Source organism: Melitaea cinxia, chromosome 1 (assembly GCF_905220565.1).
Source record: "Melitaea cinxia chromosome 1, ilMelCinx1.1, whole genome shotgun sequence".
Lineage (NCBI taxonomy): Eukaryota > Metazoa > Arthropoda > Insecta > Lepidoptera > Nymphalidae > Melitaea > Melitaea cinxia.
Genome location: NC_059394.1, coordinates 14604822 through 14674607, shown reverse-complemented (window position 1 = coordinate 14674607; position 69786 = coordinate 14604822). Strand labels below are relative to the sequence as shown.

General features: G+C 32.9%; 5 protein-coding genes and 1 long non-coding RNA gene across 7 annotated transcripts; 3 read left to right on the top strand and 3 right to left on the bottom strand.

Moving 5' to 3' along the window:
- Window positions 1–10547: 10547 nt before the first annotated feature.
- Window positions 10548–13778, bottom strand: LOC123670047 (proteasomal ATPase-associated factor 1). Its single transcript, XM_045603558.1, has 6 exons — window positions 13707–13778; window positions 13294–13610; window positions 12695–12911; window positions 12214–12346; window positions 11673–11837; window positions 10548–11317 (listed from the first exon to the last, which is right to left on the bottom strand). The coding sequence occupies exons 1-6, from the start codon at window positions 13760–13762 to the stop codon at window positions 11021–11023; spliced, it is 1185 nt and encodes a 394-aa protein (XP_045459514.1). The 5' UTR covers window positions 13763–13778; the 3' UTR covers window positions 10548–11020.
- A 4797-nt stretch (window positions 13779–18575) lies between these two features.
- LOC123670037 (sorting nexin-17) lies at window positions 18576–31172 on the top strand. The gene is made up of 8 exons (XM_045603535.1): window positions 18576–18635; window positions 18789–18978; window positions 19066–19420; window positions 20070–20232; window positions 27431–27652; window positions 29016–29168; window positions 29685–29831; window positions 31032–31172. Exons 1-8 carry the CDS (start codon window positions 18576–18578, stop codon window positions 31170–31172), a joined length of 1431 nt encoding a protein of 476 aa, XP_045459491.1.
- LOC123670040 lies at window positions 28946–29817 on the bottom strand. 2 transcript variants are annotated; one of them, XR_006745859.1, is made up of 2 exons: window positions 29790–29817; window positions 28946–29126 (listed from the first exon to the last, which is right to left on the bottom strand). It is a non-coding gene; the product is annotated as an uncharacterized LOC123670040 (long non-coding RNA). The 2 variants fall into 2 exon arrangements; XR_006745858.1 differs by lacking the exon at window positions 29790–29817 and adding an exon at window positions 29669–29716.
- A 1893-nt stretch (window positions 31173–33065) lies between the features above and the next one.
- LOC123657542 (cytochrome b-c1 complex subunit 7-like) lies at window positions 33066–34049 on the bottom strand. Its single transcript, XM_045593068.1, has 3 exons — window positions 33865–34049; window positions 33738–33785; window positions 33066–33511 (listed from the first exon to the last, which is right to left on the bottom strand). Exons 1-3 carry the CDS (start codon window positions 33893–33895, stop codon window positions 33264–33266), a joined length of 327 nt encoding a protein of 108 aa, XP_045449024.1. The 5' UTR covers window positions 33896–34049; the 3' UTR covers window positions 33066–33263.
- A 1365-nt stretch (window positions 34050–35414) lies between these two features.
- On the top strand, window positions 35415–35647 carry LOC123657533. Its single transcript, XM_045593060.1, has one exon. The coding sequence runs from the start codon at window positions 35479–35481 to the stop codon at window positions 35629–35631; it is 153 nt and encodes a 50-aa protein (XP_045449016.1). The 5' UTR covers window positions 35415–35478; the 3' UTR covers window positions 35632–35647.
- Window positions 35648–35659: 12 nt separating this feature from the next.
- On the top strand, window positions 35660–39052 carry LOC123657517 (lipoyltransferase 1, mitochondrial). The gene is made up of 4 exons (XM_045593055.1): window positions 35660–36336; window positions 36723–36830; window positions 37257–37470; window positions 37725–39052. Exons 1-4 carry the CDS (start codon window positions 35770–35772, stop codon window positions 38117–38119), a joined length of 1284 nt encoding a protein of 427 aa, XP_045449011.1. The 5' UTR covers window positions 35660–35769; the 3' UTR covers window positions 38120–39052.
- The last annotated feature ends 30734 nt before the right edge of the window (window positions 39053–69786 follow it).

Below are 69786 nucleotides of genomic sequence, written 5' to 3'. Positions count from 1 at the left end.
GATAATACAGTGCAACGGTATTACAGTACTCAGGGTTGGAACTTCATTACTGGACTGCTAGATGGCGTTGAAGTAGCTAGATTTTCGAGATTTTTTGATACACATTTTTTTTATTTTTCGCCAAAAAAATTTTTTTTCATTAAAAGTATCCTTTGTTACTTCTAATCCCCCCAAGAATATGTATACAAAGTTTCATGATGATCGGTTGAGTAGTTTTCGCGTGAAAGCGTAACAAACAAACTTACATTCACATTTATAATATTAAGATGGGATAGTATATATATATATATATATATATATATATATATATATATATATATATATATATATATATATATTACCCTCACATCATACACTTTTCGGATCGTGTTGGTAATTTTTAACCGACTTCAAAAAAGGAGGAGGTAACTCAATTCGACCGTATATGTATGTTCAAAGATGACTTCGTCGTTTATGAACCGATTTTGATAAAAAAAATTTTTGTTGGAAAGGAGATATCCCAAGTGTGTTACATAAAACCAGGATAAAGAAACTAGGATCTGATGGTGGAATCCCAGAGAACGACTAGTGCGTTTATTTATTTATTTTTTTGCGCTTTTCGTCGATGTAATTGAAGTGGTTTTTTTTGTTTGCGAGCAAACACAATTATAAATTATTATAATATTATCTAAGTATAAATTATTTTTATTTAAGAGGCTCCCCCTTCTCAATGACCTTGAGCATTTAGACTTTGCCACACCCCACCCACCCGCACTTCACCTGATCAGTATTACGTAAAGGTTATTAAACTCGGCCATCTACCGGCTCTAGCTTGTACTACTTAGGACATGCGATTGATCCGTTTCCTAGACCAAGAGCTTGCGTACAAGTTGTGATCATCCATAATTATTATTTAATTTTCTTCTTGTCGTGTCGATCATTTAGGCTATAAAATTATATTAATTACTAGTTGTTACTTGTTGTTCAGTTCGCAGTTATAAAATAAATAAATTTCTAAAATAAAAGTAGCTTAAGTTACTCCTTACTATATCAGCTATCTGCCAGTGAAAGTTCCGTCAGAATCGGTCTAGCCGTTTCAGAGATTAGGCGGAACAAACAGACATACAGACAGACAAAAATTGTCAAAATGCTATTTTTATGTATGTATCGTGTATACATCCATATGAATTTAGTAAAAAGCGGTTATTTTAATATTAAAAACAGCCGTTCCAATTTTATTTGTATAGATATACTAAATTTATATTTTATTCTATTATCGGCTCGGTGAAGATCGACTTTAGGTTCGGATCTTAGACCACAAACTAAGCAGCTTTACATTTACACAGCTCAAAATTAATAATTTAAATTATATTTTTATTTGAAGTAAAAACAATTGCAAAATTCAACAGTAAGTCTGTCTGTCTATTACATTTTCAGGTCTATCTTGGATTAAAAAAAGTAAATAGATTTGCGCGTAAGCAAGAGCAGTGTGCGATGGCGAGCGACACAAGTTCACCGTACAAAGGCCTGGCCGTCTGCCGCGAGCCGCCCGTCGCACGGCAAATAACCAGAAATTATATTTTTACGATTTTCTAATAAAATACAACATTTAATAAAAAACCTTTCTGTAGAATTATTAAGTACAGGATTCTTATTAATAAAAAAAAATATTTACTATTGTAAGTAGTAAAATTAGAAATCCTATACGATTTTTGTACGCGAAAGGAGGTCCAGGTAAACAATTATTTCTCTTTATTTAGAGAGTCTTATAAAATTATCTTACAGTCACATTATTAAACTGAATCCGAGTTACAACATATATTTATTTGATATTTTTAACGTAACTTTAACGTATACTTTATAGGCCCAGAGTGACGATACAGAATACCCATTAAAATCCAGCGCTGCCCTTATCTCTCTCATCGTCATAGCTGGACGCCACGGGATCACTTTCGCATGCTACCGCGACTCCCCGACGGTCGTCCTAACATCTGTGGGCCGCCTTCGTCCATAGAGTGCCCACGGGCACTGAAAGCGAATGGGAGGAATTATGCCTTTCTCCCACTCTATTGTGAAGGATGAATGAGCGCATAACGGCGTCCTCTTCCCCCTGGTCGCCTCCTGCGGAATAAGTTGGCGTGAGCGTCAGCCTCGCGTTGTCCCTCCGCAGCCTCCTTTAATCCCATGACCTTCTCGCAGAAGGAAGTTACGGCTGACCAGCACTTCTCGCTACCAACCATGCTGCGGGCGACGCTCGGCAACGACAGATCTTCACTTATTACGGCCACCAGGGCGCAGCGCTGTGACACAGTCCTCAAGAGTGGGACGCGCCGTATTTCTCGGCTCGCAATCTGATGAAGGTATTTACCAAAGCAACCGTGGTCGGTAAGTACCTGAGCGGTCTAAAGGATAGCACCCCGTGCCACCTATTGCCCCTCGACGAAAGTGAGGAGGTCTGGCGTCGCCAAACCCGCCACTGGAAATCTCTCAACCTTCATCCACCAATCGAGCAGGGCTCTCTGAGCCTGAGCCCTGATTCTACGTATTTGGTCCATACACGGAATTTGTCCTCGAGCTGGGAGGCACGAACGGTACCAGTACACTTCCGTGAGCACCTGCGCCTGGAGTTCCCAAGGTGAATCGCTCGCTAGAAGAGTTGCCGCCATCCATTACACCGTACGGTACCCACGTATGGCTCTTATCGCTAAGACAACGTCCTGTTACACCTAATTTTAACCGCTCTGGTGTAATAGATGCGAGATCTACAACACCAGAGCGGTTGCTGTAAATAAAAAAAACAACGTATTTTAGTAATTTCATTTCATAAAAATTCATATTTTTACACGTACCTACATAATTGATGAATAAGTTTAGTTTGTTTATAAAATAACATTATATCAATATTTTTACTGCATTCTGTACCTAGATAATGTTAATTATTACAATTAAATAAAGTTTATTCATTTTCTGAGTCATATAGATTTTTTCGCATTTTGGCATGGAAGTATCAAAAATTAAAAATATATCGTGATTATATGAATTTATGATTGCAAAATTTTCGTGCTTGTATAAATAGATACAATCAAACATTCTTATTCAATTTAAAATGGACAACTTCGATTGTTGGAGCAGTGTCAACAGAGAAATAATGAGGGGAATAAAATTACGAGAAGAAAAAATCAAATTCTGCCCCATACCAAAAGAGTACGACAAAGTAGATATTGATTTAAATGAACCATCATGCTCGAACTCAGCTCCTTGGCAAAACCTTTTATGGTATGTTTTTTATCGGAAAAAAGAAAAAGTTATTTCTGTTACATCAAGTTAAAAAATAAGCGCCTCACACTCAACGGTCACATTAGGATGTTTCCCTCTATCGGGGATCGGAAACACACACAATACACAAATAAAAACGCCCAGAATACCTTATAAATTATACTTATCAAATGCGAAAACTGATAATAAAATTAATTCAAATACTTACTTATAGAACTCTAATTTGGACTTAAATTTAATGAACACAATTTCTAGTGATCGTAGGAAGGATGAATTACAAAGATTTTCCAATAATTTTACAAATATTCGACGAAACACAAATATAGCGAAAAAAAGAAAAAATCTTCAGATAAATAAAACGTTTCGTCGCAACAAAAACAGATGTCCCTTGAGAGTAGCTGAATTGTCTGTGCCATCTAAACGACACTGCTTGGAAACTTGGAGAAACAATAAAGATATCCTTCCTTGTTTCATGGTACACCATAGATTACTTACATAAAAATTTTGTTTCTAATCATAAAAACTGTATATGTGTATTGAGGCCTTCGTTTCTTGTAGGTAGAAAGATTGCGACAAATAGTTATGGATGAAAAACCAATCGTAAATATACATTACGCAATTAAGTGTTTTAAAAGGGAAAAGAAATCAAACCCTCGGTAATATACATTTATTTGTGAATACCACATACCTACCTATTAGTATTAAAGAGAATAACAACAAAATATATACTTACTAATTTTTGACAATAATTTATAGGTCACCCTCAAAAAGAGAAAAAAACAAGCATCAGGACCGCATTAGATTATTTTGTGCTTTATTATCATATAAAATAATACAAAAGTTACAGCGACCGCTTAATTTAACATTAAATTCCGAGTAAGATCACTGCTAACTTTAACCACTACCCTACTACGAACGTCATTATAACTGTATCATTATAACTGTTGTTGAACTGTTTATAACTATTGTCATATAACAATTTTAGGTTGAAAACTTTATCTCGTGTAATCGACAATGAAATGACAAATATTTTGGACAACATTAATAAATCTAAACGAAATGTAAATAAAATACAAATAGAAATAGCTAATAAGGCAAGTGTTATAAGGGAGTGTTATCCACATAAGAACATATCTACATATCAAATAGTTCGGAGATGGATACAAAAAATATTGGTTGAATTTGTTTATTTTAAGCTCCACAAAAATAAATAATACTTACCTATGTATTCATGAGCTGCTAAATAAAGCACAACGACACATTCCTGTGTCTTTACCTAGATAGCCAACTATACATAAATATTATATTAATACTAGCTGTTCCCGCAACTTCGTCCACGTGGAATTTAACAAAAAAGTTATTGTTATGTTCACAGAGTTATAAAATAAATACATTTTTAAAATAAAAGTAGCCTTAGTTACTCCTTACTACATCAGCCAGTGTCAAAGTCCCGTTAAAATCGGTCAAGCCCTTGCAGAGATTAGCCGGAACAAACAGACAGACAGACAGACCGACAGACAAAAATTGTAAAAAAATGGTATTTTGATATACGTATAAAAGTGGTAATTTTTATATTACAAATATACACTCCAATTTTATTTATCTGTATAGATGTATAATATACGCTAATTCGCAATGGAGTTACGAAACTGATCGCGCTTTAATTCCTTGCACCTTAATATTTACTTATTAAAAATAGTAAACATTCTGATGCAATTAGAGCTGTTTGCAATTGTAACCAGTCATTGAAGTCTGAAAATTTATTTATTTGTATAATAAATTAATTATACATGTAGATAATATTTGATTATTTCTATTTTAAAGATTGCTGTGTGGATTGCTAATGTACTTGAAGAGTCTAGTTATAAATTGTTATTGGAAGAATTTGAAGGTATGGTTGTAACATCACTTACACACTTTAAGTATAGGTTAAGGACCTACATAGGTACAATATACCTTAAGTATACGTAGAGCGGTTAGATCAAATATAAACAAAATAAAATTTTTAGAACTCAAAGAAAAAGAGGGACCGGTATGGGATTTGATTGATGCATTAATAGATAATGTTGTGGTAAGTTTAAAGTAATTCTACCAATAAAAAGATATTTTTTAAAGTATATGTGTAATGTAATGCGACGCTAAAACCCATTTAAGGCAATCTGTAAACCGGAGAGCACTGTTACTTCCACTGCAACTGTATCAAACGTGTCATCTTTTTCAAAACCTATTGTTAATAAGGCTTCAAGCTTAACAGTAAAAGAAGAAACTATAGGCTTACTCGATTACAATAGTCCAAATGTATCAGATATTCAAAAAGTACATAAAAATGATTCGATAATATCACAAATATTAGATAAAATTTTTGGTAAGGAAGCTCTAGATTTTAATGAAAATATAATTAATGACAATGACAATACAAATAAAGATTCTGATAAAGAAAATGTTGATAACCGTAAAGCTATTGAAAATTCAGAAGGATCTACACTTAAATATAAAGATACAACAAACAAAAATGAAGATTCACAAACATTTTTAGCTGAAAATGATTTAATTAAAAACAATTTACAAATCTTTGATGGGATTAGTACTCACATAGTTTACAAGGATAGTGCAGAACATGTTAATACTACTCTAAACGTAATAGATGTCGAAGAAGATGCGTCAACGCTAATGGACACTAATATAGATATAAAAAATAATATTGACTCAAAAAGTGCAAACGAAGATACGGAAACTACTGAAAATCAAATAGAAGTTCAAAGTGAAGACACGCCGGACGATAGTATTAAAAAAGTAAAATTTTCTAATTTAAATATCGGTAATAACTTATAATAGTGGTATTTTGTCTTTAAATAAAATTGTTGTTAAAATATTTGTTAGAGTTAACCATACAGTATACTTTAGATATTTTATATAGCTCTCCGTGACAATATACTTAATTATTCTTTTAGGATTCAATGTAAGAAAAAAAAGCAGAAACAAAGAAAGGTAAATATGTATCCAATTACGCCTTGTTACTCTAAGAGTGAAAAGTAATAAGTACTAATATTTTTCAGTGACGTTCCTCATCGAGAACATTATGATAACATGCTAATCAAGTTATCTAAAGATGAAAGAATAACATCTGAACTACAAGTTGCTTCGCCAAATGAACATTTACTTAGTACGTGTACTTACCTACCTTTTAGTACCAATACTTATAAAAGTTGTGTTGTAGTATAACTAAAGCACAACGTAAGGAATAGTTTTTGTTTTATATCCACATTTATGAAAATAGGTGACGCCGACGAATCGTGGCCTGAAAATTTACATTTTCCTGTATTAAAGGCTACAGTGAGCGTTAGTAAATCGGTTTTATCGCTAGGAAAAATTTTTGAAAATGACGAAAGACAATTTGAATCTACTGAAAAAGATATTTATGCTAATGATCATACAAATACACTTACTACAACATTATTTCCTGATTGTATCATCAATGACACAGAAAAACATAAAAATATAGAATTACGTGGTACTGAAAATATTTCATCTAAAACCAATGAATGTCATCATAAGAACGACGCTAATAATACTTTTACTGAAATTAAACAACAAGAAAAATTATCAAAAACGAAAACAACTCAAATGTCTAATCTCGCTTTGAATATGATTCTTGAACATATGCCAGTAATAGAAATAAAACCAAACGAACAATTTAATACTATAAAAATTACTTATGAAAAATCAGTTCAAACGGAAGATGATTGGAAAAAGCATCGTAAGTAATACATATAATTAATTCTAACGTGGAAAATTAATTGACATGTGAATTTACTACCTTTTAAATTATTATAATAAAAAAGTTAAATGCACTTTCGCATGCACTTAAAAATCAGATCCCTGAAAGCTGTCTCTGATTGGGGTGACGCAAACCTGGTCAAGTTTAACGCCTCTATGACCCAGGCGTGTCTATTTTCGGCAAAGCGGAGTCTTTTCCATCTGACTACCTCCTTCCGAGGTGTTCCCGTGCCCATAACCGGCCACCTGGAGCTTCTTGGCGTTACTTTGTTATCCACCTTCAATTTTGGCTCATACATAGAGGCAAAGGCTCAAACAGCTGCCAAAAAACTTGGCCTCCTCTCGAAGGTGAGACAGTACTTCACTCTGGAACAGCTTCTAAATTTATATAAAGCGCAAGTTCGATCATGCATGGAGTACCTACTGCTCTCATTTTTGGAATGGCTCAGCCAAGAACCAGCTGGAGCTTCTTGATTCAATTGAGAGACGAGCCAGGAGGCTCATCGGTGATGATGCACTGGTCACCGCAAAGCTGCAAAACTTGCATCATCGGATTAGGGTAGCCGGCCTGTCGGTTTTTTATCGGATATACTTCGGAAAGCGTGCGCAGGAACTCCATGACCTGATTCCCCCCTTCCCCTTCCATCATCGTACAACCAGACGCTCTGCGTTACGCCACCCTTATATGGTTGACATTCCCCCTATACGCACCAAGCATTTCGCTAGTACATTCTTGATCCGTACGGCCAAAGAATGGAACTCTCTACCAGCGTCTGTGTTTCCGGAAAACTATAACCTGGGGATCTTTAAGTCGCGAGTGAATAGGTTACTTCTCGGAAAGCGTGCTCCATTTAAGACCGGATTTTCACTAATCATCAGGTAAAATAGTGGTCAAACGTAAGCCTATCATTGTATAAAAAATAAAAAGTCACAGAACACAATACAATTTTCGAGGGTTTCCCTCGATTTCTCTGGGATTCCACCATCAAATCCTGGTTTCTTTATTCTGGTTTTATGTAACACACTTGGGATATTTCCTTTCCAACAAATTTTTTTATCAAAATCGTTTCATAAACGACGACGTCATCTTTGAACATACATATACATATACGGTCGAATTGAGTTACCTCCTCCTTTTTTGAAGTCGGTTAAAAATTACCAAAACGATCCAAAAAGTGTATGATGTGAGGGTAAAACGTTATTATACATGGGACTTTGGCTATTGATACATAAAATATTTGAAAAGCAGCGGCTATGAAACCACCATATTTATTATATTACTACGAATTTTTGAATTATTTTTAATTTTAGTAAATATCATATATATAATTTAAATATCTCGTGTTTTCAGAAATGATTTTATCTGAAGAAGTTTTCACAAACTTAAAACATTACAAAGAATCAAAAAATTCGTCTCAATTATTATGCAGGTGTACCGATTTCATAGCAGGTTCGTTCATCAAGTTGTATTGAAAGTTTTAATTCGATTTTAAATGCGTCGGTGTTGCCTTCAAACTTTAACCGTAGATTCAAATACGAAATTTTATTTCATCAAAAAGCGCTATGTAAATAACACAAATAGTTTAGTATTTATGTTATGTACCTATTGCGCGACATTTAAAACATCTAACGTGTAACTGACACAATAAGTAAACTCCAATTAGCAATCTTTTAAAGTCAATCCAAAACAAAAACTAATATGTAAGATATTGAGGAGTTAAGAGTAAAATTAATTTTCCTTTTTTTAACCCCCGACGCAAAAAGAGGGGTGTTATAAGTTTAACGTGTCTGTATATCTGTCTGTGGTATCGTAGCTTCCAAACGGATGAACCGATTTTCGTTTAGTTTTTTTTTTTTTTTGTGTAATAGATAAGTTTACCCCGAGTGTTCTTAGCCATATCTCATGAAAATCTGTTCAGCCGTTTGAAGATAATCGGCTCTTTTCTAGTTGATTAGGAGATCTGACTAGCTTTCTTATGTACTATCGATTCGAAATTTGGTACCGTGCTAGTTCAATGATATTGAAAGTATATGGTAAGATAATAATGACCTGATCAGCCGTTTCAAGATCCTCAGCTTTTTAATAGTTGATGAGGGGATCGACTACCTTCCATACGTCCTATAGATTCGAAATTCGTTAAAAATTAAAACTAATATGATATCTACCTAGTACCTAAGTAACTTATTAACTCAACTAACTTATCACTATAAACCTTCAAAATATTTATACCTACTTTAAAAAGGACAAAATAAAAGTAAAATTATAAAATGTTAAAAACCCCCGACACAAAAAATTAATCCTAAAACTAACAAATAATATAGTGGGGGTTTTTAAAATTTTTAATTTTATTTAACCATTCCTACGGAAAAAAAATCTCATAAAACCTTATAAAACATGAATAAATGCAGATCAAATTCTCATAGATTTGATAACTCGGGATTATAAGAATTTGGTCTGCATTTGTCCATGTTTTATAAGATTTTTGCATAGGGTTGTTTATATTGTTATATTATATAGGATATAATACGAAAAGCATTGAAGTTCAGAAATGGTGCAGAGGCTTAGAAAACGTAATGCATAATTTGGAATTGTGGACGGATTGGTTGGAAAAGACGTGTAGTTATATCATTTTCTTAAAGAAAAAAGGTATGCTGAAAAAGTGAAAAAGGTCGTGTTTTGATTAGGTCCTAATGCATTCTATAGAAGAGATATATTTCTATAGAGAATGATATATCATTCTCTCCTATACATTTATCGTGACGCATTTTTCGGTTTACCCAGTTTCAAATCACAACGACAGAAGTTTTACTTCAAAAAAAAAACTGTTACTTTTTTATTCGAAAAAGGTTTGCGGTTATTGTAATCTATGGATCAGGGCCGGATCTACCATAGCAGCCCCAGGGCTCCGTGGATTCAAGATAAGTCAAGTCAAAGTAAAAAACAGGCGATAATGCGAAAGGATCCATAATTTTATAAAATTAAACAGATCGTATGGATTACAGCTATGCAAATCCAACAATTAATCAAACCCATCTAATTCATTTAATCCAAGTCTATGTTTAGGTGTTAGCACATACTTCGAACCGACAGTTTAAATGTTCGGCTGCCATTACACATTCATCTCAATCGGGGTCAAATTAGGTGAGCCCCTAAGTAGTAATAGCCCAGGGTGCCCTAAACTCACGGTCCGGTCCTGCTACGGATGCCTGAACACCAGGAGTATTATATGCGTGTCGCCGAGCCCACCTCACTGTCACACAGCGAAACTGTTACCTTACCGACATAGAGAACCACAATACTTGGAAGCTGTATCACAGGTTTTGAGCAAGATGTTTGCTAGTTACTGCACTAAATACTGTGCAAAACTAATGTAGGTACTAGTTTTGATGGTCAGGTAAGATAATAGGAAAATGAAATAGGAATCAAGGAATAAATTCCTAAAATTGTAATAGTCACTACAGATCAGCATTTGGGCCATAGGATGATTATAGGAAAAAGTTGAATGAAGAACAAATTAAAATCGTCAATTTAATTAAAACGACGCGTTAAAATTTTAACAAAATTTTTTTTAATACAGACATCAAGAGACAATTTGACAAACAAGACAGTATTTATATATGGATGAAATTAAAATATTATGTTGATTCTGATTCCATCATTTGGCAAAAAGTAACCAAAAAACTTACAAGTGGAGTTAGTAGATATAGGACTTATTATGTAAAACCCAAGGTAAGCTTGATTTATTAACTGTTTTTAAAAAAAATATTTCTAGCCTCTAGCTTAGTGTTTACTTTAAAAACACACGTCACTAATAATTAAGAAATACGTAAGTTATGATTTTATCGTGACATAAATTTATGCTGCTTTTACATATATGATTTATTTTCACTTTTTTATGATCCATATTTACAACTAAAGTTCCCAATCATCTAAAAGGTTTACATTTACATATCACATACTTTAATCCTAACTTTTTATTACTTTATGTCATTTGAAATGGACATTAATTTGATTGAAATCATATTTCCTAATGTATGAATCTCGACAAGCAGTAAAAATCCATTTTTCATTAAAAGCTATGTCCCTTATGCCGTCATAGTCTGGACCTGTAAGTTGAACTCTGGTAGAATACCAAGCTTCTTGTAAAGAGAGAACGGCGCAATTGCCATCTTGTCTTCCAACAATAAACAGCTGATTAGGTAACGCTGCAATACTGAGGATTGAACTCTCTGACTCATAAATTTCTCTTGTTACAGATCCATCTTTCAAGTTGAGTAGAGTTATCTGAAATCATTTTTGCGAATTTAAAATTTCTGTATAAATATAATTATATATGTTTATGTCTTATATTACAATAGACCACCACAACAATGTTGTGATTACAAAGTTCCATTCATGTCGACAGTCGTGATTTCAATTACCAATCCCAACAAGTAATCTAATGTGTAAAAATATTGGTTGTGTTTTGTAATTCTCAAGGTGTACCTTCGGTGACTCGAAAACGACATAAAGACATTGTTAAAAACCTCTTACTTTTGGATGATAATTTAATAAATATCTCATTGCTTTTTTACATTATTACGAAATTTCATATAGGTATTTTAATTAGTTAAACAGAGAAATAAATATTTTACATTACCTTCCCATCACTGCCCCCTACAATAATAGTTTGATCTATGATGACACATGCGTTGCAGGCAGAACTAAGTTGCTTTCTAAATACTTCTGCCCTTTTTGCAACATGAGCACATATTACGAGGCCATTTTCACAACCAACTACTAGAAGTTTATTACCAGTAGCTACCTGTAAAAAATAAACAAAAGTTTATTTTTCACTAAAAGTTATAAATAATAAAAATCCTTCTCAATAAAACATTTTACATTAGTATATTTTTATTGAATATAATGAAAATATTATTTAAAAAAAAAGTGTTTGAGACAAATATTCCTCCGATTGAAATCTCTCAGAAAATATGATAATGATAAACAAAATTATACCAAGCCAGTGCTTGTCATTTTAATTTGATCGAGATCTGACTAGTAATTTTTGAGTTATCCCTAATAATGAGTATTTAATTGAATTACTGCCTACCTACACTTTATAAATGGTCAATGTAATTCTGCAATGGTTTCTTGAAAAACTTATGAATTAAAAAAAGGGAATGGAAAGCATCAGTTACCTCTCTTTCATTTTCAACTGTAATTTCGTCGCTAGTTTCAGCTAGAGCACAACAATTAATCGGTCCCTGTGCTTGAAGAACATTGCCTAGACACTTGGATTCACCGACATCCCACAACTTTGCTGAACCATCTCTGCAAATTAACATTTTTAATGAAATGAAATGTTACTACACTCTCGAATGCAGTCAATACTAAAATTATAGTTAGTTTTACTATATAACAATAGTTAACTCTTCTTAATCACCAACACAACTACTATTTTTACTACACTCTTAAAAAAAGAAAAGTTCATCACCAGCACAAAATTAATTAATAATCTTTTTATTTATATATCTATCAGAATGTTTTACAAATTTCACATATTTCTAATATTTTTATAAATTAGAGTAAAATGTAAAGGTACCTACAATTAGGGTAGGTAAATACTAAATATATGAAAATTAACAATTACAATGTAGGGTAAAAAATGCTAATTCTTACTTGCTAACCGATATGACATTCCTCCCTCTATCAACAATGCATGTATCTGCTACAGACATTGTATGTCCTTTAAGTGTGACTGGGTTTATTCCAGATTTTGCACAAAAGATTTTGCAGGATCCGTCAGATCCCGCAGATAATACAACTATACCAGAGGGGAAGAACCTGCATTTGTATATGGGGCCTCCGTGACCTCTCAGATCTAAAAGCTGCTCATCTAGAAATATGTTTATTTTTATTATTATCCTAATAGACTTTTTGTGAAGGAAGGGATAACACAGTTCCACTACCACCTTGGAACTTAAAAAGCCAACTGATGGCGGGATAACCATTCAACTGCTAGCTTTGAAATACTCAGACCGAAGATGGGCAGCAACGCCTTAGGTGCAACAAAGCCAGCTCTGCGATCACCAACCGCCAGTCCTGCGTCTGTCCAGCGTGGTGGCTATGGGCAAAACAGACGAGTTCAGACCAATTTTGGCGCGAACTCGTGGAGGCCTATGTCCAGTAGTGGACTGCGATAGGCTGAAGTGGAGTGGGAGACTTTTTAGTTAATTTAAATAGTTTTTTAAAACCAGATTATTAATTTAAAATCTTACTTGTTCTGCTGTCCCAAACAAATAATTTATGTGCCTCACAAGAAGACACCACTAATGCACTTTTAGCTGCAGCAACAGATAGCACTGCTCTATTGTGAACTTTATGTGCCTTTGTTTCAGGAACAAAAGCTACTATTAGACCAGAGGCATTATGTTTGAGTACTAAACCTAATCCGCTCAAAGAAATCATTTGATAAGTAGGGGATATAGAGATTTGTAAAGTCCTTTCGTTTTTATTTACTGATGTTTTTATCATCTCATGGATACCTCTTTGATTTAAATATTTTGCACATATCCAGACTTCTTGATGTGGAAACCTGCGTATACATTTTATTTAATAAAAACATTTAAAAAAATAATTAACACAACATACCTATATTCTCAAGAAATACAAAAAAATACAATATACTTACAGTAAAACTTTATTCCAATTACTTTGTATATGTATAACTGGTTTTTGAGCAGACATTATTTATTGCTTTTTACAAGTTATAAAATTATTTCAAAAAATATATTACTAATAATTTAAGTTTTTTTCAAACTACCTATCAAATTTACCTTAAATATTTAAGTTTGCAGTCAGTAAATTATGATCTATAACATTTTAATTTAACAATTAATTATAGTATTTAAATAATCTACTTCGATATCACTTGAAAATCGAAAAATATCGCTTAGGACCACTTAGGACTTTTGAATTCAATGATTATCTATGTTCAATGAATTCAATGATTTATCTTAATTATGATGACACAGGGATACCTGTTTCTAAAATATATTTTTTCCCCAAAATTTATTCCGATAAGAAAAAATATACATTAAGTTTTTTTAAATAACGATTTGTCGTTGGATTTTTTAATTCATTAGCGAACCCAATTTTTTTAACCTTTCTTCAACTTCATTTTATTTAATCATTCTGTTAGTTAACATCAGTAGGGAATCATCTCTTTTTAAATATATGTTTAATTGTAATTTAAATTAATAAAGTATTATAAGTCAATTGCTTTTTTTTGGCATCTGCGGCTGCAACAATCGTAACTACATTAAAAATATTTTCGGGTAAGTAATTTTATCAACACGCGCACAGTTTTATGAAGTATTCTTGGATATATACAGGGTGTGGCGTAAATAGTGGTCCACCGTTAAGGATTCGATAAACCAGATAATTTACTATAACATATTACAATTTTATCCATTTTTACCCAAAGGTTCCAGAAATATTTTTATTTTTTATTTTTTTACGATATTTGTACCCCTTGTTACAAATTTGGTTGTAGTTTTAATAAATACCATTATTTTTTCATTTTGATTACTGGTAATTACTGCTGAATACTAGAGCTAACGTTAAATAACATGTTTTTAATGTAAATTTAAAGCTTTTGAAGAAAAAAATTGGTTTTACTCTACTTTTAACCCAAATTGTTAACATATCATGCTAATTCAAGAGCGATTTTTGTAAAAAAAATGTACTAAGCTGTCAGTGCCCATTCATTTAAAAATATGCCTACCAAATACCAATTTCAAAATGGTATCACAATAGCAGATCCTTTTGTTTAACAGAAAGATATCCAATTTTAATTGAAGAAAAGAAGATTTTCATTAAAATACATTTTAAAATTTAGTTGCGTTAATACTTATGATTTTTGTAAAAAAAGTAACTAAACTGTCAGTGCCTATTCATTTTAAAATATTCCTACTAAACACAGATTTTAAAACGATTTGCCACCCCATTAATAAAAAAAAATTATTGCAATTTTAATTGAAAAAGACTTAAAATAAAAAATAAATTACTACTGTTAGAGAGTGATCTTGGCCTAACTTGTAAATTAGAACAAGGCATTAAAAAAAAACAAGTCATACTGTCATCGTTTATTATTATTCTTTGACATGATTACAAACACTGTAAAAATTACACCAAATGCTCGAAATGGCCACCATTCGCAGCTATACATGCTCTGCAACGTCGAACAAACGACCGTCTAAGTCGTCGAGCAAACTCGCTCTCGCTCTTTAAAAAAAAAAAAAACAAGTCATACTGTAATCGTTTATTATTATTCTTTGACATGATTACAAACACTGTAAAAATTACACCAAATGCTCGAAATTCCCCTCACTCGCAGCTATACATGCTCTGCAACGTCGAATAAACGACCGTTTAAGTCGTCGAGCAAACTCGCTCTCGCTCTTTTTTTTAATGCCTCGTTCTAATTTACAAGTTAGGCCAAGATCACTCTCTAACAGTAGTAATTTTTTTTTTATTTTAAGTCTTTTTCAATTAAAATTGCAATAATTTTTTTTATTAATGGGGTGGCAAATCGTTTTAAAATCTGTGTTTAGTAGGAATATTTTAAAATGAATAGGCACTGACAGTTTAGTTACTTTTTTTACAAAAATCATAAGTATTAACGCAACTAAATTTTAAAATGTATTTTAATGAAAATCTTCTTTTCTTCAATTAAAATTGGATATCTTTCTGTTAAACAAAAGGATCTGCTATTGTGATACCATTTTGAAATTGGTATTTGGTAGGCATATTTTTAAATGAATGGGCACTGACAGCTTAGTACATTTTTTTTACAAAAATCGCTCTTGAATTAGCATGATATGTTAACAATTTGGGTTAAAAGTAGAGTAAAACCAATTTTTTTCTTCAAAAGCTTTAAATTTACATTAAAAACATGTTATTTAACGTTAGCTCTAGTATTCAGCAGTAATTACCAGTAATCAAAATGAAAAAATAATGGTATTTATTAAAACTACAACCAAATTTGTAACAAGGGGTACAAATATCGTAAAAAAATAAAAAATAAAAATATTTCTGGAACCTTTGGGTAAAAATGGATAAAATTGTAATATGTTATAGTAAATTATCTGGTTTATCGAATCCTTAACGGTGGACCACTATTTACGCCACACCCTATATACTATTAACCTCTGTTAGACCGGACCCCACCGAGCGCGAGCTCAGGTAGTCTCCCGCGGGTTTGAATTCAACCCTAGCACTCAGCTCCCTCTCTTCCCGTGGGTGTCGTATGAGGTGACTAAAGGATAACATAGTTCCACTACGACCTTAGAACTTAAAATGCCGACCGATGGTGGGATAACCATCCAACTGCTGGCTCTGAAATACACAGGCCGAAGACGGGTAGCAGCGTCTTCGGTGTGACAAAGCCAGCCCTGCGGTCACTAACTTACCTGCCCAGCGTGGTGACTATGGGCAGCACACATGAGTTCACGCCATTTTTGGGCGCGAACTTGTGGAGGTCTATGTGCAACAGTGGACTGCTATAGACTGAAATGAAGTGAAGTGAGTGACTCAGTCTACCGCAACGCGCGCACGGCACTGACACGGCATCTTCCGCGTAACATATTACGCAGGAGATGCCGTGTCAGTGCCCTTATCAATAAGCAATGTAATAAGCGCGCGTTACCTAAGACGTAGTTTTTTGCTCATAACTCATTAGTTTTTACACTTAGAACAAAAACGCTTATATTATTTTGAAGGGTATGAACTAAGCTTTAATTTACAAACATAAATGCGTAACATTTGATAGAAAAAAAGAAAGAATGCTCTAAGCGATCGTCATGCCACTCATGCCTCTGGCGGTTTTAACCATTAAGCCAACGTACCCCCACCATTGCAGTTTCCCGACCTGTGCAATTAGACCATGATTATTATACAGCTGTAAACTATTTTAAGCTCTATTGTTTTGTCCCTGTTATTGTTGTCATTATTAGTTTTACTGATTTTTATTATATTTTCTTTTGGAGAGACCTTGACTTATTATTAATTAACTACTATTCAACAAAAAGATTTGAAATCAGACATTAGAAAATAAGTACAAAAGAGATATGAGCCATCACATAACGGCTGGCAGCTGATGTGAAGCATTTAACAAAACGTTTTTTTTTTTTTATATACAAAAAATTTTAATTCAAAAATCTATGTATTCTATCTCTTTAAATATCTATACGTGAAGCAAAAACTATGAAAAAGGGGTACCTTTATATGGAAATTGCGATTGAGAAGTATGAAATTTCGCACACTTATTGTTTATATAGAGTTAATTGTGTTTGCAGGCAAACGAAGAAAAACCGCCTTCAATTATATTGACAAGTAATACAACGTAGGTAGACAAAAAATTGTCGAGTAAATACGCATTATCAAAGATTACTCCAAAAGTTGTAATCAGATCTCGATGAAATTAAAATGTGACCACATAATAAACATCGGCTTTCGAATTAAAAATCATCAAAATCGGTACACCCAGTAAAAAGTTAAACGGCTTTTCGAGAGCTTCTCTCAATCCCATCCTATCATCCCATCATCAGATCCTGGTTTCCTTATCATGGTACCAAACTTCCTTATTTCCTTTCTAACGAAAAAAAATCATCAAAATCGGTTCATAAACGACGGAGTTATCCCCGAACATACATAATATATATATATATATATATATATATATATATATATATATATATATATATATATATATATATACACGGTCGAATTCAGTAACCTCCTCCTTTTTTTGAAGTCGGTTAAAAAAGTACAGAATGCTTATTTTTTTTTTGATTATGCATAAATATATATTAAATCGATAAAAAAACAACACACTACCATGTATTTGACACACACGCATAGTTTTTGAAAAATTAAAAAAAATAGATTTTTATTTTCATTATTTTTTGGTTTTTTTCTTAAAATTTTTAATTATGGTCGAATTTCGACCACTAGTTTCTTTAAAATCGTGACAACTTAATTTTCGTATAGTAGTACTGTAACATATATTCCATTATATAGCGTGGCAATGCCACCACGGCCTATATCGCCATGCCAACAATCAGGTTTACAGATTACAGGTAAAACTTGTTTAGCTCCTACAGTAAGATAGCGTTTACTAACTCATACTTCCCTCTCAACCTCCGTTCGCCTTATCCAATCATACTTTTCGTAACTGCCCAAGTCAAGCGTGCCTAAAGAAGTTTTACTTCAAAAAAATACCCATAAGTCCATAACCCAAGTCCTAAAAATATGAACCTCTAAAAATACACAGAATCAGCCTTTAAATTATAACTTTATATCTATATTCTTTATTGTCTGTTTTAACTTTGACACACTCTTGACTTTGACGTTTGATGATGTCTAATTAGTGACAGACTAAAGTGGGCGAATTTCTGTTTTGCTTTTGTCTACAAGGTCTTGATAATTAAGAGTAAATTAAAACAAATAATTTCTGTTTTAAGAGTTATGATAGTTTATAATTCATTATACAACGAAAATGCATTTTTCTATTCCTGATTTGCAACAATTTCGCGACGATAATGGGATTGCTTATACGGTTAGTTTTATATTTTACAAAATATTTAAATGTTGTGTATATCATAAAAATTAAACGTATAGTTATTACTAAATAATTATAGTAATTTTAACTTAAAAGCAGTATATTTTGCGCAAATCATTTATATATTAATTATGTTTTTTGTTGTTTAAGGGCTTTAACATCTATATTGATGGGTTTTTTCATTGTACCGCGCGGTATAAACAATTGCTCAGCCTTCACGAGCAATTGCAGGCTCAGTACCCGCATTCTAAGCTTCCAGCATTCCCGTCAAAGAAATTATTCTTAACTAGCTCTCAGTTGGAGGAGAGGCGTATCTTATTAGAAAAATATATACAATTGGGTAATCTATAATAAATATCCATTTTCAAATTATTCTTATCAACTTTTTTGAATTATTTTCAATAAAAATTGCCATTTTTTTTTTTAGTTGGACAAAATCCTGTGTTTGCAAATTCGGGCATTTTAATCACATTCCTTTTTTCGGCTCAACAAGAAACTCACTCTGTTCGAGTTCATGTAGTAGATATAGAAATTTCACTAATGAATGGCTATAGAATACCACTATCAGTGTCATCTGTGGATTCTTCTAGTACTGTTTTAGATATTGCTTGTAATTATGTGAATTTATCAAAAGACTTAACAAAATATTTCTCTTTATACCTGTTTAACTGGAGCTGTGCTAAAGATGGCCAACCTTGTTTGAAAAAACTAGAAGATTATGAATCTCCATACATATCACAGAAGTATGTAAGGCCAGATGATAAAATTGTTTTGAGGAAAAGGTTAGTGATAATTTATATGTGCTCTGCATATTCTCCATGTTTATCTATGTATTATAGGAAATAACTAGCTAACAAACTTTGTATGGCAATTTTTTCGTGAATTTATAATTACATATATTGAAATAAAATATAGCCAATATTTTAAGTTGGACAAAGTTACATATCTTGGCAAAATTTTACATATATATAGATTAATGTCAATAGGATTTTTTTATATATTAAATAAATTTGCCAAACACTCACAAATGACACTTGTAAACAAATATCTTAAACTTAAACTTACATAAACTTAAATATATTTACTTAGACTTAAATATATATTTTTTTTTTTCTAAATGCAACAGAAATTAAAAATTGTTCTAAGTGTGAGTGATTGAATTCTTGTTTTTTTTTTGTATTGATTAAAATACCTACTTAAATTGCTGACATTGGTGCTTTACCTTAACTGAACAAAACTATACATATTAGAAAAAAAAGAAAGAAGAAGAGAAAAATACATAATTATGTAGAATAAATCTTACATGAAATGAAACTGTTGTTGGGACATTCTTTTAAGTAAGTGATTTACCTGTGGACTTGTGGACAGGATGTCACATTACTTTTTTTTTTTTACTAATGATATATTCTTAATTCAACTTGTCATTTACAGCTACTGGGATCCATGTTATGATATGGACTTAATGATAGATAGGGTCTCTTTAGACCTTCTTTATTTACAATTAATTGAGGAGTTAGATTTGGGTTGGATAATAGCTGATCAGCAAACTAAAGAGATACTCTCATCGTTTGAAGCTCAAAAGCAAAAAAGAGAGGTAAGATATTCAATCCAATATTTAATTATTTTTTTTTATATTATAATGTTGTGTTCCAAATGTTGCCTGGAAGAGATTGCTTTTAGTGATAGGGGTACCTATGTTACCTTATTTACTGTTGTGACTTTTTTTTTTTTGTATTGCTGTGCAAGAATTTGAATAAATAAGTATGTTACTTTTAGGCCACTTTTAAACTCACTTAATTATATATGTGATATAGACGGAACATTTATGTGTATGAGAATGTACCTATCAAAATGAATTTTTATTTTAAAATTTTATAAAATGTAGTACAGATTTATTCCATTCTATTAAAATGATAAAACAAAGAAAACTTAAGCTAATAATGTCCAAGTGACAGATAAAAAAAATTAATTTTGTAAAATGGGTCTTTCTAATAATTTCAATATTCTGTATATTGTCTTCAGCTAAGAATTCTAAAGCTTGAATGATTCTGCATGTTTGAGATTAAATCTCGTCATAACCTCCAAATGAGTCTGAATGTAATTTAGCACATAAATGGCTTATAATCAATATATCCAACACTGTTATTTTTATCCTGAAAAAATTGACTATTCCTGTGGAATAGTTTCCACATAAACTATGTCGAGAGTACCAGTTACTGTAGTATAAATAGGAATAATGGTAACATTATATCTATTAGATGTTTCAGTTCTGTGACCAGCTAATCAGTTTATTAGTTTGTTATCGTATTTATTGCATTCATTATCAATGCTATTTAATGTGAGATGAGTCAACTACGAGTTCATACATTTTGTTTTGTTGGGTATACCTTTTAAAGTTTTTTTGTAATAATGACCCTGCTGTAATATCAATATATCAAATAGTCAAGATTGTTTTTAACTCGTTTTAAAATTTTAAAAGGAATCACCAAATCGATAAACCGAGTATAAAGTAATGAGATAACAAACATAAAAAGCACAGTCAAATTGAGAACTTCGTCCTTTTTTTGAAAGTGGCTAAAAACTACCCTCTATTATGGCGGCATCGACACCATTACAGACTGAAACCGTCTGGATGGTTCGGGAGCCAGCGACAGAGTTTCATGACCAATTTCCTCCAAATCGAAAATTCGTAAAAGGCATTAGGGATTTATATTATGATGGGAGGGTGGGGCAGGCAGTGGCAGCCTCCCACGCATGAAGGAATGTTTTTTTAGCCATTTCCTCTCACTTTAAAATTTATCGGATTATAGTTTACCTAATATCTTGAAGTAAAAATAAAGTCAGCGGACCATAAATAACATGGTAGATAATCCGTCAGCTGGCTGTTTGAACATGAAAAAAAAACATTTTCAAAGATTTCCTATCAACTAAAAATTTACCTGGTGATAGTTTATAAGCTACTATGAATGGAAATTAATGTCAGCTAGCTGTATCTCCGTGGAAAGTTCGTTAGCTGGTACATTTAACAACTATTTGTTACATATTTCAAAGTATACGAAACAATTACTTTAGTTTAAAACACTTTTATTATTAACTTTAATGTTACACTCGATAACAATATTTTAATGTACACAAATTGTTCCTAACATTCATTCTGATATCGTGTTATTTCTCTTAATTTTAAACTTTAATAGATAGCCAGCCAGGCGTGGAATAATTTAATTAAAGAGTTGGTCAGTCAGTTCAGCATATTGTAGTCTACTGCTGGAAAACGGCCTCCCCAAGTTCGCGCCAGACATCCCGGTTTTCCGCAATCCTCATCCAGCCTACACCGGCAATCTTACGTAGATCGTCGGTCCAGCGGGCCGAAGGACGTCCCACTCTGCGTTTGCCAAGACGCGATCTCCACTCAGGGACACGTCTGCTCCAATGGCTATCGGTCCTGCGACACAGATGACCAGCGCACAGCAACTCGAACTTGCTAATTGTATGGGCTATGTCGGTTACTTTTGTTCTCTCGCGGATAGTCTCATTTCTAATCCTATCTTTGAGAGAAACCCCAAGCATAGCCCGTTCTATTGCACGTTGAGCGATTTTAAACTTGTGGACCAGTCCCTTCGCCAGTGTCCACGTCGCGGCTCCGTATGTTGACACAGGCAGGACGCATTGCTCGAAAACTTTTGTTTTCAAGCATTGTAGAATTTTCGAAGTGAAGACTCGACGAAGCCTGCCAAACGCCGCCCAGCCCAACCAAATCCTTTTATCGACTTCCTTCTCGAAGTTGTTGCGGCCTAGTTGGATGGTATGGCCAAGGGTACCATCGACCGATACTGATCTCTGTATAACTTGGCTGTTAAACATGACTTTCGTTTTGTCCAAGTTCATACCAAGACCGACTCATCGGGAAGAATCTCTTAGGCCGGCCAGCATTTAGCCTAGCTCATCCAACATCTCCCCGCAAAGATGACGATATCGTCGGCGAAACGAAGGTGAGTGATGTATTCGCCGTTATCGTTGATGCCTCGTTCCCCCCAATCTAAGGTCTTAAAGGACACCAAACAAACGAGACAGAAAGATATTACATCTCCCTGTCTTACCCCACGGCGGAGAAAAATGGATCTTAGATATGAACAGTCATCGTCGCCGCGTCGTACATACATCTCAGTACCTCGATATATCGCCAGTCGACATGACATCTCTGAAGCGAGTCCAGTGCAGCCCAGTTCTCGACAGAGTCGAAGGCTTTCTCGTAGTCCACAAATGCATACACAACGGCTGATTATATTCTTGTCTTTTGAATAATCTGCCGAACAGTATGGATGTGATCTACGCTGCTGTGGCCATTTCGAAACCCAGCCTGCTCCGGTGGTTTAAATTCGTCGAGTCTTCTGGCGAGTCGATTCGTAACAACCCTCGAAAAGAGCTTATAGACGTGGCTCAGAAATGAGATCGGTCTGTAATCCTTTCACTCACTATGCTGTGCTGTGTGGTTACGGCATTAAGAATATAGCCACCCCCTCTCTTCCCGTGGGTGTCGTAAGAGACGACTAAGGGATAACACAGTTCCACTACCACCCTGGAACTTAAAAAGCCAACTGATGGCGGGATAATCATTAAACTGCTGGCTTTGAAATACACAGGCCGAAGACGGGCAGCATCGTCTTCGGACCAACAAAGTTAGCCCAGCGGTCACCAACCCGCCTGCCCAGCGTGGTAACTGGGTAAGACACATTAGTTCAATTTTTAGCGCGCACTTGTGAAGGCCTACGTCCGGCAGTGGACTGTATTAGGCTGAAGTGATTACACCGCTGTAATTTTTACTTAAAAAGTAAAAAAAAAAAACAAATATTATATGCGAGTAAGGTTGTTACGGATATTCGCATTCGCGACAACACTACCTACTCGCAAATTACATTTGCAAAAGTTAATACCGTTTTCATGGGATGGATTTTTTTTAATTAAACGAGGTATTAACATAAATACAAACAGTGTAGGTACAATAACGTGTCGCTAAAAACTACATTCGGCTCATCATTTAACTGATGATTCAGTTGACATCATAAAACTGCCATATTATGATTAATGTAACACTATTGGAAAAAACATGATAAATTAGTCACGTAATCATGAAATATTTTGTCGAGTAATTTCAATACACAATTTGTGGAAAATTAGACTTTTTAACCGACTTCAGAAATGGAGGAGGTTTATTGAATCGACCGTACATATACCTATATATATGTGGGTGTGTTCGCGCATAACTTCGTCGTTTATGAGCCGATTTTGATGATTCTTTTTTCTTGGAAAGATATCCCAAGGATGGTACCATGATAAGATAACCAGGATCTGATGATGGTATCCCACAGAAATCGTGGGGAATCTTCGAAAATTGTAGTGGCGACTAGTGCATTTGTTAATTTTTTTCGTCTACTTACGTTGTATTTCTTGTCGATTTAATTGAAGTCGGGTTTTTTTCGTTTGCTAGCAAACAATTATTGTCGTTATTTTTACATAAGTAACTCTGTTCGAAAACATGGGAAATCATTGCAAGTCAAAATCATTAAATTCGAGATAGGGGAACACCGGGCAAGATGGGGTAGTTAAGATTTAAAGCTCCAGAAATCGTAGGGGTTCATGGTTTCATAACCATATTTATTCTTAATCAGGCTTGTAGTTATCAATCTTACATATTAAATTTAAATCAGGAACACAGCACCATAGAGTTGTTAATAATATAACAAAATGTAAAATATGACATATCACCCCATCATGCCCGATAGGTCGGGTAAGATGGGGTGGGCCTAATGGGCAAGATGGGGTATAACCATTCTCTCGACTATTCAGGAGTGCAGAACTCGCAAATGAATGTTGCTTCGGCATCATTATCATCCACTCCTGCGCAGCCATAATGTAACCATTTACCACAAGAAGAATAAGCAATCCAACCTTTCTTGGAGTCGAAATATAACCCTGTAGAATGTAGGCATGGAGTTTTCGGTTTCAACATCACTCTTTTCAGAAAACGACTGTCTAATACGTTTCTTTGGATTATATTTCTTTGTGGCTTTAGTCTTGAAATAGGGTTTGTTTCTTTTCCTTTTTCTGTTTTCGCTCCTCTTTTCTCTGTCTGATTTCCTTGTTTTGCTTTTTTAACTTTTCTGTCACATTTTTTTTAAATAAATTCTTCTAACTTAACTCTTAACAACTTCTGTTTATAGGGTGAAGAGGTTATGATAGTAGTTTTACCGCGTTTTTTCGTCACTTTTAATGTCTTCTTGGTCACTTGAAGAGACAATAGTTGCTTTGGGCTGGCTAATGCACTAAATTAGGCCAATAAAAAAATCTAGGGGAAGGACTCAAATTTAAATATGTGTTAATTTCAGTTGCACTAGTTGTCACAATTGTTGAAGTAGCAGGATCTGTAACAACAACTGCAGTGCTCGTTGATGTTGTTGTAAGAGGTGCTGCCACAGTATCTACAGTTAAAAAAAAAACGATCTCTATGTCTAGTAAATAATCCATCAAGCTCATCCTCTTCTTCTTTTTGCGAAAATACTGGTACCCAAAGGTACCTTTACATTCTTTTTTAGCCTTTTTTACCTTTCATTCCAATGTAGTTTGTGGGACTAAGAAAAATTTTGCAGCCAACATATATCCCATTTCTCGCTTTAAAACAACTTCTATCGCCTTATTCAGTGCTTCCCTTGATAGTTTTCCTCTTCCTGAGTTTCTTTTTTAAACATATATGACTTTTTTTTAAATATAAACCATCCTAAAACAATATAAATATGGGGTATCAGATACCCCATCTTGCCCGTTGATTCGTTTCAAAATTAATATTCAAACAAAAAAAAATTGAATAATGTTTCATAACAAGTTATTACCCGTTACTGCAATGTACTGTAGATAGGATTAACCGAGGTGCCGCTTAAAATTCACCAAATACAAGTTTCATGCCCTACGAAACGTACATATAAGAAATTTTAAAACGAACAAACGAAATCTACTTTTCGACGATAACTAAAACAAATGAATAGCCGCTGTGTTAGTGTGACTCGTGTCGTGTCACCGCACACGTCGTCACTCGTGTGACTAAGAGCTGTCGTGGCGGCCAGTAGCGAGATGGCAGAGCAAATGAGATTGATCAATTTAAATCACCTGAAAAGCCTGATGCCCCGTCTTGCCCACCACCCCGTCTTGCCCGGTGTTCCCCTACCTATTGGATAACTCAACACACGTAGTCATGTCTTGCAAACTCATAAACGTGTGCAGTTTAAACAACAGTAGATATCTTTAAAAAAATGCCTGAATAGGTCCAGCTGTTCTTGTGTTTTGCGCTTAGTAACACATTTAGCGATCCATTTTTATTTATATACTAGCTGTTTCCGCGACTTTGTCCGCGTGGAATTTAACAAAAAGGTTATTATTCAGTTAACAGAGTTATAAAATAAATAAATTTGTAAAATAAAAGTAGCCTAAGCTACTCCTTACTATATCAGCTATCTGCTAGTGAAAGTTCCGGCAAATTTGGTGCAACCGTTTCAGAGGTTAGCCGGATCAAATAGACAGAGAGACGCAGATACAGACAAAAATTATAAAAATAATGTTAATTTGGTATATGTACCGTGTATACATCCATATGCATTTAATAATAAGCGGTTATTTTAATATAAAAAACAGACACCAATTTTATTTATTTGTAATTAAATTGAATATTAGAATTAGAATTGTATAAATGTCGATTAAATAATAGTATGTTTTTTGTAACCTTTAAGAACGTCAGAACGACAGATAACAAGATTAAAATATAAAATTAGGAGTTGAACAAAGTCTTGTTGAAGTTTGTTTATTTTCTTTAAAGTTTATCGCTTCATGAACCAACCTTATAAACTCTCTATTATATAAAATTATTTACAATAAAAAAAATTATTAAAATATCAATAGTACCTATTGCGGAATGTGAAAGCGGCAATGTGTACTGTGTACTTAAAAGCGTACGTGTTTCCCCGATCCGAAATAATATTATTCTACTATACTTATATTCTAAGAAACAGGCGTGGCTCCAGCCTATATAGCCTCGGTGCCATTATTAGCGCCCTGTTGAAGAAGACAAATAAAAGAGGTGCGTTTTAAATTTGTGGGTCGAAAATTATTATAAAACGCCACTCGGAAATAAATGGCGATTATCGATGCGTTTTAAATTGCAAATATCAACGATATTTATCGATTGATTCTAGTTTTCAACATTTATAATATTAATACTTTGTGCCCGGCAAGCTTGCAAGGCTTGACCTAGCGCCCGGGAGCACCGCCTATGCAATAGTTAAAGCCGCTTACCTAAGAAAAGATATATTTGAATAGCGGAAGTTCCTTTCTCTGCCAATATCAGTTCATCCTATCAAATAGTTTGGGATGCAATTAGTCTTGTGATCTCTCTTTGCAAATAGAATAAATAATATATTTATAGTGTCCATTTTTTATGGGCAATACATCCAATTAGCAGTTCGGTAGCCGTCTCTTTCCAAATAGTATAATTATATATTTATAGTGTATTTGTAGTTATAATATATTTATAGTGTGTCCATTTTTTATGGACAATACATCCAATTAGCAGTTCGGTAGCTGGAAATAAGACAAATTAAATAAAAAAATTTGAAACTATTTTTAATATCATATCAAAATGTATGTAATGTGTGGGTAATACAAAAATAAATCGTACGAAATGAAATAAAATTTACCAATTGTAATTATATATGTTTGTATTTAAATTTCCGATTTTTTCTCTGTTTTAGTATATAGAGCTAGCTCGTACCTTGAGGCACTACAGTAGCATTCCAGCGGGGGAAGCGTTAACGGATGCTGTTAACATCGGAGAGGCAGTAACCTCTGTGATCCGTGTGCGCGTCTCGTTAGCGTCCAAGGAGCTCACGTTGACGAGCGTCGCTCACCCCAACAACGAGCAGAAGTACAAGGTCACGAGGATGAGGTGCTGGCGTATCACCACTTTACATAATGTACGTATAAAAGAGTAACTGCAAAGTTTCTTGCAGATTCTTCTCTGCAGATTACATTCCGGATCAGTGGTAGCTGCGCATTTACTAAACCTAATTTAACAAACACGAATATAATTTTAATGACATCCCTCTGGTGAAGTGGTGCGTGCATAGTATGTGCGATCACACACCGGCGATTGCTGATTCGTTTTGCGCTCGGGGTGGACATTTGTATTTGTACAGATATTTCTTTCTGGTCTGGTTGTCTGTCCTTGTGGGTCTCCCCACCGTGCCTCGGAGAGCTCGTTAAGCTCTCGGTCCCGGTTGTTATCATAGACACCTGATAGCGACCATTACTCATAGTAGGGAATATATCCGCCAACCCGTAGAGCAACGTGTTAGATTAAGCTTCAGCCCTTTTACATGGATGGAGACCTATGCCCAGCGATGGGATGATACAGGCTGAATCAAATCGAATCGATAATTTGAATTTGTAAAAAGACGATTCGAAAGTGATTTTGATGTCTATGAGATATGGCAGTTGCTGCTTGATGATTTAGAAGTGGTTAGTACAACTGATTAATTTGTTAAAGTTCATGAGAAAAGTATTTGTTTTGAATTTTTGTGTAAATCTTAGTTTGTTCAGAGCGCTGAAAAACATGACACACGGCCGTAAATTTTTAAGGAAAACCTACTAAATTTTGGTATTGAACAGTAGTAACTTCGGCACCAATACATGTTTACGATGATGTCACATCTTTATACTTATAAATACATTGAGGATTAAAATAAAACATTATCTTCTAATAGTATGTTATTTAACTTTAGAAACAGAGCTTAAAATTGCAATTCAATCAAGAAAGAAAATGTAATTTTATTTTGTGATTGAATAAATAAATAACATGTAATAATTTGCTGTTGCTTGTGACCGCTCGCATTGAAATTTGTGACACGAATCAAAATATTTTACTCTTATATATGACTAATAAATATTTATATGTTAAATATCAATTTAAAGATCTTTGGTAAATATTAAACAAAATCGAGGTTAGAAGGTTTGCGTGACCGGATTTTGCAAATCTTATCGATATATTTCAAAATATAGAATTAGGTAATCTGATATTCGACACGTAAAGCTGAAATTAACAGAATGATGTTATTTAAATAACATTCATGTTACATTAATGTGCTTATAAAATATCATTCATAAAATATTTGATAGATTTTAAAAACTCTTTCTCCAGAAGGATACTACGTTATTACTGAGTGATAAAGTCTCTATCTTAATGAAAGAATACGAAATAGTCAAACCAGTAATTTCAAAAATGTATATTTTATAGAAATGAATTACGACCTTGAACATTGTTGTATATTTGTATTACAGGTAGATCGGTCACAGACGAACGGCGATGATTCCTTACTCGATGCGCCGAGCAAAAACTTTGAGCTGTCCTTTGAATATCTCATTAGCAAAGATACCTTGGTGTGGGTGACTCTGCGGACGGAACATGCAATATTTATTAGTGTCTGCCTGCAGGTATGATTCATTGTGTCAATGTACATGACAATGTACATAATTATTGACTTGGATTATAATTGAAGTTGGTTAATTATATTAAAATTATTTTAAAATTCACTTATTTGTTTTAAATTAAATATTGTGTTTGTTATCGATAAACTGTTTAACTTCTGAACTGATTACTATATATTTTTATGTAGTTACATACTATACAAGTATATTAAACATTGACAAAAGTTCCTTGGTTTAAGAAGGGTTTGTGAAAAATTAATAAGTCTAAAGGAGGGTTTTTAAGTGTGATTATAAAAGAAAATATAGAGGTTTACATATGGTGCAAGGTCTAGTAAATATGTTAGCTTATAGGTATATTTATTTATGAATCAGTATAAATAACTGGTGGTGGATAATCTTATAAATTAATAATAAGATGCTCTAAATATTCTTAATCTTGTTAGAACATTGGCACTGCATACCTAGGTAGGTTAATTAAAAATTAACATATCTAAATACTTATGAACATTATAAACCTTGCAGTCGATAGTAGACGAGCTGATGCGTCAAAAGAACGGCGAAGGCCCGACATCGCCGCGCTGCAAACGCGCCAGCCTCGCCTACCTGCGGCGCGACGGCTCCACGCACCTCATCACGCCCTCCTCCTCTAGCGACACGCTCAGCTCCGCGGTGAGTACGACACGCCCCTCGTGTCATGGAGGGCCCACGTCGCCGCACTGCAAGCGCCAGCCTCGCCTACCTGCGGCGCGACGGCTCCACGCACCTCATCACGCCCTCCTCCTCTAGCGACACGCTCAGCTCCGCGGTGAGTACGACACGCCCCTCGTGTCACGGAGGGCCCACGTAACCGCACTGCAAGCGCGCCAGGCTCGCCTACCTGCGGCGCGACGGCTCCACGCACCTCATCACGCCCTCCTCCTCTAGCGACACGCACAGCTCCGCGGTGAGTACGACACGCCCCTCGTGTCACGGAGGGCCCACGTCGCCGCACTGCAAACGCGCCAGCCTCGCCTACCTGCGGCGCGACGGCTCCACGCACCTCATCACGCCCTCCTCCTCTAGCGACACGCTCAGCTCCGCGGTGAGTACGACACGCCCCTCGTGTCACGGAGGGCCCACGTCGCTTCACTGCAAGCGCGCCAGGCTCGCCTACTTGCGGCGCGACGGCTCCACGCACCTCATCACGCCCTCCTCCTCTAGCGACACGCTCAGCTCCGCGGTGAGTACGACACGCCCCTCGTGTCACGGAGGGCCCACGTCGCTTCACTGCAAGCGCGCCAGGCTCGCCTACCTGCGGCGCGACGGCTCAACGCACCTCATCACGCCCTCCTTCTCTAGCGACACGCTCAGCTCCGCGGTGAGTACGACACGCCCCTCGTGTCACGGAGGGCCCACGTCGCCACACTGCAAGCGCGCCAGGCTCGCCTACCTGCGGCGCGACGGCTCCACGCACCTCATCACGCCCTCCTCCTCTAGCGACACGCTCAGCTCCGCGGTGAGTACGACACGCCCCTCGTGTCACGGAGGGCCCACGTCGCCGCACTCCAAGCGCGCCAGCCTCGCCTACCTGCGGCACGACGGCTCCACGCACATCCCTCAGTATACGCCCTCCCCCTTTAGGCGACACACTGAGCTCCGCGGTAAGTACTACACATCTCATTTGGTCATGACACGCATAATTGATCGCGACGTCGTCGATCTAGATATAAAAACTTATCGGGGACAACATTGTCATTTGCTCTGTCTTGCAAACTCGTAAAAAACTGTTACTCGTCAGTTTTAAAGTAAGTTCATACCATTTCTTTGTTGATTATAAATCACGATGAAAAAACAAAATTAATACAGAAAATTTTATCCTTTTTTATCTAGAATGGCGATTCATCAGGCAGTTCAAGAGAAATATTTTCGGTTCAAAGACTAACTGAAAAGTTTGCATCAGTCGCTTTCAAGACCGGCAAAGATTGTGTCGAAAACAATGCCTTTGAAGCGATAGGAGACGAAGAACTGTGAATTAATATCCAAAGACGAAATTTCTTTAGGCTCCGTTGCCAATATTGTATAGAATTTATGGATGTCCCATTTTACTCGAATTTGTACAGATATTTGTAAAGATTTTCTACTTAAAAATAAGAAATTACATATAAGTTATGGCTATGATATTATTTACATTAGCAATTATTTTATTCTTACACAATCAGTCCATATACTTGCCATATTATGTCCATTATATATGATGGTAATTATTTCATTTATTTAAGTTTGAATAAAATATAAGTGCAGTAGGTATTTAAGTTCTAATAAAAAATATTGGAAATATTTCTATTTTGATATATGTACATAATTATGTGCTTATAATATTGTTTTATATCATTAATTTAAATCAATTTTAATTGTCATTATTTAAAATACAGGATAAATAGTATTTAAGAATTTTAAACAATTTTTAATATCATATCAAAAATCGACCATTTCAGCGGGGATCGAACCTGCATCTCCGACTTACCGTGTCGGTGCTTTAACCAATTAAGCTATGGAATGATGTAACCGCTAGATCGAAATTTTTGATATGATGATTTTATATTCGGTCTAAGCGACGATTGTTTAGAATTTCCTAATGTGTGGGTAACACAAAAATAAATTATACGAATTTAAGAATTTTTATTTGATAATTACCATTATTTTTAAAGAAGCTCAAGTAAAAATGATTTTGTTAGTGTGTAAAATATATTAAATTAATTTTGCTAAGTGTAAACTGCAATAGGTATCAGTAGTAAAATAACCTTTTATTTTTTAGATAACATTTCACTTCGATAAATATTTATGATAGATGTAAATCAAGCTAATTGTCAGTTTATAATATAAATAACCTATCATACTATTGTAAATGACTAAAAGTACTATTAAAAGTTTTGGTACATTCATAAAATAGTGAGGTACATTACCGCTTATCAAGTACTATCGATAAGTGTAACTATTACTACGCTATTTCCTATTAATATATTTATGTGCAGATTTCGGCATCTTTTGATACCTGTGAAACTTAAATGATTCTCATATTTATCAAGACTAAAAGCAGAAATTAAAGTGGCATTTCTACACATTTATAGTTATATGTATATTTTGTTACCATTATTTAAACAAGTAGAAAGACAGCTTAATGATTTTAACCTTCTTATTTGGGTATAAAGGTTCAAAAATTATTTCCATAGAATTTTTCTTCATTAGTTTAAACTTGAGTCAGGTAACTACAATATTCATATAAACAAACATTGACATAATTTAATGTTTGATCTCTATTGTCAATGTAAAACCTTTTGTTTGCTAGCTAATTTTTTAGACATGATTTTAAAATTAAAAAATTGATAAATTTTAAAATTGTTTGAAAAAAAAAAGAAAATCATACATAATACAATTTTGTATTCATAACATCGTTTTAAAAATAGACACTAGTTAAGACATCTGTCTATGTCTGCCTATAAAAAAAGAATTGTAAAAACTCCAGAAACAATTATTATGCTTTGTTTGAATTGTTTTAATATTTATAAATATTTTAGTTTTATAAAATTGTGACTAAACAATTTGCTTTGCTATTTAAATACTAAGTCCACAATATAAAACCAAATCTAAAGACAACTATTTTGTTTTCTTACACTTAAAATTTTTATTATGATGTATTGATTTATTTGAACTTATTTCATTCTATTTTTTAAATTGATTAATAAAATTATTATAATAATTTTTTTTACTATGTAATGTGTGATTAGAAACAAAACATTATGTAAAATAAAATTGTTGGAGAGTGCATGAATAATTTAGCATGTATTATGATAATTATGCAAATTTCTGCATACTGTTATGAGTAAAAATGTTATTATTTTATTGGGACCATTATTAAAACAAATGTTTGTATTGATTACTATGTTTATAACATTAATTATTTGCCTATAAGGTTATAAATTACCGTATATGCCATATTTTATTAGTTATATTAATTTTTTTTTCAATAAAATATTTTTTCAAATTAATGGTCTTTTGTTTAAATAAAACAGTATTGTAATATTGCTAAATTTAATTAAATTATTATATTACAAGTGGAACCATTTAATATTCTTTTTCCCACTCTTCACGTTCCTTCCTTTCTTTCTTGACCTGTTCGACAATAGGAGTAAGGTAGAGTTTGTCTTCTTCATATTTAGTCCATTCCTCTTTGGGTAGGATAGTTTTCGTCATAGAAAGCTGAATTGCACGAATCATGCGAAAATTACGTTCGTCAACTACATGTTGAGGGAGACGGCGCAGTGCTTCTTGTACATCTTCATTTTCATACAAACAATCATCACGATGAAGACCTTGAATACAATAGGCCACATAAAAATATTAACCTATCTTTGTCTTGTTATTAGTAATATTTTTTTGTCTGAATTTTAACTACATACCAATTATACTATAATAACACTTATGATATGCATGCACACAAATCATTGTAGTTATTTGTACACCAAATATATTTTACAAGAAATTTTTGTGACGAGGTAAAATTATACACTAAAAATATTACATTATAAATATACATACCATATTTATTGAATCCTGATAAGTTGTAAGCCCATTTTTTAAGGCTACCTGAAAATCATTACACAGTATTATATAACAGAAAATTTAGCAAAAGAACGAGAGGGATTATAAGAAAACAAAAACTTACTGCCAAGAACTGCAGTAGTTCTCAAAGCCATTTTAATTTATTATAATTCTAACGACTTGTGCTTTCACAAGTATTTCTCTAAAAAGAATTATTTTGCAAGTGCTAAGCGAGCTTAAATTTTTGAGTTCTGACAGAGTGACAGATAACCACAGAGTATAGTAATACTTATAGAAACAGATAACTCATGACAATGCTCCTTAATAATACGATGACAGCTGTCAACAACAGTAGAAAATGGCAGAAAAATTAATTTTGTATTTTGGTAATAGATAAGATATACGTGATATTTTTATACTAGCCGTGCCCGCGACTTCGTCCACGTGAAATTTAACAAAAAAGCTATTGTAGCAGTTTGCAGAGCTATAAAATATATAAATTTCTAAAATAAAAGTAGTCTAAGTTACTCCCTACATCAGCTATCTGCCAGTGAAATTCGAGTCAAAATCGGTCCAACCGTTTCAGAGATTAGCCAGAACAAACAGACAGACAGACAAAAATTGTAAAAAATGTTATTTTGGTATATATAGATTCTTTCCAATAGTTCGAGTTTTTTAAGCCTATAAAATTACGATGTCTAATATATTGAAAAATATGCCGTTTAATAGTGGAGTAGAGTTATAGTAGTATAGTTATTTATTCCTTTCCAAATTTATTATGATCTATATGTATAATGTATATTATATACTATACTTTCATATTCGTAATAAATAGAGTAGAAGTAGGGGTAAGAGGTTGCTCTATTCTCCATATTTTGTATACAAAGATCACCTCCTTAGTGGTATTATCCTGTTATAGGATTTACACAATACGCAGTTACACATTTTGCAAAACATATTCATATATAATATGTATACAAGCATAGAGGTGAGAAATATTATATCATTGTATACAAGTTATACAAAACAGCACAGAACACACACATTCATTTTATTCTAATTCAATACCAGAGAGTCCAGAGAGTATATTGAATATAAGGGTATTCAATACTACGTAATTGCGGTAATCTGTGCACGTATCTATATCTCTATCTATTCTGACATCTTAAAAAATTAAAAATAAATAGACCAATATCAATTACCAATTTATACATTACTGTAATAAATTATTTATAAGAGACTCGTCGAAAAGAAAAATGTTGTTATATAATTTTTGGACTCTGTAAGACACTTGTGACAACAAATATTTATACATCCTTATCAGGACACATCATTTTATTTTTCATTTTATATTGTCCGTAAAATGTACAAGTTCGCTCTAATCACGATGCGATGTTACAGATAAACATAACGACAACGAATGATAAAACACTGCTGCTCGTGCCCGATCCGTGTCTCTTATCAATATATTTGTTTGCTAGACTTGCAACTGAACTTCGAATGCCCTCGCTCGACCTCCTAGTTCCTTGGCCCGCTTATCACTATCAGCGTGAATAAAATGAGACGACGGAAGGTAATGAAATCACACTTTGTTACGCGTTCGCGCACGTTTGTTCGTTCCGAAAGTTTCATTTTATTTGTAGTTAATAGTTAATACAAATTGTATATTTTATTTTACAACGCCTTTTATTAATTTGTGTGGTGATTTTTTTTGTTCATCCTGCATCCAAGAGAAGGAATGCCAAGTGACTGTCGAGACTGTTTGGGAATTCGTTTTCGAATTAATACCCTACACCAGACCTGGAAGTGGCTGCATCAGACCATCGCTCTACACGAGTATCTGATCTCCCTCTCATCAGCTGATACAGACGCTTGTTGCTCTATGCATTAAAGTGTTGGACTCTTTTATTTAGTGTTTTATGAAGTTAATAAAAACTTTTAATTTAAGAAATTAAGATTTAAGTAACTGCCTGTCACAGGTTCATAGAAAAAAGTATCCGTTTATCATAAAATTATTATTAAAGTCAAGATGGCGCAGTCAATGATGCGTAAAATTGCTATGGGTAACATGTTTGTTATGGTGGGATTGACAAGAAGAGCTAGCTCACGAAGCATAGCTACAGGTAAAAGTTTGATGGACAAGAAGTTCAAAAATGATTTGCCACCTGAGAGGGAGGTCACAAAATCGGTATTTATGTCTCAATCAACAGACATATATACGAACTTGGCTCTTGAAGATTGGATGTATCGAAATATGGACTTCAGTAAACATCATGTTATGATGGTTTGGCGCAATGAACCGTGTGTAGTTATCGGAAGACACCAGAATCCTTGGCTTGAAGCCAATGTGCCTTTCTTATCTGAGAAGGAAATAGCTCTGGCCCGTCGCAACAGCGGAGGTGGCACTGTTTATCACGACCGTGGCAATCTCAACATTACTTTCTTTTCACCCAGAGAAAGATATGACAGAAAGTACAACTTGGAACTAATCAAGAGGGCATTATTCAGAGGCTTTGGAATTAAGTCAGTTATCAACGATCGTCATGATATCATTGTGAGAGATAAATACAAAGTATCCTTTTTTAAATATACTGAAGTAGGTATAGTGTAATATGATCCTACATGGGGAAAGAGGCCTATGCCCAGTAGTGGGATATTACAGGCTGAAGCGTATAGTATATATTCTATTCAAAATTTCAAATATTGAACAAAATAAATTATGTTAAATCACTGCATGTCATGTTATATAGTTTTTTTTTTTTTAATCAAAACCTTACGGGTACAAACTTTACATTAATTTATATCATTAAAAAACTTTTAGCTAATAAATATACCTATTATTTCTTGATCAAATTGTATGCTAATGGCCAACGCAGCTAAATACTGTATTACTTTTACTTTAAAGTGAGCAAGATAATTTAAAAACAATTATTTTTATATTTGTTATCAATATCTTGTAATATTTCCTTAATATATTATAAGATTTCTGGAACGGCTGCTAAATTAGGACGTTTGACAGCGTATCATCATTGCACACTTCTAGTCAATGCCAATAAGGCAGATCTCAGCAAAGCACTAGCCAAACGAGAGGTAAGTTGACTTATAAAATTAATTGTATTTAATTTAATAAATTTTAGGAATATTTCCTCTTACTATAATCTTTTGAAATAATGAGTATTTTGTAGTTTGATGACAATAACAACTTATAACATCTACATGAACACAAGTATATGTATACATTTATTTACATTTTCAATAAGTTATTAATGTCATATGTCGCATTTCTTGTGCGTGACTCATTTGATTGTCTTCATTGATAGATTTTTCAAGCTATTAATAGTGTTTCTTTGTTTAATGTATTTATAGATATATAAATTGTATTTATGTACATATTGTGCTCCTTTTTATTAATAAAAGCATTTTATTTTCCATTTAATTAACACTATCTGTGCTACTAACATTAACCTGACCTTTTCCTTCCATGTACACATGTTAAGAACAGTTAATTCTATTTAGCATGGCATACAGACGAACGCGACTCCGTCTACTCCATCTCCTGTGGTGAACTTATCGGACCTAGACAAACGGGTCACTGTGGAAGGTCTTCAGACTGCAGTGGGCTACGAGTACCTCAGGACTCCTGCTCTGCACTTAGAAGATGGTGGGGACAAACAAATATCAAGACAGAGAGGATTCCAGTTCATAAATCCTACTGAGGAGTGGTTCCCAGGTAAAAATTAAAATTAAAAAAAAAAAAAGAATTTGAATGTATGTATTAGTTTTTATACTATGTGTATTAAATTATGTTTATGAAAATTAAAGTTATTCGGAAAAATAAAATTTTAATTATAGACCAGACCAAATAGATAAAATCTTTGTTATTTACATTTATGTACATTCTGTTTACATTTAAATTGAGACATGCATACTATTTTATATTTTTTGTTACAAGTTAAATATTCATAGATAAAACATTTGTGTCAGGCTTAGCAGAGTTGAAGAATGAACTGCAAACATGGGATTGGTCATTTGGTCGCACACCAGTGTTCACTGTAAGCCGTTCATTTCCGGTTCCACCGGAGCTGCTATCACCATCGAAGGTCTACTCTGCTACTCAGGAGTTGATCATCAGCATGACTGTGGATAAGGGTCTCATAAATGACGTCACTCTGAACATTCCCCCTGGCCTGGTCGAATCTGGATTCTATGGGGAAGCATCAGTTATAACTCATCTCAAGGGCAAGAGATTCACGTCAGAAGCCCTGACTGCTCTCCAGGATGCCATGCTTACGCGTCACACAAGTGGTGATGTGAAAAAACTGGATGATAAGGAACAATTTGTCGCAAAATGTTTCGACCAAGTTGTTAATACCGTTTAATGTATATTAACATTTTAATCCAGTTGGTGCTCTTTCTCTAGTGTAGTATTATCGTGGCGTTGTTTTTTTACATGTTATCGTCGCTTGTTCACTGGTTGCAAATTTTATCTATGTTATATAAATACTAAGATATATGGTTCAAAGGTTAAATCGTAAATTGTATATTGGTACTTCTGATTTTTATTTTTTTTTTTTAATAGTGTTAATTTCTTTGAATATTTTTTTCATGCTTACCGATATTGCATTCAAATAATCGTTTATTTAACCGTTTAATAACACCGAATTTGCTTTGTTGTTGTGTGTTTTAGTTTAGTGTTTTATGTAATAATATTTAGAGACACGTAATGGGGGTTCTTTTATGTCTTGTATTTGACTTACAGTATGTTACATACTGAACTGGTATAGCATGTCAAGTTCTCACAGCCGAAAAAATACCTCTTTTCCCTAAAGCAGAGGAGAGGCATACAACATACAAGAGTCCAACATTTCGTTACGCGTCTCTAATAATCCTGCGAGTCGCACGTTTGTGTCGAACGCTACAAGAATGCATCATATCATTTGTTTTAATTAAATTTTAATTTCGTTACCAAGTTAATGTACCCATGTAATTTTTACTTATAATACATATTGCGTAGCACGTATTTTGTAACGTTTTATGTCTAGATTTCTATTTAACCTAAACCATTTCATCATTCACCTGCATTATTTCATAACATCTACCCGAAACGGGTACTTTTTTATATGAAGTGGACATAAGGCACATTTTAGTAAATGTAGGCTTTTGTGTTAGAATAAGTTATCTTAGGCAATGTAGAGTTTGCTATTATGCAATATTATTTTTGATACTAGACGACATTTAAGAATAAACGACAAATTTTTATCTCATTGTATATTATACTGATGTATTGAAATAAATATAATGGTATTATTGTACATATTTTATTTTTATTTTTTACCTAAATATTACAATTTTTCGTCAACATAATATGTTAAGGTATAATGCATGTTACTATAAATTTTAATATTATATATGTAAGTGTATAAGCAAACTAATCATTTTTATGTAATGCGCTACTTGACATCTCAAGGGGAAGGCCGCTCATCTGCACACATACAATACACGTTGATTAAAAAGGCTCACCCAATAAGTATTAGCTTTATGATATTCGGTAACTAAGCTGTAATAATAACGTGCGATGCGCACAAGTACAGTATTATAAAAATATGCGCATTTGTCCTCGCACAATAAAAACTTGCTTGAGACTTGCTCTTCCTCTCGCTTTCTGAAGAGCCGGGTGGTGGTCGTTGGTCGGCGCACGCGCAGGCAGTCTACGTTCGTTCTCAGTGTGCGCGCAGCGTGCGCCATATTGCCTTATCGTTCGTTGTCATGACGACCGCGTATGTAAAGCAATAACAACCGCGCGACATTTAAATTATTTTGTGTAGTGACAGTTGAATGTATTAAAGCTTGTTGATCAAAGTAAGTATGATGAGAGGTTAATTTATCATTAAATAAGTTAAATAAACCAACGAGATACATTTTTGTCATTTTGAAACGACATCTAGGTATATTAGCAATTTTTATAACAATTAAAAAAATTAAAAAGGATCGTAGGCTCAAAAATGTCATTTTTAATTTAAATCGAATATTAGTCAACAGTAGAGTTTTAAATAGAGATAAAGCTCCTTAAACTATGAGCCATAGCTTATTTTCTAGCGCGTTAAAAATTATAAAAGTTTTTAACATTTTTAAGTTGCAAAAAGAGGAAACTATTTACATTTAAGGAATTTTAAAAAAGCTCTTTAAAGAGGATGAAATTTCCAGTCAAAAAGTCCGATTCCCGGAGTTCTATATCTATAATTTATAATTTTAATTTAAGTGAATACGTCCCACAAAATAAGAATTTCTAGACGGCATTCTACAATTACTAGGTATATACTATTAAAACCAAAGATTAACAAGAACCTTCGTTATTAAATAAAAAATCAGAAGTTATTAGGCATTACCTATATTTTTAAATGTTGATGAAGAGATCAGATCAGAGAATTTGTGTATGAGTTTGTCTGTTCTAAATTATCTCGAAAAAATATGTGTATTAGTAAATAGAAAGATTATTTATTATGAGCAAGAACAAAAGTAAGAATGATCTTTCTTTCAATATCTATCAGAAACAATTGGAATGTTGCCATTTACTTAAAAACACCAATACATACGAGTTCATCAATAGGTACAGTTCCATTGTAGTTTACGAAATATATTTGGCTATGTTACATACATTTTGTAAGATACTTTGTAAACAGCTCGATGCCGATTTAATTTGTTTATTTATTGTTAGTCTTCGTTTGTATTTTAGTGGAATAAGAAGTATATGATAAAATCAAATGTGTTACGTAAAATTATTCTATACAACCAAAACCTGTTTCTCAATGTTAGAAGTTTTACATTTTAGTAGAAATTACAAGGTAAAATAAATATGTTCGTAACTATAGTCATATTATCTTGCTAGCGTTCTAAGCAAAGCTGTAATCGTTTAGTTCATCACTGTAGAGCGACCGGTTTTATTTTCTTCCTGTTTCAGTTGGACAAAGAAAATTGTCTTGATATAATCAATTATTAATTAGATGTGTGCTGCAATTTAAATGAACACAGATAAAATAAATATCTCGTGACTAGCTTTCGCTGTCTGTATGTAATTAGACTGTGTTCTGGAACTCGTATGCCTTGAATAAATTTCAATTTAATGAAAACACTAAACATCGATACATTGCAACATATATTTGGCATTTAAACTTTGTAACCGCTTGGCCTCAGAATTAACTGTTTCGGAAATGAAGACATTTCATGTATAATAACAAACTGTGGCAGAACTGCTTCCTCAGTACTCCGTACGAAACGACTCGACCGATTTTTATGAATTATTTTGTGTGTATTTGGTAGGAATGAGAATAGATCGGAAAGCATATTTCATACCACTAGGCGATTAAAGTGTCCATAACCAGAATTTTTTCTATTCAATCTTGGAATTACTATCGAAATATAAATGTTTCCTCACTAAGTTTTTCTTCAAAGGCGAGCAGCCACAGTAATATTAAAGATTAAGTTAGAACACACCAGCTCAGCGGTGTCATACCGAATTTGAATCTCTGTACGCAATAATTTGGTACCTATGTGTTCCATCCACTGAAACATTTCGATTACTTTAACCGACGTCAAAAAAAAGGAGCAGCTTCTCAATTCGTTTGTATTTTTTATTTTTTTATGTGTGTTACTACAAAATTTAGATTGGATGGACCGATTTCGACGATTCTTTTTTCGATTCAAAGGTGGTGCTTGTCATATGGTCCCATTCAAATTCAATCGAGATTTGACAAGTACATTTTAAGTTATCTCTAATAGTACATGTTTGACTATTTATTCCCCTACCTACGTTGTATTACCGGTGTACGATGTAATTGAAGCCAGTTTTTTTCTTTTCCAAGCAAGCACAATTATTTAACAGGTTGAATGCCGGAATCCCCGCGCGGAGTTGGCGGAAAATCCCTTACAGTGCAACGACTCCGCGCGGGGATGTCTAGCCGTTACGTTTCTAAGCCTCAGTGGAAAAATGTTTGCACTCTGCCGACGACTCCGCGTGGGTTCTTGTATATAATATATAACTTATATGTATACTATATGCATTGTAACATTGTTTTTACTTTTTTTATTTATATAGGTGCACATTAAAAAAAAAAAACAGTCACTGGCATCGCGGATATTTTTTTTTTGTATGAAGCTAAATTACAGCAATGAACCTGTTAAAAGCTATTATTTAACTTGTATTGTATGTATAGCTACAGCATATGTTGATAGTAAAAGTTTAAAGGAAAAGTTTATATAATATTTTAACGCATTTAAAATGAAAGGCTGTTTTTTTTAAATTATTTCACTTTCAATTTGTATTGTTTTGGGTCATTTCGTGTGGGGGGGGGGGGGGCGTCGTTTTATTTTTGATAATAAAAGTATTTTTTGTTACTTCAGACTAATGTAGCTTCTAATGAAAAAATACTGTTATCGTCCCATTTCGTCTACCGACACCTACCTACCTATACCTACATAGGTCCGCCCTGTTGAAACGTACGAAAACGGACGTAAGAAACAAATATACAAACAAAATATTTTTCCTTGTGTTGATGGCGTATAAGAGCACAGATACAGAATAATATATAGATAAGTTCGCTAAAGCAAAAAAGCTTTATAATAAAAATAAACAAATAAATGACTTTGGCTAAAAACGAAAGTCAAAACAGCCTTACAAGCAAACCTTACAAACAAACAATTATTTTTTAATTTTGATAACAAAAGTTTCCGTTTATTTGGGGTTTCTTGTCGTGTACAATAAAATGAAATAATTAACGTGATGCGGCGGGTTCTACCAGCCATGCTCAGATGCAAGAATTTTTGTTACTTCGTAACATATTTTCCATGAAAATTGACATACTACTAGATTTTTTAAATGTACGTAAAAGTAAAAAGGAGTAATAGATTAATGAGGCAAAAAAGAAAATTAAACTCGCTTAATGGCTTTCATTTCCAAAATATTTAAAGGCCTTTCATTAAGGAGAATGTACTTAATCTACTGGTCATATTATGTACTGGTCATATTATGTAGCGCAGCCTCTTGACCGAAGTGATAGAAGGCTTCAAGGAATCACAAATGAAAGTACATAATATGTTTGTTCTCATATACATATCTTATTTTAGATATCTTTATTCGGTAAATAATTTATAATGGCTTCTCAACTCATTGCTTTCTACAAAAAACTGTTTTATTGGTTAAAAATTTAGGTAACGTTTAATACTTACCTATATTATAAATATGCACTATGTTTGAACTGTGCATTTATGCAATACTTATATTTCATAAATTGCTTTAGGTGATAGTAAATAATGAGTTCTATAAGGCTTTTCGAGGAAAACAACAATGCTAAAAAATTTATGTCACAATATTATTTTTTCTAATTAAAACGTAAAATTTACTTTATTATATTATATTAAAGTCATTTAACGAGTAATGTCTGTAAGTATTTGCAAAGTAGTAAAAAAAAACTGTTACAGATATCACAATACTTATTGTTGAAAATTTACAAAATGAAAAGTCTTCTAGTAAAACGTTCTTTTTGACCAATTGAAACAAGATCAAGCATTGATACATTTATTAATAGATACTTTGAATATGCTACTACTAAATATAAATCATATTATAGATATATTAATGTTACGCAAAATTGATAGAGCTATGGTTAAAATTAAAATTTCCCTAAATATTGATATATAACTAAAGTATGTACATTTGTTAAGAGGCACATGTTGTCAATATTCTAATAAGTACTAAATGTTTTATAGTTCTATTAATGTCCAGCTGAAAATTAACAAAATTGATAGATCTGGATAAATCTTGTGATTTCAACTTAAATAAAAAATTGCCATTTAGCAATTATTTCAATAATTTATTACGAGGAAGTAAAAAATATAATTATTACCATTTATATCTGTTGCATAATTGGTATTTTTAACTTTCAAAAAGTGTCAATAAAATTGAAATATTCATGCATTAAATCGAATAGAACTAAATTTTTATTTATCTATTTATGCAATAATAAATTAGCTTTTTTTGCTTCAGTCTGTGATATCCCATTGCTGGGTATAGGCCTCTTTCCTCATGTACAGAAGGATCAGAGCTTAATCCACCACGCTGCTCCAATGCGGGTTGGCAGATATATAGCCTACTACGAGTAACGATCGCTATCAGGTGTACATAATAACAACCGGGACCGACGGCTTAACGTGCTCTCCGAGGCACAATGGGGAGACCCACAAGGACTGCACAAACACCCAGACCACCACGGCACACATCTGTATTTTTTACATGATTGTACACTATTTAATATTCAATAGGTAATATTTTAATGATACAGTATCTAGATTTCAAAGCAATTGCTAAACATTAATTTAAGTCAATATTTATTATTAGAATTATATATATTATACTTACTATGCCTTTCAATGTAGTATAATATAGATTTAAATTAGTGTTACAAAGTATAGCATTAAAAAATATAATTAAAAGCAACTAATATACTACATTAAACTAATTATAACACAAAATCAGCTGATATACCAGCGCTACTTTTGCGTAAAAAAATATTTGTGGTTGCAAACATTTTATGGGTTAACGAACAACTGAAATTTTAATTATTACAACGATCTGATAAAAATAGGCACTTGAATAATAATTATCAAATTAAGAACCGTAAACTTGTGTTTGCAGGCAAACGAAGAAAAACCGACTTCAATAATATCGACAAGTAATACAACTTAGGTAGACGAAAAAATAGTCGAGTAAATACGCATTATCAAAGATTACTCCAAAAGTTGTAATCAGATCTTGATAAAATTTAAATATGACCACATGATAAACATCGGCTTTCGATTAAATTAAAAATCATTAAAATTGGTACACCCAGTAAAAAGTTATGCAGATTTTCGAGTTTCCCTCGATTTCTCTGGGATCCCATCATCAGATCCTGGTTTCCTTATCATGGTACCAAACTAGGGATATCTCCTTTCCAACAAAAAAAGAATTATCAAAATGGGTTCATAAAAGAAGGAGTTATCCCCGAACATACATAAAAAAATATATATACGGTCGAATTGAGTAGCCTCCTCCTTTTTTTGAAGTAGGTACTTGGAGGACCGAGCTTTGCTCAGTATTTTTTTTTTTGGTACATCGTGTTTTTTGGAAATTATATTTAAATACGAACTACATACTGATGAAATATGAACAATATTTTTCGATATAATAATAAAAAAATATTAACTACTTTTTTTGAAAAATTTACTTAGAACGAATTAGATGCGTTGATAATGGGCTCCCAATAATAGCATTTATGACATTTCCTAAAATAGAATCCTAGCTAGATCAATTTATTGCCCCCGAAACCCCCTCCATTATAAATTTCATGAAAATCCGAGATTTAGATTATATATATACAAGAATTTCTCATTTAAAGGTATTAGATATATTTATATGTAATATTTATGTTTTTTTTTTCTTGCAGACTCGGACTCCTTGTTAAAATTACTAAAATGGAGAAGGAAAAAATCGTGTTTAAGGTAAGAAAAATTAATTATAATTATTTCTTTTTGTTGCAAAATAATAACGATAATAATTTGAAAAAAAAATCATTAATTATGATTTTAAGAGAAATAGAGTAAGTTAAATAATAATTTTGTTTGTGAAATTGGTGAACTTAAAGAAATCAAAATATCTAAATTCTAATAGAGGTATAATAGAGATAGGTCGGAAACAAATTACACGTATAATTATTATAATGATTTTATTTCTATATTTAATTAATACTTACACGGCATCTTCATTGACTTTTTATATGCTAAAATTCTGTTTATGCAGTCTTAGGTAACATGTTATATATACGTTTACCCCTTACAGCATAGATAAGTAATATGCTTTTTATCAATTAAAAAAAAAAACCAAATGTCCCTGATAAGATGCGTGATGGCATATCATTAGTTACAAATGGACAATAGTCATCGATTAAGAATCTTTTTGGCCGGTTTCATCGCGTGGGTGGTGGTAGCACATAACGTGATGGCGGTGGAACGCAGCAGCGGCGCCAGCGCACCGCGGCCGCTCGCATTGAACCATTGACACGAATTCGACATTATCACACGGCCACATTTGTCGTAGAAATGCTTAATGTCAATATGTGATCGATATCCACTGCTAGTATCTACCTACCTAAACTCCTAAGAGCGACAACAAAAAAAAAATACTTTTAGACAGGACCACCTTGACTGAGTTAGGCTTTTGATATTATATTTGATACTTTAAATGGTAAAGAGTTAAAAACTACGATATCTCACATTAAAAAAATATTAAAGCTTACCTACACGCTGCATAACTTTTTAATTCTTAAATGTTTGTTAAACCTACGACACTATGTGTGACTGTAGACTTTTAAAATAATTTTCGCATAAATTACGATTTGTTTTGAAATCTTTTATTTCATTTTCATTTGTTGCATAATTCGTATTTTAAAAATGTTACTTATATTTATAATTAATAAATTATAAGGCTAAATTAAAAATAATATGTATCGAATGTTATGATATTATGCAGGTATTTGAAGTTTGTAAATTGTATTGCGTATTTTTGTGACATCAAACGACGGCATTTATTCGGCCTTCGTAAGTCGCTAGACAGACTGCAAATATAAAATTCCTACATGATAACAATAGACCGTATAGTGAGTATTTAATTGCACGTGTTGTGAAATGTGGAAAATATTTAGTTGATATTTGTTTTCATCATCTGGGCGTCACTGACGCATCTGTAATTTTTTTCTTGTACAATTTACGTTCTGTTACATTGATCATAGGTCAGATTAATGTTCAAACATAAAGTTATCCATGTTTTGACTAAATTAAAATCGTCAAAGAGTGCCTATTTAGCGCCTATTTAATATTTATGTATGCAGTTTCATGTCCATTTTATTTCAGTTAATAGATAAAAATTGTAGAAATGAAATCATTATAAAAGGTGTGGTAAAGGTTGCAGGTTACATTAGTATAGGTACAGATAAACATAATTATGTCAGCACAATGTATTAAGGTCATGTGATTAGTTAGTAAATATTCTAGGGATTGGTTTCGTATCTTCAAATCTAAATTACTGATATGTATAATTAAAATAAATTATTTTGATAATAAAAATATAATAAATGAGCAATATTTGACATTTGAATACATTGTTAGACAATGTATTTAAATATTGTATATATTATGTACAATGTAAGAACATTTTACAATGTTATTCTTTTTTTTTTTGAGTTTTTTGTGTAGTAATCGTGTTGGAAATAAATTATGAAAGAATTACCGCAAGTAGTTTTTAATAGAAGACAAATCTGTATAATGGTCGATTATTATTTTGATACTATTGCTTGTAACTGCAAGTTTCGTCTGCCTTTACAAATGTTACGTGAAACTACCGGATGACATTTAATAGAAATGAAAGGCAACGTCCACACGGTAGTTACTGCAAAGCTTTTGTAATAAACCTGTCTACTGTAAAAGACAAATAAAGCAAACACTTCCTGACTTTCAAGTTTCTTAAGAACATCTTTCAGGCTTTATTAGCTTTAATCGACCATGTTTTGTCAACTCTATGTCAAAAATACATCCCAGACTTTTTTAACAGCTTGGGTGTCGTCCTTTACAGCCGAGTAGAAAGTTAATTTTAATCAGTCCCTTGGGAAATAAGGAATACATTTTTTTAATGCTTACTGTTTGTACACATTTTCAATAAGTCGATTGTAGAAAATGACTATTACTTTCCTATAATATCTATATTTATTAAATAAATAACACCTGGGAAGCCTTCGCTAAATCTTATTGCAACAAATACCGTTAAATGTAAGCGATAATTATAAAGTTCAACGAAGGCTACAGATTGAGTCTTAAAACAAAATTATAATTTTTTACACAACTAGGTCGGCAAAAAAAGCGTACGGAGCACCTGATGGTAAGCGTAGCTTATACACGCATGCAACAATACAAGCAGCTCCCAGGAGCTCTGGTCTCCTTACTCACCACAGGAACATAACACGAAGACACTAACACACTTGTGAGCAATATTTTTTAGATGTGATCTTCTGTAAGGTCGAGGTGGTTCCTGCTGTGTCCTACCTCAGTTATTATTGTATATGCATTATATTACAGTATTTATTATATACGTACATATATGTGATCTTATTAGGAATGACAATTAATGCAGAAAAAAAAAATTAGCAAATAAATTTACTTATTTTACAACATTTTTTAAAGTAATTTAATCTATATTCACTGTGGTTTTGGTATACTGTGTTTGTGAACGTTGCACCATGATGGTAGCACTGGCGCAATAGTTTTTAGCGTACTGAGCTGAGGTTACTTCCATTAGCGTCACAGTGACACTGTTTCCAGATACAATTAAAATTACACGTGAAACTATAGAAACTATAATAAATTAAATAACTTTTAAATGTTAACTTACAAGGAGTTTTTATTAAAAAAGTAATGTTCTAAGCCTTATTGAAAATCTATGTAAAGACAAAATAAACACTTTGTAGTTAACATTAATTTCATTTCTTGACACTAAGAAAGTAACATTTACCTTCAACTTTTTACTTACTAGTTAGTGATCGGCTGCATATACAATTCGTAGTGTTTTTTTTTTTCAAAAAAATATAATTTTTTTAAATTATCGACTAGTTTTTGAAACCGACGTTTATCTTGAAGTAATTTAAATGCTAACTAGATAAACTACGCCGTGGCACTAGCGATGTAGAGTGAGGGTATTTTTCTTTTATGTGTTTTAAACTTGATAGAGTCCATCATTTTCTACAAAATAAAAAGGTTTTCTAGCAAACAAAACGAGTATGCTTTATAGACCACACGACTGAAGTGAAACTTACGAAATGTAACTCTTTCTATCTTCACTAACATAAACTTATTTACACACGCTTGACTTGGGGAGTAGGCTGGTGAATGTGTCACGAGAGCGTTACGAATAATGTAATCGGGCGAAGCGAACGGAGCAAGAGAGAGAGGTGCAAGCACACATTTCGTCTTTTTAACCGACTTCCAAAAAAGGAGGAGGTTCTCAATTCGACTGTACTTTTTTTTTAATGTATGTTACATCAGAACTTTTGACCGTGTGGACCGATTTCGACAAATTTTTTTTTAATCGAAAGGTATGTGTCAATTGGTCCCTATTGTTGGATTTATTTGAGATCTAACAACTGCTTTTCGAGTTATATCTAATACGCGTTGTTATTATACCGCATAACTTTCTACTGGATGTACCGATTTTGATAATTCTTTTTTTGCTGGAAAGGAGATATCCCTGGTTTAGTTTCATAGATAAGGAAACCAGGATCTGATGATGGGATCCCAGAGAAATCGAGGAAAACTCTTGAAAATCCGCAATAACTTTTTTACAGGGTGTACCGATTTTGATAATGCTTTTTTTGTTGGAAAGAAGATATTCCTAGTTTAGTACCATGATAAGGGAACCAGGATCTAATGATGGGATCTCAGAGAAATCGAGGGAAACTCTTGAAAATCCGCAATAACTTTTTACTGGGTGTACCGATTTCAATAATTTTTAATTTAATCGAAAGCTGAACTTTGTCATGTGGTCACATATAAATTTTATTGAGATCTGATAACTACTTTTTGAGTAATGTTTGATAACGCGTAGTTACTTGACTATTTTTTAGTCGATCTACGTTGTATTACTCGTCGATGTAATTGAAGTCGTTTTTTTTTTCGTTTGCGAGCAAACACAATTATTTCTCATAGCCAGTTCTCTCATAGCCATATCTAAGACACAGTGCAGGCCTTCTTCACTTCAGTCGTATAGTCTGAAGCACTCTAGTTTTTTCTTTGAAGTAAAACTTCTTTACGTACGCTAAAGATTTGCTGAAGAAAGCTTGGGGAGAAAGCTGGTGAATGACGTGGCGAGAGTGTTACAAAAATTGTATGTATGTATGTATGTGTGTACGTATGTATATGTTTAATTATTTGAATATTTCTTATAAATTTATTGTAACTTGTACACCTATGCTCACACTAGACCATTTCCTTTGCCCTAAGGTTACCTGGAAGATATCGTTTTTTTTAGCGATAAGGTCACCCTTTGTACCCTTCGAATATATTGTTAAAATATTTTTTCTTTGCCATGCATTGTTTACGTTTTTGGGTTGAAATACAGTGTATTATTATTATTATGGACCCAAAGAAGTTCTTTTTCAGTCATGTGGTCTAGAGTGCAATTGTTTTTTTTAATATGAAAAACTATTTTTTGACCTAAAAATGCCTTTCTATTATATAATTCCGTTTTGGTTAAAAACATCAATTGAACGACAAGTAATTCGAAAGTTTACGATCTCAGTATATGAGATTACTGACTGGAAAATGCCACTCTAATGCGCAAAATCGGCGGCGGTAAATAAAATTATTGCTTAAAAGGTCATCTTCGACGTACTCATTCATTTACAAAATCACTTGATTTTACGCTTTTATTATTTATGTGCTATTAGGGCTAGCTACAGCGTTTCATATACATATGTATGTACTCTAACTTATTTTAAAGTGTACCTACCCTACTCTTAAAGTTGGAGAGTAAAAAATTAAAGACCTCAAATAATAATTTACGATAACCATATCATAGTTTCAGTTTTTAATTAACACAGAGATTAATATTGTTTACCATTATATCTTGTACGTTACATCATTCGACTAAGAAGTATACCTAAAGGTATGCATCACATTATATTGTATAGCTAGGTACAAAAGTGAAGTTCGACCAATCAAAATCATAAATATAATGATAATCGCATCGCTTGAAGATACCTGTAGCTTACTTTGTAAAAACAACATTTTATTGCGAACATTGATTTGTAAAGAATCATAGGGTCATCTATATAAATAAAAATGAATGTCGCTAAGCGCCATAACTCGAGAACGGCTAGACCAATTAGGATAATTTATTTTTTTACATGTTCTTGAAGGCCCACGGAAAGTTTTCATTACCTAATTGCAATATAGGTATTGCACTTACGCAGTTTTTATTTTGTTCCTCCTACGTTACACAATCCCATTATTCCTGGCTTTGAGAGGCTTACAATTGCAAAAAATCATTAACATTACGCAATTGTATATTTGGACACATTTTAGAAATAGTGGTTACTTTGCTTTGAAGATGATACACCAATTTATTTGAAATTCATCGTGTATTTTTTTTTTTATTTCCCTAACATTTTGAAAAATTCGTAATTTAAATTTTATTGAGTTTCTGGGGTTTTTCGCTAAATTTAAGAACTTATAAAAATGTATGTAAATATTTATAACTAGGTTTACACTTAATTTGTATAAAATTATTTATGTATAAGGTAAGAAGTATGACAATAACACAATATATGATAAGTTAATGTTAGATTATTTTGTCGTGTAATTAATACTCAAGCGTCTGATTCCACAATTGATTACACTAGTCTTAGCGCAGAATATCGTGATTCCGAGACATTCCACACGCACAATTTGCTCATTATTCTTGAGCTTTGTTGATCCTTTGCTCCTGTCCGCGTCGCCTTCATGCGTTATTATCCTAAAGTAGGCAGCCTTCGCCTTTAATATGTGGCTTACCTCAATAAAATCCATGAACAAATGGAATTTTATTATAATATAACCTGATTCAAAGATCCTTTTTTCAAATATTCTTTATGTACGTCTAAGTCACATCAAATCTTGATTGATTACTAAACGTCTTTGCTTAACAATACGAAATTTATTTTAGAACTCGTTTTTAAATTGATAGTTATAATGAATGTGAGAAATAAAAAAGTTGCAGTTGTACACATTTTATATAATAACTGTAATCGGTAATTTAAACAAGGAAAATTGAAATACCGTATAGCGTCACAGTTCTCACGCGTTTTCGTCTGATTGTAACGACTGTGATAAACAGATCTTAGTTACGGAATCAATTAAATATTTTATTACTATTTAAAGGTATTATACATAATATCCTTGAATTTCCCGATGATAGTCTCATTTGGTGAGAAAACAAAACGACATCGAATTTCGATGTCACGGTTGGCGCAATAGGTCAAGGTCCTGTTGATATTCAAGAATTCACAGTTAATGTTTAAAATATTCATATATTTAATACATGTATATCGCGGCTAGATCGGACACCGTATGACGAAACATCTTAAATATATGTTAACGAGACTGTAAAGAAATAATTAGCAAATTAAAAAGGAAAAACCAAAACATTTGTTTTCGTTGAATTATTTAGTAAGTAACCTTAATATTCGTAAACAAAAATATACTTTAAAAATTAAATGCTTTTTTCAACTTTAATAACTTTGTTTAAATTTTATTTTCATTTACTGATATAATATGTACAAATAAATAAAATTGGAGTGTTTTTTTGTAACAATATAATTGTGTTTGCTGGCAAACGAAAAAAAACTGACTTCAATTACGCTTCAGCCTGTAATATCCCATCACTACTGGGCATAGGCCATTTTCCCCATGTCGGGAAAGGATCAGAGCTTAATCCATCACCCTGCTCCAAGGCGGGTTGGCGGGTATATTCTCTACTATGAGTAACGATCGCTATCAGGCGTAGATGATAACAACCGGGACCGACGGCTCAATGTGCTCTCAGAGGCACGGTGGGGAGACCCATAAGGACTGCCTGCACATATACCCAGACCACGGCAAACACCTGTATGGCCAATACAAATGTTTGTCATGTGCGGGGATCGAACCCGCAACCGCCAGCGCAGCAGGCACAAACAATGACTGTAACCGTTGCGCCAACGCGGCGTCACTTCACTTACATCGACAAGTAATACAACGTAGGTAGACGAAAAAATAGTCAAGTTAATACAATGCGTATAATATCAAAGATTACTTCAAAAATTGTAATCAGATCTCGATGAAATTTAAATTTGACCACATGATAAACTGAATATTAACTTTTTTGTTAAATTCCACGCGGACGAAGTCGCGGACACAGCTAGTTTAAAATAAGAAATATACACGACAATCCACAGTGCATATTATGACATCTAAAAGGATTCTAAACATTTTTGAATATCATATCAAAAATTGAACGCTTCAGCGGGGTTCGAACCCGCGTCTCCGACTGACCGTGTCGGCGCTCTAGCCAATTAAGCTATGGAACGATGTACAGGGGGTACATCGAAATTTTTAATATGATAATTTTTATATTCGGTTTAAGCGAACCGTGTTGATATGATATTCGAAAATGTTTAGAATTCCTAATGTGTGGGTAACACAAAAATAAAATCGTAGATATCGGAAAAATCCATTTGTTTATTACTGTTTGACTTAAGGGGCTCCCAGACAAAATCGGCCGTTTTCATGTGCTATAAAGTATACGTTAAAGTTACGTTAAAAATATCAAATAAATATATGTTGTAACTCGGATTCAGCTTATTAATGTGACTGTAAGATAATTGTATAAAATTCTCTAAATAAAGAGAAATAATTGTTTATCTGAACCACCTTTCGCGTACAAAAATCGTATAGGCTTTCTAATTTTACTACTTACAATGGTGAATATTTTTTTTATTAATTAAGAATCCTGTACTTAATATTTCTACAGAAGGGTTTTTTATTAAGTGCAGTATTTTATTAGAAAATCGTAAAAATATAATTTTTGGTTATTTGTCGGGCGACAGGCGGCCCGCGGCAGACGGCCAGAGGCCTTTGTACGGGGAACTTGTGTCGCTCGTCATCGCACGCTGCTCTTGCTTACGCGCAAATCTATTTACTTTTTTTAATCCAAGATAGGCATCAAAATGTAACAGGTAGACAGACTTACTGTTGAATTTTGCAATTGTTTTTACTTCAAATAAAAAAATAATTTAAATTATTAATTTTGAGCTGTGTAAATGTAAAGCTGCTTAGCTTGTGGTCTAAGATCCGAACCTAAAGTCGATCTTCACCGAGCCGATAATAGAATAAAATATAAATTTAGTATATCTAAACAAATAAAATTGGAGCGGCTGCTTTTAATATTAAAATAACCGCTTTTTACTAAATTCATATGGATGTATACACGATACATACACAAAAATAGCATTTTGACAATTTTTGTCTGTCTGTATGTCTGTTTGTTCCGCCTAATCTCTGAAACGGCTAGACCGATTCTGACGGAACTTTCACTGGCAGATAGCCGATATAGTAAGGAATAACTTAGGCTACTTTTATTTTAGAAATTTATTTATTTTATAACTGCGAACTGAACAACAAGTAACAACTAGTAATTAATATAATTTTATAGCCTAAATGATCGACACGACAAGAAGAAAATTAAATAATAATTATGGATGATCACAACTTGTACGCAAGCTCTTGGTCTAGAAAACGGATCAATCGCATGTCCTAAGTAGTACAAGCTAGAGCCGGTAGATGGCCGAGTTTAATAACCTTTACGTAATACTGATCAGGTGAAGTGCGGGTGGGTGGGGTGTGGCAAAGTCTAAATGCTCAAGGTCATTGAGAAGGGGGAGCCTCTTAAAGTATTTTTGTAGACATAATAGGATCCCTTTTCTAATCATCACACACTTGTAATATTTAAAATTTTTTACCTCGAACAATTGCAATGTAAATTAAGCAATAACTTTCGTGCTACTAATAAATATTTGTATAAATCGTATGGGTGTTTGATTTCATTAGCTGTTTTAACATATATGTAATGTTATATGTAAATAAAATCGTTGGGCGCGAGGCATTTTTTTCGAAACCATAAACTGCTTTAATTGATTTCAAGGTCACTTAGCATTTATTTGTAGAGTCGTGTAAAAGGATACATTCAGGAAGTCATGCATTTTATTTAATGAAGTAGTAGTTTTGACGATTTGATAATGAAGAAGATAAAATAATTGTTATAATAGTTTGTGATAAGAGACACGAAGAAAAAACAATACTCCATGAACAATAAAATTCGATGTCTCGCATGTACATAATTAGAAATTTATTAATATTGTAATAAACTTAATTCCAAATAGGAAAAAATAACTTATACCTAAATGAATAATTTGTTACAAATATAATAAAAATATCTAATACATATGAGATTATTATAAGAGAAGTTATCTCTCTACTTTTTTAAATAATAATAAAGCATCCGGGTTATTAAAATATTTTCGATTACCAGTCAATATAATATAATGCGTAACACGCAAAATATATAATAAAATATAATCTGGTTTCACTCAACATTATTGATCACGACTGAGCAACCCACAGCAGGTAACACGTCACGATTAACAGTTCTAGTTCCTCCTTTTAACATCTTAACATCTTTGTATGATATACTCGTATACTACAAGTAATATAATATTAATTTATTGCAAGGTAATTAAAAAATATGAGGAAACAAAAGTATAAGTAACTAGTTGACCGACAGACGGTGTCTACTCTCTGGTCTTGGGAACTATCAAGTGCTTAATGGTAACGTTTTATAAAAATTTCTAAGTGTTTTAGCAATTTTCTTAATTTATCATTCCATAATATTTTTTTATAAAGTATTAGAAAACTTATAAAAAAGTAACCGTGTTGATCCAGCTATTTTTGAGTTTTGCGCCTAACAGTACATTTAGCTATTCTTTTTTATTTTATATTGACAAAAATTAAATAGGGACATTCCAAATAATTAGTTGATTATTTAATATTTAGTGATAAATGCATTGTGGTATGCATATTAATTATAGGTGAAGTGTATTACTGTCTATTGTATTCTAATTCATTTTACCTACTCAATAATACGAAGGCTAATCCTGTCACGATCGCATCTCGGTGACATAACAGAGCTGATACAAGCATAAAAAAAAATGACAGACACTTAAACGGGACCTTGACTTGTGATGAATATCTAATTTTATTTTAATATTAACTAAATTAATTGTAACACTTCCGGCTTTTATTGAAATGACAAATTATTTAAAAATAAAGTAGCTTCTTTAGTCATTTAAATAATTCGGTGCTCGGCTCGGTTCAGTCATATTTGTCAATTTAATGTGAAATTTTGATAAAAATGTATGTATTTGTTTTCGACAACGCGTTGGCGCAGCGGTCACAGCACTGGCCGGTCGCGGGTTCGATGGCCGGTCGCGGGTTCGATACCCGCTCATAACAGACATTTGCATTGGCCATATAGATGTTTGTCGTGGTCTGGGCGTTTGTGCTTGTGTATTGTGTGTGTTTCCGGACCCCCGACGCAGGAGGAAATCCTACTGGAGGCCGTTTGAGTGTGAAGTGTTTATTTATTTGTTGTTGAGACATGCTGAAGACTATGAAAGATATACGAAAAAGGATACTCGTAAGCGGCTCCTCTCCGGAAAATATCGTCATATACACAAAATACAGCCAAAACATAGTCTGTCTATAAGAGTTTAAAGCCCAAGCCCCAGTGGAGTCAATAATTTACCTACAAGTTGCCTATAAAATTTGTTGATATCTATTATCTATAGAATTATGATAATGAAGTATGTTAAAAAACATTATTATCAAACAGTTTCATATAAATATTTTTTTTTATATTATGTTTTATCGCCGTGCTAAAAAATACAGTTATTATGATCTTTAATATATGATAATAATATGATAATTAGGTTGATTCTTTTTAATTTTCTTCTATAGGTATATTAACATGTGAAGCGAAAACTTTGTACCCCTTTTTACGAAAATTGCGCGGACGGAGGAGCATAAAATTTCGCACACTTATAGTTTATATAAACAGAAAACGAGTGCAGAATGCTAATAATTTTTTAAAATTATGCATAAAAATAAATTAAACCAATAAAAAAAATATTAAACACACTACCATGCATTTGACACACACGCGTCAATTGAATTAAGAATAGATTATAGACTATAGATTAATTTTGTGTTTACTGAATGTCAAACATAATAGCTAATCTATACAAATAAATAAAATTGGTGTGTCTGTTTGTCATATTAAAATACACGCTTTTTACTAAACGCATATGGACGGGATATCCTGACACCTGGTAAAACGCTTACTTAAAAGAATGTCCCAACAACGGTATCATGTTATGTAAAAGTTTTTATAAGTGTTTTTTTATATGTATACACGGTACATAAACCAAAATTTTTACAATTTTTCTCTGTCTGTCTGTTTGTTCCGGCTAATCTCTGCAACGGCTAGGCCGCTAGTGACTTCGTCCACGTTGAATTTAACAAAAAAGTTTTTTTTCAGTTCGCGGAGTTAGAAAAAAATTAAATTTCTAGAATAAATTTAGCCTAAATTACTCCTTATTACGTCAGCTATCTCCCAGTGAAAGTCCCGTGAAATCGGTTCAGCCGTTTCAGAGATTAGCCGGAACAAACAATGTTAAATCAGTTCGGTTTTACATACGTCATATTTTATAGTCGTGTGACTGATATTACGTCACTGCCGTTATATATTTTTGTTACGGTTTTAGTCTCACATTTTCTTCAGTTCGGTCACCCAGCCAAATGTCAAGCCTGCCGTAAGGAACTTCGTTCCAAAATGTTATTTTGATATATATACCGTGTTTACATTCATATGCATTTAGTAAAAAGCGGTTACTTTAATATTACAAACAGACACTACAATATTATTTATTTGTATAGATATAAAACAAACTTAAAATCAAACTTATAATTTAAATTAATTATGGTCGAATTTCGACCCTTGTTGGGCGACCACTAGTTGTAATTAGTAAGCAAATATAAACATAGTATAATGTAGACAGAACAGCGAATGTATTTAAGTATTAAACAATGAAGTTATATACAATTTGAATACAATCACAGTAAGAAAAAGATAAACGTAAAGTGTCACGAAAATAGAGCACACTGATATGATACACGTGACTCGGTCTGAACAAGTGTTGAGTGTTGAGAGTTTAATTATCACTTCGCAGATAATTCTTATAATATTACTAGCTGTGCCCGCGGCTTCGCCCACGTTGAAATCAGTTTGTCGCAAAGTTTTCCCAGCAAACTTCCAGTGAAACTCTCATCAAAATCGGCTTAACCGTTCCGTAAACCTTCCTCTTGAAGCCCTCTCTCCATTGGTGAAACCGCATGAAAATCCGTTCAGTAGATTTTGAGGAAATCGATCACATACGCTTTTTGGGACTTTGTTTTATAATACACTAACTGTTGCCCGCGACTATGTCCGGGTGGTTATGAAGATATGCATTACTATTAAGATGCTTAACGCAAATTATTTTTTATTTCAGTCACTTGAAATGCTTATCACTCTGAGTAACTTTTTCAAAGGCACATTTAGTATAATTTAAAAGTAATTTTTATAAAACCTCTTTATGCACCACATTTTTAGTTTCATTTTCAGGCTGCGGTATAAATAACCTATCAGGCGAACTTATAGCTGCTGTATATGTTTCATACAAACTATCAACCCCAATTAAACCCCCTTAGCAGTGGAATATCGCAAAATCCGTTCTTAGCGGACGTCTACTAACTATAATCTTGCCAAATTTCATCTTTGTCCATCTTGGATAGAAAGACCATCCGGCGCTTTTTGAGTTCTCGTGATGAGTGAGTCAGTGACCTGTCTCTTATATATATATAGATTACGATGTATTATTTGGACACTTCCTTACTATCTATAGAGCATACATTTTAAATTTCAAGTCTCTTACCTTAATAACATAGGACTTTCATACAAACATACAAACTTCCAACCCCCGTTTTATCCCCTTAAGGGTCGAGTTTCGTAAAATCCGTTCTCAGCGGATGTTTACGCCCTATAAGAAACCTATCTGCAAAATTTCAAGTTTGTAGCTGTTATAGTTTCGGAGATTTTGTGATTAGTGAGTCAACCTACCATCCCCCCTTTTAACCTCAAAAGGGAGTTGATTTCTAAATATACATTATTTAGACACCTTCTCAACATCTACAAAGCATACATTTTAAATTTCAAGTCTCTTACTTCAAAAACATAGGACTTTCATACAAACTTCCAACCCCCGTTTTATCCCCTTAGGGGTCGAATTTTGTAAAATCCTTTCTCAGCGGATGTTTACGCCTTATAAGGAATCTACTTGCCAAATTTCAAGTTTGTAACTGTTATAATTTCGGAGATTTCGTGATTAATGAGTCAACCTACCATCCCCCCTTTTAACCCCAAAAGGGAGTTGATTTCTAAAGATACAATATTTAAACACCTTCTCAACATCTACAAAGCATACATTTTAAATTTCAAGTCTCTACTTTCATACAAACATACAAACTTCCAACTCCCGTTTTATCCCCTTAGGGGTCGAATTTCGTAAAATCCTTTCTGAGCGGATGTTTACGCCTTATAAGGAACCTACTTCCTAAATTTCAAGTTTGTAACTGTTATAATTTCGGAGATTTCGTGATTAATGAGTCAACCTACCATCCCCCCTTTTAACCCCAAAAGAGAGTTGATTTCTAAAGATACATTATTTAAATACCTTCTCAATATCTGCAAAGCATACATTTTAAATTTCAAGTCTCTTACTTCAAAAATATAGGACTTTCATACAAACTTCCAACCCCCGTTTTACCCCCTTAGGGGTCAAGTTTCGTAAAATCCGTTCTTAGCGGATGCCTACGTCTTATAAGAAGCCTACCTGTCAAATTTCAAGTTTGTAGGAGTTATAGTTTTGGAGATTTCGTGATGAGTTAGTGACCTTTCGCTTTTATATAGATATATAGAATATAGACGACAAAAATACGACGAATAACTGCGAATAGAATACAAAAAAAAAACAATACAATTATGTACTGATTAGGATAAAATAAATATTTTCATAGGCATAAAAACAAATGGAATAGTTTTATTCGTGATTGCAGAGTCCGGAATAAAATTTCAGATTAGTAGAATTATTTTAAGTGTGTCATATTATAAGAAATTAGCCAACCCACGTGTTTTTATCCTGTTTCACTTTTTTTTTATACATGAGGTTTGAATATTTTATTTTTAAATAAGCGGAGGAGGCTATCAAGTTGATGTTTATATATTTTTTTAACCAACTTCCAAAAAAGGAGGAGGTTCTCAATTCGACTGTATTTTTTTTCTTTTTTTTTTATGTATGTTACATCAGAACTTTTGACTAGGTGGGGCGATTTCGACAAATTTTCTTTTAATCGAAAGGTGGTGTGTGCCAATTGGTCCTATTTAAATTTATTTATCTAAGTCTAATTTAAATTTATTTAAGTAAGTCTCTCTTATTAAGCTATATCTAATAATGCGTTTTTACTTGACGCTTTTTTCGTCGACCTACGTTGTATTATACCGCATAACTTTCTACTGGATGTACCGATTTTGATAATTCTTTTTTTGTTGGAAAGGAGATATCCCAAGTTTAGTACCATGATAAGGAAACCAGGATCTGATGATGGAATCCTAGAGAAATCGAGGGAAACTCTTGAAAATCCCCAATAACTTTTTACTAGGTGGACCGATTTTGATAATTCTTTTTTTGTTGGAAGGAAGATATCCCTAGTTTAGTACCATGATAAGCAAACCAAGATCTGATGATATCATCCCAGAGAAATCGAGGGAACTTCTTGAAAATCCGCAATAACTTTTTATTAGGTGTACCGATTTTAATGATTTTTAATTTAATCGAAAGCAGATTTTTATCATGTGGTCACATTTAAATTTCATCGAGATCTGATAACTACTTTTTGAGTAATCTTTGATAATGCGTTGTTACTTGACTATTTTTTCGCCGATCGCCGTTGTATTACTCATCGATTTAATTGAAGTCGGTTTTTTTTTCGTTTGCGAGCAAACACAATTATTTTTATGTGTTTAGCCGCATAACTTTTTACAGAGTAATCCGAATACACCTCGAAGTTGGTCCCATATAAAGTTTGAAAATCCTACACTAATGGTGCGAAAATAGGGTTGATTTATTGTTCGTTCAGATTTTAATGCTGTGTTTATATCGTGTGCGGGATTAAACAGACGACTGCTAGTAAATCTGCCAATTTTGTACCCACTGATTTCCCGTGTACTTTTATTCATAACTTTAATCCTACCCTGCTGATAAGATGAGTTTTCTGTGATCTTAGCTTAATATATGATAAGCATGTTTCGGTGTACAAATACAATGATTTACATATTTGTTACGTTATCATCAGGAGATAGGGTGACAGATAAGTTTTACGCGAGTTGATCTTTGATGGATATTTTACCCGTTAAGACAAGATTAATTAGCGTTCAAGTGTTGAATATAAAAGAACAATTCTAATAAATAATTTGTTAAAATATAACTTACAATGCAATCCAACTTAAACATGTTGCAACAAATTAAAACATGCTCTATATAATCTGAATTGATGCGATAACAAGAAACACATTTGTGTGAAGGTTACGCGATTTAGCATTCATAATTATTACAGCGTCGATATTATGTATTGAGTTATTGAGATTACAAAAATTTTGATATCCTTGATTTAGTTTATTGAATTAAATTACTAATTTATGTTACACTTTGAAATAAACTCGTTTGCAACGTATTTTGTAACAATAGGCAACAGAATCAAAAGAAGTCGTTACTTTATTATTAAATAAATCTTTATCAATAAAAAATAATCGGCGAAAAATATGTTCCCGCATTACCGGCGATCGATTGACTGCACTGAACAGGATAATTTGTTATGTTGAGTTCCTTGATGTTTGTGTTATGACATGGACAAGGTTTGCATAAAAGAAAATTAAATAAAGATATATTTACGAAACCATAAATTAGGCATTCATCAGATTTCGTTATCGGCATCATCGGAGTTCATCGGAGTCCATTGGATCGGCTAGGACCATATATCTATATTAGAAAAACATAAATTGATATTACAATTTGTCAGTTCTGTATCTATCAAATAGGTATGCCATCCAATGGTAATTTGTTCTATATAGTTTGATGCATACCTGAGTATAAATTAAACCATCTATCGTCATTGAAGTAATCAATCATCATCTACAGATAAATCTATGTATATAACCGTGGTACAATAATATCCGTTTTATTAAACTATTTTAGAATGTAACTTGAAACAAGAGTACAGATAGGACGATATAGATAGTATAAACATACATATATAGATCTAAGACGTATCTTAATTAAGAGTAAGTGCTATAATCCTAATGAGTAATCCTATTATTCGACCATTTGTCTATATTTACTAGCTGTTACCTGCGTTTTCTTTCACGTAGATCTCTAATTTTATTCCCAAATGTGTATCACAATGTTTAGTTACCATACTCCTCCGAAACGGCTGGACCGATTTTTATGGAATTTTGTGTTCATATCGGGTAGATCTGAGAATCGGCCAACATCTATGTTTCGTACTCCTAGGTTATAATGGGGAGGTGATTGAGGAGGTTAATAACATATATGGCAAAACAACGTTTGCGGGGTCAGCTAGTAAAATTATAAATATGAATGTAAGTTTGTTTGTTACGCTTTCACGCGAAAACTACTTAACCGATAATCATGAAACTTTGTAGGTACACATATTTTGGAGAAATTACAAGTAATATAGGATGCTTTTTATCAAGAAAAAAATTCAATGCGAGCGAAGCTGCGGGTAAAAGGTGGTAGTGTTCATAATATCCGATATGTTATGTCATTAAAAAAGAAATTAATAGCTAAAGCTTTTTAAATTATTATATTATTCGGTGCAGCGATTGCATAAACGACAATGATGTGTGGATTTAGTGACGCTGTATTGTATGCAAGATATTTGCAATATTGAATTAAAACACAAAAAAAAAAATTTTTTTTTAAAGACTAACTGCGGATTTACTTGTCGATTCTTCTCTGCAGAATTTAAATTTGGAATCGGTAGTAACTTCATTTTTAATGACAATTAATATATAACGGTTACAATTAATAACGGTTTACAATATGACGATTCGAAGGCCTATTTGAATAAAGCTGTTTTTGATTTTTGATCTTGAATAAATTATTTAATTTTTTTTTTGTAACATTGCTTATTTTATAATAGCTTCACGATAAATGAGCTATCCAGCACTCAAGTAATTTTTCAATTCGATCCAGTAGTTTATGAAATTAGCGCCTTCAAACAAACGAAGATCTCGTTATATAATATCAACAGTTTTAACTCTCTCAGCTATATAGTATTAAGTAGTATACATAATACCTAGGTTGTAAATTATTCAAATCTTTTAAATAAAACTAAGATGTTAGCGTTACAATTGTTACTCTTTTATGGAAAGGTTGTTTTTTTCTCATAGACTAATGAGTACATACCATCCCAAATACAAATGTCATGGCCAATGATACAGTAGAACGGAGAACGCTGTTAAAAATACATAGACGCATCAGTCTCAGTAATAATATTCATAATAACGAAATCGTGATTTATTTCGGTAATAGCGTTCGAGATTTTTTATGCTTTGTTTGTTTCTTTTAGGTACCAAATACTGTACCGGCTATAACTAATTTTTTGTTCAAGTATAGCTTTGATAAAAAATTGTTTTGTACTTAACAATTTAATGATTTAAGTTTAGATTATATTTAAGACTAGCTGTGCCCGCGACTTTGTCCGCGTGCAATTAAAAAAAATATGGTTCAGTTCGTAGAATTACAAAAAAAAAACTAAAATAAAATTTGCTTAAGTTACTCCTTATCAGCTATCTACCAGTCAAAGTTCCGTCAAAATCGATCCATCCGTTTCAGAGATTAGCCGGAACAAACAGACAGACAGACAGACAGATAAAATCCATATCCATTCATATACATGTAGTAAAAAGCGGTTGTTTTAATATTACAAACAGACACTCCAATTTTATTTATTTGATTTAAAAAAAGAACATATGTTATGATGCCGTTAATTATTGACTTGAAATCTATTGGCTTTAAATTAAACAGTAACTACCATTTAAGTATTTTTCTTAAAAAAAATACTCTGTTGTTGACAAAATCACGCTTTTTTATTAATAATCTTTACGTTAATTAGATCTGAAACCATATTTTTCTGTTTTTATGAGAGACAAGTAGGTGGTGGTATATTTTAATATCTATTTGATGTGTGTCTTATTAACAGTAAAGCGTTTGAACCTTTGAACTATAGTAAATAATTAAATTTTTGAAGTAATATCTCTTATTTTTACTTACTGTAATTGTGTTGGCTAGCAAACGAAAAAAACCGACTTCAATTACACCGACAAGTAAATCAACGGTAGACGAAAAAATTTTAAACGCACTAGTCACCACTACGATTTTCGAAGCTTACCATCGATTCCTCTGGGATGCCACCATCAGGTCCTGGTTTCCTTATCGTGGTATCACCCTTGGGATATCTGTTTTCCAACAAAAAAGAATAACCAAAATCGGTTCATTAGCGACCAAGTTATCCGCGAACACACATAAAAATAATATATATATACGGTCGAATAGAGGAACCTCCTCCTTTTTTGAAGTCGGTTAAAAAGCAAATCTGATTTTCCCTTTTTGAAAATATTTATTTTACAAAAATTTGAATTCAATCTTTGATAATTTGTATTAAGACTAATTATTTTTGATAAACAGTAATTTTGCGAATTTGTTTTGCAGAATATTTATTATTATGTTTTACCTACTTATATTGCTTTTTTGTAGTTTTATTTTATTTATTACAAAGCTCTAATTAAATTCATTAGTTTTAGTGTTTAATTACCAGATCATGTTTATTTACTTAATTTTAAAGATATAATTCTGTTTGAACAAAAATTAGCACACTTAGTTTAGTTTTCGATGTAAACAGAGTGAGTCTTACAGTTTTATCAAAGACTAATCAGTAACATTACACTCGCGTAGAGATTAACAATATTTAAAAAGAGAAATAATATTTATAAAGTAGTCTACAATCATTATATTGCAATTTAGGATATCTTTGTATTCCACAATGTCTACATTTGTGGTTCATCTTTCATGCGTTAGAACTACCAGACTGCTCGAAAAGCTCGCTCTGATTTCACTTCATAAAACTATCGTACGAAAAACAGCGTTCCCTTAGGTTTTTCTGAAGCCAATTTAAATAATTTCAATAAAAATGTTTTAATTTCTTATTTTACCATACAGAATATTCAAATTTTCGTAAGCGCGGGATGCTTATTTACGTTAAATATAAATCAAAGCCTAAAAGAAAAATTTCACGTTTCTAAGATTTTTTCTTTCGATATGTCAAGAAAACACTTCAAATAGATATACCTGGGCATAAAATTACATTAACACTGAACTACTGATTATTTGTTAATTTTAATCAACAACTAACCGGTTCCAAGAATAATAGGTTAAAATAATATTAATTATTTATGATCAAAAGCCTAACGAAAAAGTTTCAACCTTCTTACTCCAGAAATGACGTACTTCCATACAAATGTCACCACCTATTTTGACTAGCCCGTCGCGTTGGCGCAGTTTATACTGACCCTGCTATCTGGTACGCGGGTTGCAGATTCGATTCCCGCCTGAGTCTTAGTGTATATATTTATATATTTATACCTATATGTATTACTAGATATGTCCCGGGTGGGTGTACCCACGTTAATTTAAGAAAAAAGAGGTACTAAATTATTATATAGCCCTTCGATAAATGGATTATCTAACACTGAACAAATTTTTCAAATCAGACCAGTAGTTCCTGAGATTAGCGTGTTCAAGCAAAAAAAAAAAAAACAAACTCTTCAGCTTTATAATATTAGTATAGATGAAGAAACTTTTTTATATAATATATAAAATCGACCTAATATATAAAAAAGTCATTGGCTCATCACGAAACTTTAAAAACCGTTGGATGCATGAAAATAAATAAAATAATATATTTTAATTCATAAAGTAAAAATATAAATAGAATTTTCTATACACAATGGAATTTTTGACTTGAAAATTACATTTCATTCTCCGTTAAAATAATTATTTCGTTTTTAGTGTATTTTGAATAAATTGTCTTTTAATTAGTGACACAATTTTTTAATCAAGTTATGTGTATTACTGCACGTGTCCCCTCTCTTTCTCGTATACAGAAAGAAGTCTTATCTCTTAATTATAATAATGCGATTCTCAGTACAGGCGATACCCGGCCTCCTCAGCGGGTTATCGTAATGATAATGAAGTCGCGACCTGCTTATACTATCACACTCCAACTGCCGCACTAATTGTAAGTTTATTCGTGCTTGCTAGTTTACAACAATCACATTTTGGTGCTATTTCGGAACGATTAATTAACGTATTATCTGAAATTTTACCAACTCTAACTTTTATGAATTTAATGATAATCAGCTGCAATTAAATAGATACAACATTATAGGTGTAAACAAAATTATTATTAAAATTAAGACACATAATATAATGTTTATTCCCAAACTGCTAAGACCATTATAAGTTAATAATGTTGATTTCTTTTATTCATCCTCTGTCAGTTCTCGCACGTTCAGAACGTTTTTAATCTGTTAATCCAGCTGTCATAATAAGCCGTTATATGAAACAACCGTTTGCGTTGTATTAAGGGTTATGAAAAAGGAGCTAATAACTTTTATAATAAAATAGACGGGGCATTCCACGTATTACGTCCACGTAGTTCTCTGGTATTATTTTTTAATTAAAAAATATTTCCTGCCAATTAATAATGTCTGAAAACATCTCGAAGTAGGAACATTTTTACGCTCTTTGTTCGATGTATATAAAAATCTTCCTTTGTCTATAGATAACGCGGAAAATGTTTACATTTTTATCAAACATAACATTAATTTCTGCGAAATTAAAACAACAACGAAATGAATATGTAAGTTTTAAGTTTATGTACCTACTGTTCATTTTATAATAAGTTACCTAGCTTAATTTATTTAGTACGAGTAAGTGTATAAAAATTTGATGCACAAACTCTTTGAGTTTAGTACATTACTAGGTGAGTACAGTCACAGTGACGTATTTAAGATTCAGCGCCCAGGGTCATTTAATTTGTCTTCCCCATAAATATAAAAAGCGTATAAACGATTGGTCATTTAATTTGTCTCCCCCATAAATATAAACAGCGTATAAACGATTGGTCATTTAATTTGTCTCCCCCATAAATATAAACAGCGTATAAACGATTGGTCATTTAATTTGTCTCCCCCATAAATATAAACAGCGTATAAACGATTGGTCATTTAATTTGTCTCCCCCATAAATATAAACAGCGTATAAACGATTAGTCATTTAATTTGTCTCCCCCATAAATATAAAGCAGCGTATAATCGATTATTGTGCTGTAATTTTATACATACATACATACATATAATCACGCCTCTTTCCCGTAGGGGTAGGCAGAGACCACTTCTTTCCACTTGCTACGATCCTTACATACTTGTTTCGCTTCATCCACTTTCTATTGTTGTAAATTGTATGCCCGCACCGACTGTCTCCTCGGGCCATGGCCCTTTTGGGCTCTAAAGCAAATACCTCGATGTAAGAGATACGCACACGGATGACGAGTTCAATGAATAATAGCTCAAAATTATGTTTACATTTATATCAAGCTTTCTTAATAACTGAGGTAGAGCACAGCAGGTAATATTCTGCTCAAAATTTGGAGTAGCCTGACTGGGGGTACCTCGGCCTTACAGAAGATCACAGCTAAATAATACTGCTTTAAAGAAGTGCTTCATTCATGTGGTAAATAAAGTGGTCAGAGCTCCTGGGGGGGGATTGGGAGTAGGGTCGACAACACACTTGTGTTACTGTTGGTGTTGCAGTCATCTATAAGCTATGGTAATCGCTTACCATCAGGCGAGCCGTAAGCTTGTTTTCCGACCTACTTGTATAATATATCTATACATATATAAAAATTTCGCGTCACGATGTATGTAGGCGATAAACTCCGAAACTACTAAACCAATTTTTATCAAATTTTGTAAGCATATGTAATTTGGTCCAACTTGGGAGATAGGATAGTTTTTATATCAAATGGACCCGGTAGGTGGCGCTACTATCGGTATATAAGCTATCAAAGGTAGCCGTTTTCTGAGCAGAACAACGTCAGCCGCTAGTAATTTAAAAAAAACAAACTCGAAATCTCCGTTTTGTAATAAAATGATGAATATAAAAACGTAAGTAGGGACTTACCTAGTTCTATATTGTTTATCTCTTACATCTTCTATCTAATTATATTATTTAAAAATACAGTACCTAAGATGTACATAATATGACAAAAAACTGAGCTAAATAAACATATGTAAATCAAAGTAACATAATAACAAGAAATCACGAGCGCGTGGAATGATAATAACAGTTAGTCATTTTTAATATTGAATATGTTTTGAATTTCTATTTCTGTAGTTAAAAATAAATTAAGTCTCTTGTCAACCATCTAAAAAAAGTATTGAAATCGACAAATTTTGGACACATTTTTAAATTGCGTCGTTGCTAGGCACCCCGTAAACAACCACGCTTTTCGAACAAAAACCGCAGGGGGCATAGCGATAACCCGTTGTTCGAAGTCTATCTGTAGCATAATTTCTTAATGGATTGTGTCATTATCGGTTATATTTTTATTCGCTAACTTAAACAATTCGTAATTTGCTAATGATGTCAAGATATAATTTATTAAGAGTGAAGAACATTACATAAATCTGTAGATGTATCATGTTTTACAATATATAATTTCTTACATTAATGGTGTAACTTAATTATATCAATAAGCTAAAAAATATTTAAACAGCCTTAGACATTATAGTGAATTGATGTTTTGAATGGGCTTTCTATGGCTATATAATAACTTCTTTAAATGGCGGTTCATAAACCAATTTTTTACTGGTTTTTAGGATTTTTTTAGGATAGAACATAAAATAATATTACTATTTTCACTAAATTTATGTTACAACGTAACATGTAATGTGTGAATGTCCCTCAGCTGGAATTTTTACTCAAAATAAGAAGAAGAGTAGGTATAAGTTTCATCCCGATATAATTCTGAAACATGAAGTTTTCCTACGATCCATTCTTTTCCTGCCAAACGTAACGATTTTAAAGAAATAAGAAGTAGGTAATTACTAAGAAAATTTCAGCGGTTGATGGACTTTGAGCCGGACGGTTACAATTTACGTGCTCTATCCATTGTACCATTTCAAGTTGCGAAAATAAAATAAATAGTAGTAGGTATGCCTAAATTTAATTAAATTAATTGTTTTATAAATTTTTGTAAAAAAGTATTTAATGTTATAAAAATAAGTATCAATAATGTAATGCTAATTTATATGAAATGAATCTCAATTAAGGTAATGATTTCCGACTCGGCTAAGAACTTAGGTGTTGTTTTTGACTCCAATCTTAACTGGAATGCTTATATCAGTGAGATCAGTCGTAATGTATACTTTTCGCTCCATTCTCTAAAAGCACTACAAAATTTTTTACCCTTCAAGACTAAAGTTTCTCTTGTGCAAACATACATCCGATCATTGATTACGCCGATGTCACTTGTTTAGATGCCACCGAAGAATTACTTAACAGGCTTGAGCGACTACAAAATTTATGCTTGCGTTTCATTTTCGGCTTAAAAAAATATGATCGTGTAAGTCACTTTCGTAAGCAGCTTCAATGGCTACCTATCCGCCATCATAGAAATTTTAAAATACTTTGTTTCCTTTTTAAGACTCTTTTTAATCCTCGTTCTCCTTCGTATCTACGGCACCGCTTTTCTTTCTCTCACGATGATGATTCTCCGTGCAGATCTCTTAAACGTTTTTTTCTTCAGATGCCCACCCACCGTACCGATTTTTATTCTTACTCCTTTACTGTACATTCCGTTAGACTTGGGAATTCCCTACCATATGAAATTCGCGATTGCAAAACACTATCGCTATGTAAGAAAAGAGTGAGAAAATTCTACCTTAATCAATCCTAGTCTAAAATCAATTTAATTAAGTGTCCTTATGCGTATTGGAATATATTATCGTATGTATTATATTATGTATCGTATATGTGTATGCGTGTATGTATAAGTATCGTATTATTTGTATCTACGTGTGTATACATTACTATGTATGTGTGCA

Excerpts from the sequence above, each read along its gene's own strand:
- LOC123670037 (XM_045603535.1), top strand. The coding sequence starts at position 18,576 with ATGCATTTTTCTATTCCTGATTTGCAACAATTTCGCGACGATAATGGG. Across the intron at positions 19,421-20,069 it reads AAAATTGTTTTGAGGAAAAG|CTACTGGGATCCATGTTATG; the intron begins GTTAGTGATAAT and ends TGTCATTTACAG. Across the intron at positions 20,233-27,430 it reads CTCAAAAGCAAAAAAGAGAG|TATATAGAGCTAGCTCGTAC; the intron begins GTAAGATATTCA and ends TCTCTGTTTTAG.
- LOC123657542 (XM_045593068.1), bottom strand. The coding sequence starts at position 33,895 with ATGGCTTTGAGAACTACTGCAGTTCTTGGCA. Across the intron at positions 33,786-33,864 it reads AACTACTGCAGTTCTTGGCA|GTAGCCTTAAAAAATGGGCT; the intron begins GTAAGTTTTTGT and ends AATGATTTTCAG. Across the intron at positions 33,512-33,737 it reads ATCAGGATTCAATAAATATG|GTCTTCATCGTGATGATTGT; the intron begins GTATGTATATTT and ends ATTGTATTCAAG.
- LOC123670047 (XM_045603558.1), bottom strand. The coding sequence starts at position 13,762 with ATGTCTGCTCAAAAACCAGTTATACATATACAAAGTAATTGGAATAAA. Across the intron at positions 13,611-13,706 it reads AATTGGAATAAAGTTTTACT|GTTTCCACATCAAGAAGTCT; the intron begins GTAAGTATATTG and ends ATGTATACGCAG. Across the intron at positions 12,912-13,293 it reads TGTTTGGGACAGCAGAACAA|ATGAGCAGCTTTTAGATCTG; the intron begins GTAAGATTTTAA and ends ACATATTTCTAG.
- LOC123657517 (XM_045593055.1), top strand. The coding sequence starts at position 35,770 with ATGGCGCAGTCAATGATGCGTAAAATTGCTATGGGTAACATGTTTGTT. Across the intron at positions 36,337-36,722 it reads CCTTTTTTAAATATACTGAA|ATTTCTGGAACGGCTGCTAA; the intron begins GTAGGTATAGTG and ends ATATATTATAAG. Across the intron at positions 37,471-37,724 it reads TACTGAGGAGTGGTTCCCAG|GCTTAGCAGAGTTGAAGAAT; the intron begins GTAAAAATTAAA and ends CATTTGTGTCAG.
- LOC123657533 (XM_045593060.1), top strand. The coding sequence starts at position 35,479 with ATGCCAAGTGACTGTCGAGACTGTTTGGGAATTCGTTTTCGAATTAAT.